Source organism: Lithobates pipiens, unplaced genomic scaffold (genome assembly GCF_037356315.1).
Source record: "Lithobates pipiens isolate NorthernLeopardFrog02 unplaced genomic scaffold, aLitPip1_a1.2 Scaffold_27, whole genome shotgun sequence".
Classification (NCBI taxonomy): domain Eukaryota; kingdom Metazoa; phylum Chordata; class Amphibia; order Anura; family Ranidae; genus Lithobates; species Lithobates pipiens.
In genome coordinates this window covers 178,074,048-178,146,136 of record NW_027507788.1, presented here as the reverse complement: position 1 = coordinate 178,146,136, position 72,089 = coordinate 178,074,048, and the positions used below count along the sequence as shown (strand labels likewise).

The window sequence follows — 72,089 nt, the reverse complement described above, 5'->3', positions numbered from 1 at the left end:
AAGATTCATAGAAGGAAAAAAGGACAAAGACCCCATACAATATCTCTCCTATCAATAATAATATTCAATAGACAAATGTTTAACAGAAATATTGTGTAAGATCGGGGTCAAAACTAGCACAATCTAAGAAAGCTGATAAAGTAACCTATAGGGACACAATAAACTGGCATGAGTCTATTCACAGGATTCACTTGAGTGAATAAATTATCACCAACTGAGAACCTGGTCACTGTGGGTTCATATGAGGTGGGGTGGGGGGAACACTGTGAGGAGGTTGAGGGGGAGGGTGTGTGTACTTGGAGGGAATTTTGAGGGGTAGAGGATTTGTGGTAGGAGGGGTATTTGGGTTGGGGGGATCGCCCCCCCCCCCCCCCGGTGCCAGCGGCGGTCGGTATCCGTTCAGGAGCGATCCGGGATGAGGTGGCGGCCATTCGTTCATGGCCACCCCCTCGCGATCGCTCCTGACGAATGGAAGTGAGGCGTGACATCACTTCCTCTCCTGTAATGTAAACACAGGCAGAGGAAGTGATGTAATCTCTCCTCCGTGTTGGTATTTTTTGTTCTGGCACCGAGGAGAGAGGATCGGTGAGTTGCACCAACACGACACTACACAGTAGAACATGCCAGGCACACTCACACCCCCCCTTCACCCCCCGATCACCCCCCCAATTACCCCTGCCCCCCCAGTCACAGTGACACCAATTGCATTTTCTTTTTTTTTGCATTGGTGTCATTTGTGACTGTAATAACTGTTAGGGCAGTTAGGGTTAGCCCCCTTTTAATTCTAAGGTACCCCCCTAACCCCCCCAATAAAGGTTTAACCCCGTGATCACCCCCCGTCGCCAGTGTCACTAAGGCTGGGTTCACATTGCAGCGGTTTATGAGAACGGATGTGATTCGCACCACACTGCAGTGCAAATCACATCCGATCTCTGTGCGATTCGAGTTCAGCCATACAGATAGTATGGCTGAATTTGCGTCGCACCCGCCGCACCCGCCGCAAACTCGCACGGGACCCTTTTTTTGGTCCGCAGCAGAATCGGATCGCATGGGTGTTCACACCATGCGATCCGAGTTTGCAGATCGCACTGCGATATGCGAACTGATCTGGGGGTGTCATTAACATTTCACTGACACTCCCAGCAGTTCGCATAGGGCAGTGTGAACTGCCGCCGGGAGGCATGCGATGCGGGAACCCGCCGCGGATTCGTGGCGTTCCCGCATCGCTCCAGTGTGAACCCAGCCTAATAAGCGATCGTTTTTCTGATCGCTGTATTAGTGTCACAGGTGACGCTAGTTAGGCAGTTTTTATAGCGCCAGGGACCCCCATATACTACCGCATAAAGCCCCCTGATTGCCCCCTAGTTAACCCTTTCACCAGTGATCACCATATAACTGTTACAGGTGACGCTGGTTGGTTAGTTATTTTTTTATAGTTTCAGGGCACCCACCATTTATTACCTAATAAAGGTTTAACCCCCTGATCACCCGGCGGGTGATATAAGTTTGAGGGTCAGATAAGGTCTGCGTCGCCCCAGGCAGCGTCAGGTTAGTGCCAGTACCGCTAACACCCACGCACAAAGCATACACCTCCCTTAGTAATATAGTATCTGATCAGATCTATATTAGCGTCACCAGCAGTTTAGGTTTCCCAAAACGCATTGTTAGCGGGATCAGCCCAGATACCTGCTAGCCCCTTGCGTTTAGCCCCTCCGCCCACCCCAGACCAGCCCACCCAAGTGCAGTATCGATCGATCACTGTCACTTACAAAACACAATACGCATAACTGCAGCGTTCGCAGAGTCAGGCCTGATCCCTGCGATCGCTAACAGTTTTTCTTGTAGCGTTTTGATACAGTCGCTGACAGCCTAGGTGCTTTTTTACCTGTGAGTCTCACTAGTGTACCCCTAAATTTAGGGTTGTCTACTTTCCAAAATTGGGTCATTTGGGGGGGGGGGGGGGGGGGGTTTGTGCCATTTTGGCATTTTATGGCCTTCAAAACTCTAATAGGTAGTGAGGAGTGAAGTCAGAAATTTTGCCCTTAGAAAGCCTGAAGGCGGTGCTTGGTTTTCGGGGCCCCGTACGTGGCTAGGCTCCCAAAAAGTCCCACATATGTGGTATCCCCGTACTCAGGAGAAGCAGCAGAACTTATTTTGGGTTGTCATTTCACATATGCCCATAGCATGTGTGAGCAATATATCATTTAGTGACAACTTTGTGAAAAAAAAATAAAAAAAAATAAAAGTTTGTAATTTTCCCGCAACTTGTGCCAAATATAAAATATTCCATGGACTCAACATGCCTCTCAGCAAATAGCTTGGGGTGTCTACTTTCTAAAATGGGGTCATTTGTGGGGGTTTTGTGCCATCTTGGCATTTTATGGCCTTCAAAACTCTAATAGGTAGTGAGGAGTGAAGTCAAATATTTACGCCCTTAGAAAACCTGAAGGCGGTTCTTGGCTTTCGGGGCCCCGTACGCGGCTAGGCTCCCAAAAAATCCCACACATGTGGTATCCCCGTACTCAGGAGAAGCAGCAGAATTTATTTTGGGGTGTCATTTCACATATGCCCATGGCATGTGTGAGCAATATATCATTTAGTGACAACTTTGTGAAATAAAAATAAAAAAAAATTAAAGTTTGTAATTTTCCCGCAACTTGTGGCAAAATATAAAATATTCCATGGACTCAACATGCCTCTCAGCAAATAGCTTGGGGTGTCTACTTTCTAAAATGGGGTGATTTGTGGGGGTTTTGTGCCATCTTGGCATTTTATGGCCTTCAAAACTGTAATAGGTAGTGAGAAGTGAAATCAAAAATTTACGCCCTTAGAAAGCCTGAAGGCGGTGCTTGGTTTTCGGGGGCCCTGTACGCGACTAGGCTCCCAAAAAGTCCCACATATGTGGTATCCCCGTACTCAGGAGAAGCAGCAGAATTTATTTTGGGGTGTCATTTCACATATGCCCATAGCATGTGTGAGCAATATATAATTTAGTGACAACTTTGTGAAAAAAAAAAAAGTTTGTAATTTTCCCGCAACTTGTGGCAAAATATAAAATATTCCATGGACTCAACATGCCTCTCAGCAAATAGCTTGGGGTGTCTACTTTCTAAAATGGGGTCATTTGTGGGGGTTTTGTGCCATCTTGGCATTTTATGGCCTTCAAAACTGTAATAGGTAGTGAGAAGTGAAATCAAAAATTTACGCCCTTAGAAAGCCTGAAGGCGGTGCTTGGGTTTCGGGGCTCCGTACGCGGCTAGGCTCCCAAAAAGTCCCACATATGTGGTATCCCCGTACTCAGGAGAAGCAGCAGAATTTATTTTGGGGTGTCATTTCACATATGCCCATAGCATGTGTGAGCAATATATCATTTAGTGACAACTTTGTGTAAAACAACTTTGTGTCATTATTCAATCGCTTGAGGCAAAAAAATAAAATATTCAATGGGCTCAACATGCCTCTTATCAATTTTCTTAGGGGGTCTACTTTCCAAAATGGGGTCATTTGGGGGGGTTTTGTACTGCCCTGCCATTTTAGCACCTCAAGAAATGAGATAGGCAGTCGTAAACTAAAAGCTGCGTAAATTCCAGAAAACGTACCTTAGTTTGTAGATGTGACAACTTTTGCGCAAACCAATAAATATACAGTTATTGACTTTTTTTTTACCAAAGACATGTGGCTGAATACATTTTGGCCTAAATGTATGACTAAAATTGAGTTTATTGGATTTTTCTAATAACAAAAAGTAGAAAATATCATTTTTTTTCAAAATTTGCGGTCTTTTTACGTTTATATCGCAAAAAATAAAAATCGCAGAGGCAATCAAATACCATCAAAAGAAAGCTCTATTTGTGGAAAGAAAAGGACGCAAATTTTGTTTGGGTACAACATTGCATGACCGCGCAATTACCAGTTAAAGCAGCGCAGTGCCAAATTGTAAAAAGACCTCTGGTCATTGATCAGCAAAATGGTCCGGTCTGAAAGTGGTTAAAGGAATATTTCATTTTTATTGTTTCACTTTAAGCATTATTACAATCACAGCTCCTGAAAAAACGTCTGTTTTTACCAAACATGGCCTCTTGGTGACGAGATTATATAGCCCGGAAATGGAACTTGTGTTTGTTAAAATAGACACTTCTCCAATTTTGCATATAGACAATTGTCCCGTAGACGCTGTAACACAGTTTTTACATGAAGACGATGGGTAGGTAAGTCTGGCGAGAAAATAAGAATATCATCTAGATATACAATAACACAGACATACAAAAGGTCACGAAAGATCTCGTTAACAAAATTTTGGAAGACCGCTGGGGCATTGCATAAGCCGAAGGGCATCACAAGATACTCATAATGTCCATCCCTGGTGTTAAAGGCGGTCATCCATTCGTCTCCTTCCCGGATTCCTTATTAAATTGTAGGCTCCTCTAAGATCTAAGATCCAATTTAGTAAAGATATGAGAACCTCGCAGTCTGTCAAAGAGTTCGGAAATTAAAGGAAGAGGGTATTGGTTCTTCACGGTGATGGCGTTAAGACCCCTGTAATCGATGCATGGACGGAGTGAACCATCTTTTTTCGCTACAAAGAAGAACCCCGCCCTGGCAGGTGAGTTAGATGTCCTGATGAAACCCTTTTGCAGGTTTTCCCGAATGTATTCAGACATGGCTTGTGTCTCTTGGGGGTAGACTCGGCCACGGGGAGGAGAGGTCCCAGGTAAAAGCTCAATGGAGCAGTCAAAGTCTCTGTGAGGAGGAAGGCGATGAGCGGACTTTTTGCAGAAAACATCTCGGAAGGACTGATATTGGGCAGGCAACATGGGAGTTGTGGAGGTCTCAGCAAGAGGAATGGAAGAAGGAGGTAACACCTTGGAAATACATTGTTGCTGGCATGGAGGACTCCAAGCCAATACTTGTCCAGAATTCCATTCAAGATGCGGGGAGTGTTTCTGCAACCATGGAAGGCCCAGGATGATGGGACTGGAGGATTTAGGCAATATTAGGAAAGAGATCTTCTCACTATGCAAAGCCCCAATGCGTAACTCTATAGGAGAGGTTTTCAACCGGATTGGACTCATAGGCAAAAAGGAGCCGTCTACTGTGGTCACGGTGAAGGGTATAGCCAAGGCAACAAAGGCGATGACTAACTCCGAAGCTAAAGATTGTTCAATGAAATTCCCGGGAAGCACCAGAATCCACGTATGCAGAGATTTGATAGGCATTCTGAGCCCAGTGGATAGCCACGGGAAGGGTGAAACGAGGGAAGTGAGGAAAATTAACGGATCAGTCTAGATCACCTCCCTCCGAGTGACCTAGACCCTGGAGTTTCCCGGACGGACTGGACAGGAGTTCAAAAGATGTCTTTTATCGCCACAGTAAAGGCACAAACCCAATCCTATGCGTCGGGCACGTTCCTTGGGAGTGAGGCGGGTTCGCCCAAGTTGCATAGGTTCTTCCAACACGTGAGAGGTAGAAGATGGAGAGGATTGCATCGGTCTTTGGACTACCTGTGCTGGACGCCCAGCAGGGGGATGACTGGATCTGGATTTCTCCAGAGCCCGCTTCTGGAAGCGAATGTCAATTTGAATGCTCAGTCATCCAATGTGGTGGGAATAGTGCGTCCAGCGAGTTCATCATTGACACGGTCAGATAGGCCTTGCCAGAAGGTAGCAGTAAGGGCCTCATTATTCCATTTGAGTTCAGTGGCCAGCGTACCAAATCGAACTGCGTATTGGCCGACTGTCATTTCTTGCTGACAAAGACGAAGGAGGGCCCCAGCAGACAAAGACACTCTGCCGGGGTCATCAAATGTTTTCTGAAATGCATCCAAAAAGAGCTGGAGGTCAGAGGTGATAGGAGCGTGTCATTCCCAGAGTGGAGAGGCCCAAGCTAAAGTATCATCTGAGAGAAGAGAGATGATATATGCAACTTTGGTGCGATCAGTTGGAAAATGGTGGCTGGAAAGTTCAAAGTGGATGGAGCACTGCTTAATGAAGCCCCGACAAGCCTTAGGATCACCGGAGAAATGAGATGGCGATGGCAGATGCAGGCAGGGATTGCCAGGTGCAGCAGGTAACTGAAGCAGAAGCCGGAACAGGAGGAGCTGAAGTTGCAGCGAGTTGCAGACGATCCAGAAGGGAGGCAAGATCCTGGAGAACCAGCATTATTTGCTCTTGATTAGCTTGCTGGGAGTTAAGTCTCTAAACTAAATGTTGCATTTGATCCTCAGTCAGTGGCCGATTCTCAGAGACGCTCATGGCTTGAGCAAACTGTCACGGTACTACTTACAGTGAACCCACAGGCAAGCAGGTGACACGGGATCCCCCAGGGTGTGGAATCTAAGAGCCAGCCAGTGTTCCGCCAGGGACCCTCTCACAAAGGTTTAGACTAAGCTGCAGGCTGACCCCAGGTCACGACCCCTGGGTTCACCCTGCTCACTAGGGAAGTACCAGAAGACACTGTTAGACTTGGATGGATGCATGAAGCAAGGAGAGCCAGATAGTAAGCCAAGGTCAGGGCGGGCTGCAGACAGCGTAATCAGAACAAGCCGGGTTGGTACACAAAAGATCAGTTCATGAGAAGTCAGGTAAAACAGGTTACTCAGGGGAGCTTCAGAAACAAACGTTTCTCAAGCAATGGTAGCTGGTCAGGAAGGGATTTAAATAGAGAAGCACATGAGGGGCTGGACAGGAAGTAGCAGGAAGAAAACATATATTAGGCAACAGGTGAAGGGCGGCAACACCCATAGCTGCAGAGTGCACAGAGCTGAACACACGACAGTGGAACAACAGATGCCAGCCGACCCACTGCAGAAAAGGTGAGACACAGATCATCTCCGCAGCTGAACTTTGACACCTGTCCTCAGGGCCCACTAACAGGCCAGGTTTTATGTATTACCTTGGGGAGATGCAGACTAGAATACTGCAATCACTGAACAGCAAATTATATTGCCTGTATTACCTGTGATGTATTTCAATTATCTTCCAAACCTGGCCTGTTAGTGGACCCTGAGGACAGGGTTGAGGACCACTGCCCTACACTCAACTCCTGGATTTGTGAAATGAATAAAAAATGTCCTTATAAGAAGTATGTCCAAATACAACAAAATTTTGGATAGATGTTTGCAGTCATAAGCAGCACGTGTGTCACTTTGGAAGACTTTGGAATTTGGCTACAGAAGGAGTAACTGTGGACAAGCAGCCGGTGGAATAGGCTGCTTTGGCAGCTGCGTTGGAAGGCAAACTACTCTAAACCTGGATGACAGAGGATGAGGATGGGTTTGTTATCCACTCCACCAACTCTTTTGCATGTCGTGGCTCAATAACACAGCCAGCAGCATAAACAAAAGACAATCGTGCCCCGCGGCCACCTGCAGAGGATGAACAATGTCATTGACCACCACTGTTGACTGTAGACACAGAGGCTGTTTGCCCTATTTTAGTGGCCTGTGAGCATTTGTTTCTCCTTGGTGGCCTTCTGGCCTGCACTGTATTAGCTGCTGTGTACACTGCCTGAAGTGCAGTAGAAACTGTACACACTGTATTAAATACTGTGTAAACCACCAGAAAAGTAGTAGAAACTGTACTACGGCTGCACTTTATTGTGTACTATGTACACAACCGGAAGTGTTTGAGAAACTGTACACACTGTATTAGATACTGTGTACACCACCTGCACTGTATTAGAAACTGTACTACGGCTGCACTGTATTGTGTACTGTGTAAACCACCAGAAGTGTAGTAGAAATCTTACACACTGTATTAGATACTGTGTACACCACCAGAAGTATAGTAGAAACTGTACACACTGTATTAGATACTGCGTACTAGGGTTGCCACCTGTCCGGGATTCACCCGGACAGTACAGGTTTTGAAACATGTGCCCGGGTCTCTAACCACCTGAGACCCGGGCACATTATTCATTTCAGACCTGTCAGTGGCTCCCTTCCTGCGCGGCCATGTCTCCTCAATTTCGGGGTCCGCAGCGGTGAAGCGCTTATTATTTTCTGCTCCTGTTTATCTGTCTGAGACTCTGAGTACAGGACGGGAGTCGAGACACAGAGGCAGAGGCGGAGCCTCCATGGTGCTCTCCTCCAATCCCCTGGCTGGCTGCAGAAGGGACAAGGAGGTGGGCAGAGCCTCCCCATTCCCTGCTGCTCTGGAATGTGTGCAGAGATCACGCTGGGACTGCAGCCAAGCTTGTAAGGTAAGTTTTTTCATTGTCAGGTTTTCAAAGTACTCTCACCTCTCCTCCCCCCACCATACACCCCCCTCCCCCCACCATACACTATACATACACCCTCCCCCACCATACACTATACATACACCCCTCCCCCCACCATACACTATACATACACCCCTCCCCCACCATACACCCCCTCCCCCCACCATACATTATACATACACCCCCCTCCCCCACCATACATTATACATACACCCCCCTCCCCCCACCATACAATATACACACACCCCTCTGCCCTACTGACACCGTCCTCTGCCCTACTGACACCGTCCTCTGCTCTATTGACACCATCCTCTGCCCTACTGACACCGTCCTCTGCTCTACTGACACCGTCCTCTGCTCTACTGACACCGTCCACTGCTCTACTGACACCGTCCACTGCTTTACTGACACCGTCCTCTGCCCTACTGACACCGTCCTCTGCCCTACTGACACCGTCCTCTGCCCTACTGACACCGTCCTCTACTCTACTGACACCGTCCCCTGCTCTAACTACACCATCGTCTGCCCTACCGACACCGTCCTCTGCCCTACTGACACCGCCCTCTGCTCTACTGACACCGTCCTCTGCCCTACTGACACCGTCCTCTGCCCTACTGACACCGTCCTCTGCTCTACTGACACCGTCCTCTGCCCTACTGACACCGTCCTCTGCCCTACTGACACCACCCTCTGCTTTACTGACACGGTCCTCTGCCCTACTGACACCGTCCACTGTCCTACTGAAACCATTTACTGCTCTACTGACACCGTCCTCTGGTCTACTGACACAATTTTCTGCCCTACTGACACCATTTACTGCCCTATTGACACCGTTTACTGCTCTACTGACACCGTCCTCTGCCCTACTGACACCATCCTCTGCTCTACTGACACCGTCCACTGCTCTACTGACACCGTCCTCTGCCCTACTGACACCGTCCACTGCTCTACTGACACCGTCCTCTGCTCTACTGACACCGTCCACTGCTCTACTGACACCGTCCACTGCTCTACTGACACCGTCCACTGCTCTACTGACACAGTCCTCTGCTCTACTGACACCGTGCACTGCTCTACTCACACCGTCCACTGTCCTACTGACACCATTTACTGCTCTACTGACACCGTTCTCTGGACTACTGACACCATTTTCTGCCCTACTGACACCATTTACTGCCCTACTGACACCGTCCACTGCTCTACTGACACCGTCCACTGCCCTACTGACACCGTCCACTGCCCTACTGACACCGTCCACTGCTCTACTGACACCGTCCACTGCTCAACTGACACCGTCCACTGTCCTACTGGCACCATTTACTGCTCTACTGACACAATTTTCTGACCAACTGACACCATTTAGTGCCCTACTGACACCGTCCTCTGCTCTACTGACACCGTCCTCTGCCCTACTGATACCATCCTCTGCCCTACTGACACCGTCCTCTGCCCTACTGACACCATCCACTGCTCTACTGACACCGTCCACTGCTCTACTGACACCGTCCACTGCTCTACTGACACCGTCCACTGCTCTACTGACACCATTTACTGCTCTACTGACACCGTCCTCTGGTCTACTGACACCATTTTCTGCCCTACTGACACCATTTACTGCCCTATTGACACCGTTTACTGCTCTACTGACACCGCCCTCTGCTCTACTGACACCGTCCTCTGCCCTACTGACACCGTCCTCTGCTCTACTGACACCGTCCTCTGCTCTACTGACACCGTCCTCTGCCCTACTGACACCGTCCTCTGCCCTACTGACCCCGTCCTCTGCCCTACTGACACCGTCCACTGCTCTACTGACACCGACCTCTGCTCTACTGACACCGTCCACTGCTCTACTGACACCGTCCTCTGCTCTACTGGCACCGTCCACTGCTCTATTGACACCGTCCACTGCTCTACTGACACCATTTTCTGCCCTACTGACACCATTTACTGCCCTACTGACACCGTCCACTGCTCTACTGACACCGTCCACTGCCCTACTGACACCGTCCACTGCCCTACTGACACCGTCCACTGCTCTACTGACACCGTCCACTGCTCAACTGACACCGTCCACTGTCCTACTGGCACCATTTACTGCTCTACTGACACAATTTTCTGACCAACTGACACCATTTAGTGCCCTACTGACACCGTCCTCTGCTCTACTGACACCGTCCTCTGCCCTACTGATACCATCCTCTGCCCTACTGACACCGTCCTCTGCCCTACTGACACCATCCACTGCTCTACTGACACCGTCCACTGCTCTACTGACACCGTCCACTGCTCTACTGACACCGTCCACTGCTCTACTGACACCATTTACTGCTCTACTGACACCGTCCTCTGGTCTACTGACACCATTTTCTGCCCTACTGACACCATTTACTGCCCTATTGACACCGTTTACTGCTCTACTGACACCGCCCTCTGCTCTACTGACACCGTCCTCTGCCCTACTGACACCGTCCTCTGCTCTACTGACACCGTCCTCTGCTCTACTGACACCGTCCTCTGCCCTACTGACACCGTCCTCTGCCCTACTGACACCGTCCTCTGCCCTACTGACCCCGTCCTCTGCCCTACTGACACCGTCCACTGCTCTACTGACACCGACCTCTGCTCTACTGACACCGTCCACTGCTCTACTGACACCGTCCTCTGCTCTACTGGCACCGTCCACTGCTCTATTGACACCGTCCACTGCTCTACTGACACCGTCCTCTGGTCTACTGACACCATTTTCTGCCCTACTGACACCATTTACTGCCCTACTGACACCGTCCACTGCTCTACTGACACCGTCCACTGCCCTACTGACACCGTCCACTGCCCTACTGACACCGTCCACTGCTCTACTGACACCGTCCACTGCTCAACTGACACCGTCCACTGTCCTACTGGCACCATTTACTGCTCTACTGACACAATTTTCTGACCAACTGACACCATTTAGTGCCCTACTGACACCATCCTCTGCTCTACTGACACCGCCCTCTGCCCTATTGATACCATCCTCTGCCCTACTGACACCGTCCTCTGCCCTACTGACACCATCCACTGCTCTACTGACACCGTCCACTGCTCTACTGACACCGTCCACTGCTCTACTGACACCGTCCACTGCTCTACTGACACCATTTACTGCTCTACTGACACCGTCCTCTGGTCTACTGACACCATTTTCTGCCCTACTGACACCATTTACTGCCCTATTGACACCGTTTACTGCTCCACTGACACCGTCCTCTGCTCTACTGACACCGTCCTCTGCCCTACTGACACCATCCTCTGCTCTACTGACACCGTCCTCTGCTCTACTGACACCATCCTCTGCCCTACTGACACCGTCCTCTGCCCTACTGACACCGTCCTCTGCCCTACTGACACCGTCCTCTGCCCTACTGACACCGTCCACTGCTCTACTGACACCGACCTCTGCTCTACTGACACCGTCCACTGCTCTACTGACACCGTCCTCTGCTCTACTAGCACCGTCCACTGCTCTATTGACACCGTCCACTGCTCTACTGACACCGTCCTCTGGTCTACTGACACCATTTTCTGCCCTACTGACACCATTTACTGCCCTACTGACACCGTCCACTGCTCTACTGACACCGTCCACTGCCCTATTGACACCGTCCACTGCCCTACTGACACCTTCCACTGCTCTACTGACACCGTCCACTGTCCTACTGACACCATTTACTGCTCTACTGACACAATTTTCTGCCCTACTGACACCATTTACTGCTCTACTGACACCGTCCTCTGCTCTACTGACACCGTCCTCTGCCCTGCTGACACCATCTTCTGCCCTACTGACACCGTCCTCTGCCCTACTGACACCGTCCTCTGCCCTACTGACACCGTCCTCTGCCCTACTGACACCGTCCTCTGCCCTATTGACACTACCCTCTGCTCTACTGACACCGTCCTCTTCCCTACTGACACCGTCCTCTTCCCTACTGACACCGTCCTCTGCCCTACTGACACCGTCCTCTGCCCTATTGACACCACCCTCTGCTCTACTGACACTGTCCTCTTCCCTACTGACACCATTTTCTGCCCTACTGACACCATTTATTGCCCTACTGACACCGTCCTCTGCTCTACTGACACCGACCTCTGCTCTACTGACACCGTCCTCTGCCCTACTGACACCGTCCTCTGCTCTACTGACACCGTCCACTGCTCTACTGACACCGTCCACTGCTCTACTGACACCATCCACTGCTCTACCGACACCGTCCTCTGCTCTACTGACACTGTCCACTGCTCTAATGACACCGTCCACTGCCCTAATGACACCATTTACTGCTCTACTGACACCGTCCTCTGGTCTACTGACACCATTTTCTGCCCTACTGACACGATTTACCGCCCTACTGACACCGTCCACTGCTCTATTGACACCGTCCACTGCCCTACTGACACCGTCCACTGCTCTACTGACACCGTCCACTGCTCTACTGACACCGTCCTCTGTTCTACTGACACCGTCCACTGCTCTACTGAAACCGTCCACTGTCCTACTGACACCATTTACTGCTCTACTGACACCATTTACTGCCTTACTAACATTGTCTACTGCCTGCCCTACTGACATTCTCCACTGCCCTACTGACACTGTCCACTGCCCTACTGACACCGTCCTCTGCCCTACTGACACCATCCACTGCTCTACTGACACCATCCTCTGCATTACTGACACCATCCTCTGCCCTACTGACACCGTCCTCTGCCCTACTGAATCTGTCCTCTGCCCTACTGACACCGTCCTCTGCCCTACTGACACCGTTCACTGTCCTACTGACACCATTTACTGCTCTACTGACACCGTCCTCTGCCCTACTGACACCGTCCTCTGCCCTACTGACACCGTCCTCTACTCTACTGACACCGTCCCCTGCTCTAACTACACCATCGTCTGCCCTACCGACACCGTCCTCTGCCCTACTGACACCGCCCTCTGCTCTACTGACACCGTCCTCTGCCCTACTGACACCGTCCTCTGCCCTACTGACACCGTCCTCTGCTCTACTGACACCGTCCTCTGCCCTACTGACACCGTCCTCTGCCCTACTGACACCACCCTCTGCTTTACTGACACGGTCCTCTGCCCTACTGACACCGTCCACTGTCCTACTGAAACCATTTACTGCTCTACTGACACCGTCCTCTGGTCTACTGACACAATTTTCTGCCCTACTGACACCATTTACTGCCCTATTGACACCGTTTACTGCTCTACTGACACCGTCCTCTGCTCTACTGACACCGTCCTCTGCCCTACTGACACCATCCTCTGCTCTACTGACACCGTCCACTGCTCTACTGACACCGTCCTCTGCCCTACTGACACCGTCCACTGCTCTACTGACACCGTCCACTGCTCTACTGACACCGTCCTCTGCTCTACTGACACCGTCCACTGCTCTACTGACACCATCCACTGCTCTACTGACACAGTCCTCTGCTCTACTGACACCGTGCACTGCTCTACTCACACCGTCCACTGTCCTACTGACACCATTTACTGCTCTACTGACACCGTTCTCTGGTCTACTGACACCATTTTCTGCCCTACTGACACCATTTACTGCCCTACTGACACCGTCCACTGCTCTACTGACACCGTCCACTGCCCTACTGACACCGTCCACTGCCCTACTGACACCGTCCACTGCTCTACTGACACCGTCCACTGCTCAACTGACACTGTCCACTGTCCTACTGGCACCATTTACTGCTCTACTGACACAATTTTCTGACCAACTGACACCATTTAGTGCCCTACTGACACCGTCCTCTGCTCTACTGACACCGTCCTCTGCCCTACTGATACCATCCTCTGCCCTACTGACACCGTCCTCTGCCCTACTGACACCATCCACTGCTCTACTGACACCGTCCACTGCTCTACTGACACCGTCCACTGCTCTACTGACACCGTCCACTGCTCTACTGACACCATTTACTGCTCTACTGACACCGTCCTCTGGTCTACTGACACCATTTTCTGCCCTACTGACACCATTTACTGCCCTATTGACACCGTTTACTGCTCTACTGACACCGTCCTCTGCTCTACTGACACCGTCCTCTGCCCTACTGACACCGTCCTCTGCTCTACTGACACCGTCCTCTGCTCTACTGACACCGTCCTCTGCCCTACTGACACCGTCCTCTGCCCTACTGACCCCGTCCTCTGCCCTACTGACACCGTCCACTGCTCTACTGACACCGACCTCTGCTCTACTGACACCGTCCACTGCTCTACTGACACCGTCCTCTGCTCTACTGGCACCGTCCACTGCTCTATTGACACCGTCCACTGCTCTACTGACACCGTCCTCTGGTCTACTGACACCATTTTCTGCCCTACTGACACCATTTACTGCCCTACTGACACCGTCCACTGCTCTACTGACACCGTCCACTGCCCTACTGACACCGTCCACTGCTCTACTGACACCGTCCACTGCTCAACTGACACCGTCCACTGTCCTACTGGCACCATTTACTGCTCTACTGACACAATTTTCTGACCAACTGACACCATTTAGTGCCCTACTGACACCATCCTCTGCTCTACTGACACCGTCCTCTGCCCTATTGATACCATCCTCTGCCCTACTGACACCGTCCTCTACCCTACTGACACCATCCACTGCTCTACTGACACCGTCCACTGCTCTACTGACACCGTCCACTGCTCTACTGACACCATTTACTGCTCTACTGACACCGTCCTCTGGTCTACTGACACCATTTTCTGCCCTACTGACACCATTTACTGCCCTATTGACACCGTTTACTGCTCCACTGACACCGTCCTCTGCTCTACTGACACCGTCCTCTGCCCTACTGACACCATCCTCTGCTCTACTGACACCGTCCTCTGCTCTACTGACACCATCCTCTGCCCTACTGACACCGTCCTCTGCCCTACTGACACCGTCCTCTGCCCTACTGACACCGTCCTCTGCCCTACTGACACCGTCCTCTGCCCTACTGACACCGTCCACTGCTCTACTGACACCGACCTCTGCTCTACTGACACCGTCCACTGCTCTACTGACACCGTCCTCTGCTCTACTAGCACCGTCCACTGCTCTATTGACACCGTCCACTGCTCTACTGACACCGTCCTCTGGTCTACTGACACCATTTTCTGCCCTACTGACACCATTTACTGCCCTACTGACACCGTCCACTGCTCTACTGACACCGTCCACTGCCCTATTGACACCGTCCATTGCCCTACTGACACCTTCCACTGCTCTACTGACACCGTCCACTGTCCTACTGACACCATTTACTGCTCTACTGACACAATTTTCTGCCCTACTGACACCATTTACTGCTCTACTGACACCGTCCTCTGCTCTACTGACACCGTCCTCTGCCCTGCTGACACCATCTTCTGCCCTACTGACACCGTCCTCTGCCCTACTGACACCGTCCTCTGCCCTATTGACACCACCCTCTGCTCTACTGACACCGTCCTCTTCCCTACTGACACCGTCCTCTGCCCTACTGACACCGTCCTCTGCCCTATTGACACCACCCTCTGCTCTACTGACACCGTCCTCTTCCCTACTGACACCATTTTCTGCCCTACTGACACCATTTATTGCCCTACTGACACCGTCCTCTGCTCTACTGACACCGACCTCTGCTCTACTGACACCGTCCTCTGCCCTACTGACACCGTCCTCTGCTCTACTGACACCGTCCACTGCCCTACTGACACCGTCCACTGCTCTACTGACACCATCCACTGCTCTACCGACACCGTCCTCTGCTCTACTGACACTGTCCACTGCTCTAATGACACCGTCCACTGCCCTAATGACACCATTTACTGCTCTACTGACACCGTCCTCTGGTCTACTGACACCATTTTCTGCCCTACTGACACGATTTACCGCCCTACTGACACCGTCCACTGCTCTATTGACACCGTCCACTGCCCTACTGACACCGTCCACTGCTCTACTGACACCGTCCACTGCTCTACTGACACCGTCCACTGCTCTACTGACACCGTCCTCTGTTCTACTGACACCGTCCACTGCTCTACTGAAACCGTCCACTGTCCTACTGACACCATTTACTGCTCTACTGACACCATTTACTGCCTTACTAACATTGTCTACTGCCTGCCCTACTGACACTGTCCACTGCCCTACTGACACTGTCCACTGCCCTACTGACACCGTCCTCTGCCCTACTGACACCATCCACTGCTCTACTGACACCATCCTCTGCATTACTGACACCATCCTCTGCCCTACTGACACTGTCCTCTGCCCTACTGAATCTGTCCTCTGCCCTACTGACACCGTCCTCTGCCCTACTGACACCGTTCACTGTCCTACTGACACCATTTACTGCTCTACTGACACCGTCCTCTGCCCTACTGTCACCATCCTCTGCTCTACTGACACCGTCCTCTGCTCTACTGACACCGTCCTCTGCCCTACTGACACCGTCCTCTGCCCTACTGACACCGTCCTCTGCTCTACTGACACCATTTTCTGCCCTACTGACACCATTTACTGCCCTACTGACACCGTCCACTGCTCTACTGACACCGCCCACTGCCCTACTGACACCGTCCACTGCTCTACTGACACCGTCCACTGTCCTACTGACACCATTTACTGCTCTACTGACACAATTTTCTGCCCTACTGACACCATTTACTGCTCTACTGACACCTTCCTCTGCCCTACTGACACCGTCCTCTGCCCTACTGACACCACCCTCTGCTCTACTGACACCGGCCTCTTCCCTACTGACACCGGCCTCTGCCCTACTGACACCATCCACTGTCCTACTGACACCGTTTACTGCTCTACTGACACCGTCCTCTGCTCTACTGACACCATTTTCTGCCCTACTGACACCATTTACTGCCCTACTGACACCCTCCTCTGCTCTACTGACACCGTCCTCTGCTCTACTGACACCGTCCTCTGCTCTACTGACACCGTCCTCTGCCCTACTGACACCGTCCTCTGCCCTACTGACACCGTCCACTGCTCTACTGACACCGTCCACTGCTCTACCCACACCGTCCTCTGCCCTACTGAAACTGTCCTCTGCCCTACTGACACCATCCACTGTCCTACTGACACCGTTTACTGCTCTACTGACACCGTCCTCTGGTCTACTGACACCATTTTCTGCCCTACTGACACCCTCCTCTGCTCTACTGACACCGTCCTCTGCTCTACTGACACCGTCCTCTGCTCTACTGACACCGTCCTCTACCCTACTGAAACTGTCCTCTGCCCTACTGACACCGTCCTCTGCTCTACTGACACCGTCCACTGCTCTACTGACACCGTCCACTGCTCTACTGACACCGTCCACTGCTCTACTGACACCGCCCACTGCTCTACCCACACCGTCCTCTGCCCTACTGAAACTGTCCTCTGCCCTACTGACACCGTCCTCTGCCCTACTGACACCGTTCACTGTCCTACTGACACCATTTACTGCTCTACTGACACCGTCCTCTGCCCTACTGTCACCATCCACTGCTCTACTGACACCGAACTCTGCTCTACTGACACCGTCCACTGCTCTACTGACACCGTCCTCTGCTCTACTGACACTGTCCACTGCTCTACTGACACCATCCACTGCTCTACTGACACCGTCCACTGTCCTACTGACACCATTTACTGCTCTACTGACACCGTCCTCTGGTCTACTGACACAATTTTCTGCCCTACTGACACCATTTACTGCCCTACTGACACCCTCCTCTGCTCTACTGACACCGTCCACTGCTCTACTGACACCGTCCACTGCTCTACTGACACCGCCCACTGCTCTACCCACACCGTCCTCTGCTCTACTGACACCGTCCACTGCTCTACTGACACCGTCCTCTGGTCTACTGACACCATTTTCTGCCCTACTGACACCATTTACTGCCCTACTGACACCGTCCTCTGGTCTACTGACACCATTTTCTGCCCTACTGACACCATTTACTGCCCTACTGACACCGTCCACTGCTCTATTGATACCGTCCACTGCCCTACTGACACCGTCCACTGCCCTACTGACACCGTCCACTGCTCTACTGATACCGTCCTCTGTTCTACTGACACCGCCACTGCTCTACTGACACCGTCCACTGTCCTACTGACACCATTTACTGCTCTACTGACACTGTCCTCTGGTCTACTGACACCATTTTCTGCCCTACTGACACCATTTACTGCCCTACTGACACCGTCCTCTGCCCTACTTACACCGTCCTCTGCTCTACTGACACCGTCCTCTGCCCTACTGACACCGTCCTCTGCCCTACTGACACCATCCACTGCCCTACTGACACCGTCCACTGCCCTACTGACACCGTTTACTGCCCTACTGACACTGTTTACTGCCCTACTGACGCCGTTTACTGCCCTACTGACACTGTTTACTGCCCTACTGACACCGTTTACTGCTCTACTGACACCATCCGCTGCTCTACTGACACTATTTACACACACCTCTCCCCCCAGCATACACTATACATACACCCCCCTCCATACACTATCCATATACAGTCCCCCCATATATACTGTTCTCCACTCCCCAAACAGCATCCATATATACAGTTCTCACCGAGTGACACCGTCCTCTGCCCTACTTACACCATCCTCTGCCCTACTGACACCGTCCACTGCTCTACTGACACCGTCCTCTGCCCTACTGACACCGTCCACTGTCCTACTGACACCATTTACTGCTCTACTGACATCGTCCTCTGGTCTACTGACACCATTTTCTGCCCTACTGACACCATTTACTGCCATTCTGACACCGTCCACTGCTCTGCTGACACCGTCCACTGCTCTACTGACACCATTTACTGCTCTACTGACACTGTCCTCTGGTCTACTGACACCGTCCTCTGGTCTACTGACACCATTTACTGCCCTACTGACACCATTTACTGCTCTACTGACACCGTTTACTGCTCTACTGACACCATTTACTTCTCTACTGACACCATTTACTTCTCTACTGACACCGTTCACTGCTCTACTGACACCGTCCTCTGCTCCACTGACACCATTTACTGCTCTACTGCCCTACTGACATCGTCCACTGCTCTACTGACACCATTTACTGCCCTACTTACACCGTCCACTGCTCTACTGACACCATTTACTGCCTTACTGACATTATCTACTGCTGCCTTACTGACACTGTCCACTGCCCTACTGACACTGTCCACTGCTCTACTGACACCATTTACTGCTCTATTGACACCATCCACTGCTCTATTGACACCGTCCACTGCTCTACTGACACCATTTACTGCTCTACTGACACCGTCCACTGCTCTACTGACACCATTTACTGCCCTACTGACACTGTCTACTGCCTGCCCTACTGACACTGTCTGCTGCTCTACTGACACTGTCTGCTGCTCTACTGACACTGTCCGCTGCTCTACTGACACTGTCCACTGCTCTACTGACACCATTTACTGCTCTACTGACACCGTCCTCTGGTCTACTGACACAGTTTTCTGCCCTACTGACACCATTTACTGCACTACTGACACCGTTTACTGCTCTACTGACACCGTCCACTGCTCTACTGACACCTTCCTCTGGTCTACTGACACCATTTACTGCCCTACTGACACAGTTTACTGCCCTACTGACACCGTTTACTGCTCTACTGACACCATCCACTGCCCTACTGACACTGTCCTCTGCCCTACTGACACCGTCCTCTGCCCTACTGACACCGGCCACTGTCCTACTGACACCATTTACTGCTCTACTGACACCATCCTCTGGTCTACTGACACCATTTTCTGCCCTACTGACACCATTTACTGCCCCACTGACACCGTCCACTGCCCCACTGACACCGTCCACTGCTCTACTGACACCATTTACTGCTCTACTGACACCGTCCTCTGCCCTACTGACACCATTTACTGCCCTACTGACACAGTTGACTGCTCTACTGACACCGTCCACTGCTCTACTGACACCGTCCACTGCTCTTCTGACACCATTTTCTTCTCTACTGACACCATCCACTGCTCTACTGACACTGTCCACTGCTCTACTGACACCGTCCTCTGCTCCACTGACACCATTTACTGCTCCACTGCTCTACTGACACCGTCCACTGCTCTACTGACACCATTTACTGCCTTACTGACATTGTCTACTGCCTGCCTTACTGACACTGTCCACTGCCCTACTGACACTGTCCACTGCCCTACTGACACTGTCCACTGCCCTACTGACACCATTTACTGCTCTACTGACACCATTTACTGCTCTATTGACACCGTCCACTGCTCTATTGACAACGGCCACTGCTCTACTGATACCATTTACTGCTCTACTGACACCGTCCACTGCTCTACTGACACCATTTACTGCCCTACTGACACTGTCTACTGCCTGCCCTACTGACACCGTCCGCTGCTCTACTGACACTGTCCGCTGCTCTACTGACACCATTTACTGCTCTACTGACACCGTCCTCTGGTCTACTGACACCATTTACTGCCCTACTGACACGGTTTACTGCTCTACTGACACCATCCACCGCTCTACTGACACCTTTTACTGCTCTACTGACACCGTCCTCTGGTCTACTGACACCATTTACTGCCCTACTGACACCATTTACTGCCCTACTGACACCGTTTACTGCTCTACTGACACCGTCCACTGCTCTACTGACACCATTTACTGCTCTACTGACACCATTTACTTCTCTACTGACACCGTCCACTGCTCTACTGACACCGTCCACTGCTCTGCTGACAACGTCCACTGCTCTACTGACACCATTTACTGCTCCACTGCTCTACTGACACCATCCACTGCTCTACTGACTTCATTTACTGCCTTACTGACATTGTCTACTGCCTGCCCTACTGACACTGTCCACTGCCCTACTGACACTGTCCACTGCTCTACTGACACCATTTACTGCTCTATTGACACCGTCCGCTACTTTAATGACACGGTCCACTGCTCTACTGACACCGTCCGCTGCTCTACTGACACCGTCCGCTGCTCTACTGACACCATTTACTGCCCTACTGACACTGTCTACTGCCTACCCTACTGACACTGTCCGCTGCTCTACTGACACCATTTACTGCTCTATTGACACCGTCCACTGCTCTACTGACACCGTCCACTGCTCTACTGACACCGTCCACTGCTCTACTGACACCGTCCACTGCTCTACTGACACTGTCTACTGCCTGCCCTACTGACACTGTCTACTGCCTGCCCTACTGACACTGTCTGCTGCTCTACTGACACTGTCTGCTGCCCTACTGACACCATTTACTGCTCTACTGACACTGCCCTACTGACACCATTTACTACCCTACTGACACTGTCCACTGCCCTACTGACACTGTCCTCTCCCTTACTGACACCATTTACTGCCCTACTGACACTGTACACTGCCCTACTGACACTGTCCTCTGTTCTACTGACACTGTCCACTGCTCTACTGACACTTTCCACTGCCCTACTGACACCATTTACTGCCTTAAGCCGCGTACACACGTGGCGGACTGTCTGGCCAACTTAGTCCGTCAGACAATCCGACGGACAGTCCATCATACTTTCGAATGAACGGACTTGCCCACACACGACACTTTTTGAGCGGACTAATACGGCGGACTAAGTCCGCCATACTATCCGCCCTACTTTTGAAATGAACGGACTCGCCCACACGCGGAGGAAAGTCCGCTCATTTCGAGCGAGTCTCCAGGTAGGCGGGGCCCGCGAAGGAGAGGTCGCTGACCCCGCCGCCTGGTATGGACTTAAAGGGGAACCCCAACGCTGAAAAAAAATCGGCGTGGGGGTCCTCCCCAAGTCCACAACAGACCCTTGTCCGAGCACGCTACCCGGCCGGCCAGGAAAGGGGGGCGAGCGAGCGCCCCCCCCCCTCCTGAGCCGTACCAGGCCGCGTGCCCTCAACATGGGGGGGTGCCTTGTCCCCATGTTGATGAGGACAAGGGCCTCTTCCCGACAACCCTGGCCGTTGGTTGTCGGGGTCTGCGGGCGGGGGGCTTATCGGAATCCGGGAGCCCCCTTTAATAAGGGGGCCCCCGGATACCGGCCCCCCACTTTATGTGAATGAGTATGGGGTACAATGTACCCCTACCTATTCGCCTGTGAAAAAAAGTACAAAAAAAACACAACACAGGGTTAAAATATTTTATTGCACAGCTCCGGGGGTCTTCCGTCTTCGGGGGTCTTCTCGCCGGACTCCTCCGCTATCTTCTGCTAGCTCTTTTGCTAGCGGAGGAGTCCGGCTTTCTTCCTCGCCGCCGGACTCTTCTCCCGACTTCGGGGGTCTTGTCCCCCTCTTCGGTTCTTCTGCCGGGCCACCGCGCCTTCGTATAGCTCTTTTACAGGCGGTGGCCCGGTCTTCTGTCGCCGCCACCGCTGCCACCTTCCGTTCTTCTTCTTCTTCTTCTCCAGGAGATGTTGCCTCAACGCTCTCTCCGGCCGGAATGCCAGGGACGCGCTCCGCTGCCACTTATATAGGGACAATGGGGCGGTGTCACATGGCTTTATGTCACATGGGTTGGTCACATGGTGACCCCGCCCCCTTACGATGTCATAGTCCCCATGTGACATCAACCCATGTGACCAACCCATGTGACATAAAGCCATGTGACACCACCCCATTGTCCCTATATAAGTGGCAGCGGAGCGCGTCCCTGGCATTCCGGCCAGAGAGATCGTCGAGGCAACATCTCCTGGAGAAGAAGAAGAAGAAGAAGAAGAACGGAAGGCGGCGGCGACGGCGGCGACAGAAGACCGGGCCACCGCCTGTAAAAGAGCTATACGAAGGCGCGGTGGCCCGGCAGAAGAACCAAAGAGGGGGACAAGACCCCCGAAGTCGGGAGAAGAGGCCGGCGGCGAGGAAGAAAGCCGGACTCCTCCGCTAGCAAAAGAGCTACAAGAAGATAGCGGAGGAGTCCGGCGAGAAGACCCCCCGAAGACGGAAGACCCCCGGAGCTGTGCAATAAAATATTTTAACCCTGTGTTGTTTTTTTTGTACTTTTTTTCACAGGTGAATGGGTAGGGGTACATAGTACCCCATACTCATTCACATAGGGTGGGGGGCCGGTATCCGGGGGCCCCCTTATTAAAGGGGGCTCCCGGATTCCGATAAGCCCCCCGCCCGCAGACCCCGACAACCAATGGCCAGGGTTGTCGGGAAGAGGCCCTTGTCCTCATCAACATGGGGACAAGGTGCTTTGGGGGTGGGGGGCCGCGTGGCCCCCCCTTCCCCAAGGCACCCCCCCATGTTGAGGGCCTGGTACGGCTCAGGAGGGGGGCGCTCGCCCCCCTTTCCTGGCCAGCCGGATAGCGTGCTCGGACAAGGGTCTGTTGTGGACTTGGGGGGAACCCCCACGCCGATTTTTTTCGGCGTTGGGGTTCCCCTTTAAGTCCATACCAGGCGGCGGGGCCAGCAACGTCTCCGTCGCGGGCCCCGCCTACCTGGATACCCGCTCAAAATGAGCGGACTTTTCTCCGGGCGGGAAAAGTCCGCTCATTTCAAAAGTATGGCGGACTGGCATACACACGGGCGGATTGTCCGCCGAAATGCGAGTCCAGCGGACAGTATTTCCAACATTCCGAAATACTTAGTCCGCCAGACTGCACTCTGAAAAAGTCCGCTGAAGCCCACACACGAGCGGACTGTCCGCTGAAATGTGTTTCGGCGGACTAAGTAGGCCAGACAGTCCGCCCGTGTGTACGCGGCTTTACTGACACTGTCCACTGCCCTACTGACACCATTTACTGCTCTACTGACACTGTACACTGCCCTACTGACACTGTCCACTGCCCTACTGACACCATTTACTGCTCTACTGACACTGTACACTGCTCTACTGGCTGACAGTGTCCAATTTTAAGGTAGGCTATTTTCACTGACATTTCATTTATTAATCGAATCATATTTTCACACTAAATGCTTTTGTTTTATTTAATCATGCCCCTTTAAGCCCCCCCCCCCCCACTTTTAATGCAATTTGGCTATAGCAACTGTTCACTGTAGCACACTTCATTACTACTCTTTTTGGGTAACCCAAGGTATTTTACAATCCTATAGCGTGTACTACAAAAAATTTGCCATGCGCCGTGAAAATGTTCGGGTTTGGCTTGAAGAAAAGGTGGCAACCCTACTGCGTACACCGCCTGATGTGTATTAGAAACAGTACACCACAGAATGGATATAGATATAGGCTATATATAGGCTACAGAATGCAGAGTATATATATATATATATATATATATATATATATATATATATATATATATATATATATATATATATATATATTGTAGACATGTCACTGGAGAAGTGGTTGAGGGGGTGTACATCTCACCTAGGTTGCTACACAGTGTGAGATGGTAAGTCCAGGATGGATCAGTTTCTCAGCAGCAATATGCTGCTGAGTTGTTATTTAATCTTGCCGGGCCTGGGTTTATATGGAATGGCAGGTAGGATTGGTAGAGGGACCTGTCATTCCACACCCCCCATCCCTCGTTCCAGTTCTGGGTTTTGGATCAGGTGAGCTTTGATCCTAATTAGCCTGGGAAGGTAAAGGCTCTGCGGGCCTGCAGGTGTTTGCTCTCAGCCAGGGAAACGAACAGTCTGTGTGTTTGAGGAAGCTGCAAGCACAGCCACTGCTGGAGCTAAAATCCACCCTGCGATATCCAGGCGAAAGACGCTGTGTTTATAAGTGTCAGATAGGTGAGAAGAACCTGTTAGTAAGCGCCCAGCCGGGCTAGGTTGTTTGTTTTTGTTATTATTTTGTTCCTGTTATACACAAGAAGCACGGTGTTGCTGTATATTTTGTTTGTTGGACTGTTTGTACCACAAATAAACGCCAAAGTCTGCTTTATAAATTCCAAGTCTGCTGTGAACTGTGTCCAAACACACCCTACCCCGGGAAGATCCCTTACAATATATATATATATATATATATATATATATATATATATACAAGACTGTATACATACATTAATACACTGCCTGCACATACAGTATATAGTCTATGCTAAATGCAGAGTATCTGGATGTGTCTGGATGCGAGAAGGAAATGCTGTGTGACTGGCTGTGCAGTAGTGGGGAACCCTGCCATTAGCAAATCCTACGGGGGTAGTTCTACACTAGTATGACAATTTTATTTTAACTTGTCAAGTTACAGTCTAACTGATTTTTTTCAGAATTGCTTAACACACCACATCACTGTATATTGAAATATTTCTTATAATGTCCATATTATATTTTTTTTCTTTCAGAGGTCAACTTCAGGAGAAAGAAATGCAGATTTTGAAATGTGATTTTGAACAGCAAAACATAACTTCCCCGGTGCTACTACCACTTGCTGATTATATTATAGTTGGGGGGATACTGGAAATGATCAGTAAAAATGAAGATGAATACATGAAGAATCTGGAGAAGATCATAAAGCTGCTAAAAGGCCAACTGTTACTTATTTCGCTAGTAGATGCAACTTACTTTATCTTAATAAATCTCATTCAGAACATAAATGTTTGTTGAATTGTCTTGGGGCAATATTGTAAACCTTTTATGTATACAATATATCTTTCCTTACACAAAGCATGACAGCAAACACGAATGGGATAGGCTCCGCCTCTCGCCCAATCAGGACTGGTTATACTATATTTAAATAAGTTGCCTCCCCCTAGGCAGTATTCTCTTTTTTTTTTCCTCAAACGCTCAACTGGTTATACAGTAACTGTGAATTAATGAAGATTTTTATTTTTGCTCTCAGCTGCTGCTTTCATCTGGCCAGCCGCACAGGTTCAGCCTCTTTCAGTGCAGTGGCGGCCCATCCACAGAGGGCGCCCGGGCGAGCCAAACAGGGCACATGGGTCAGGTGTCCCTGTCAGAGGGCAGAGAGGAGATTGGTGCCATTGTCGCAAACCACCATTCCTGGCTTAAGCTGGCATGGCGTCAACCACCTCTGAGCCTGCCCTTGCAGAGCTGACAGAATATCTGCCCCAGTGTGGCTCCTGTCCCCCAAGCACACCAGTGCAAACACTGCATGGCCTCTTTTTGCCTGCGTACTTGCGTAGCCCCTTTAACGCCTACGGAACACCGCTGATTCCGAGGACAAAGAACAGGAAGAGGCCATAGAGGAAGAAGAAGAGGAGGGGGTGGAGGAGAGAGGTGTGTCAGAATCACCAGTAGTAGCATTTTGGAGGCATGGTGGCAGAACAACTTTCCAACACTACTGCACCTTGTCCTACATCCTTCCCAGCTGCCAGCAGAGTCACCCAATGTGCCGTGAAAGATAGGCAACGTCCCTGTCCATGCCTGCTGGACCATGAGTCAGCGGTAATATGCACCTTATTGCTGACCACCTTGTCCACCTTGTCAGGCCAAGACATTGCCTTCCACATGCCGGTAGAGAGCCGGAATCGCCTTTTCGTACGAAAAAGTGGTGTTTGGGAACCTGCCACTGAGGAACCGCACATTCCACAAACTCACGGAAGGAGGCAGAGTCTACCAACTGAAAAGGCAGCAGTTGAAGTGCTAGCAATTTAGCCAAGCTAGCATTCAACTTCTGGGCATGTGGATGGCTGGAAGTAAACTTCTTTTGGCAGTGCAGCAGCTGGGGCAGGGAAATTTGCCTGGTACAATCGGATGTCAGTGTACCGATAGCAGATTGCCCTCAAGTACTTGGCTGTGACACACCTAATTCTACACCTTCATTCCTCTCAGTGCAGGTTTCAGAGAGGACTGAAGGTATAGGGGGGTTGGAGATTCCAGCTGATGAGGAGCAAGGAGAGGTCTTTGGATGCTTTTTTCTTTGGTGTGGGTCTTTTAGGTACGCTTGCCTGGTCTGGATCTGGTGTGGGTCTTTTTTTTAGGTATGCTTGCCAATGAACTGCATGGCAGGTTGACATATGTCTGGTCAAGCATGTGGTGCCCAAGAGGCTCATGTTTTAGCCACGCAAGATACCCTTGAGACATATGTTGCAAATAGCAGCGGTGCAATCTGATGCACTCGTCACAAAAAAGTCCCACACCAAAGAACTTTTGGAATAACGCGCAGAGGCAGTGCCCTGCACAGGCGGAGCTCTGCGGTGTGATGCAGTCGGTGTGCTGCCCTTAAGCTGGCCCCTGGAGGGCATCCTGCCTCGTTGGAGATGTGCCTCCTCCTCCTCCTCTCTCCTATCAGGCACCCACATGGAGTCAGTGACCTCATCATCCCCTCCCTCCTCATCACTGGAGCAAACCTGGCAGTATGCTGCAGCTCGGGGAACATGACTGTCAGATTGCTGTCCATCTTGGGCATCCCCTCTCTCGGGACTCTTACTGCCTTCCTCTAGCTGGGTATCATCATCAGAGCCTTCAAAACGCTGGGCATCCTCCTGGAGCATGTACCCAACACTGCTCAAAAAGTTCGGGGGAATCCTCAGGAGGACATGGTGGGGCTAGGGAAGGAGTGACTGATGCCATTGAGATGAGGGAAGAGGTCGCGTTGGCAGCTGCTTTGCCAGTACCCTAAGCCTGGGGGAGAGGATGAGGATGAGTATGGCTTGGTCATCCACTCTACCAAGTCTTCGGCATGTTGATAAGTGTGTCACATGGCCACGTGCTGATGAGGATGCACCGTGTCCACGATCAGTACTGTTGCCTCTAGACACAGAGCCTGCTTGCCCTCTTTTATTGGTTTGTGACTGTCGACCTCTCCTTGTTGGCCTTCCAGACATAATAATGGCCTGCAGGGAGATGTAGCTGCACAAAGCTGGGAGGTATATACTGATTATACTACAGGTAGCAGAATCAACTGCTTGCCTGTAGTATTATTACTATGAGAACACCAGCAGTTGGGGTAGCTTTAAGTGCACACTGTGCAGGTGACACAATACACCGACTGTAATTACTGCAGCTGCCTGCGGTATAGGATCAGCAGAACACCAGCAATTGGGGTAGCTTTAAGTGCACACTGTGCAGATGACACAATACACCAACTGTAATTACTGTATGTAACTATGTAACTATGTAATACACCGACTGTAATTACTGCAGCTGCGGTATAGGATCAGCAGAACACCAGCAATTGGGGTAGCTTTAAGTGCACACTGTGCAGATGACACAATACACCTGTCATGGATCTGCCACCTAGGGGTTAAAATAATGCAGACTAATTTCAGTTATTGGCAACAGGCTGCCTTATTTAAACACCTCAGCAGCAGTGTGTCTTTGCTGTCTGATCTGCAGCTCATACCTGTTCCCGTGACTTCCTGTTCCTGTGATCCGATCTGTTTCCTGTGTTTGACCCAGCTTGTTTGATCTCTGTTATCCTGACCCTGGCCTGCCTTGTAGGAGATATTCCCCTCACAATGAGCTGCTGACGCCAGACCCAGCCGGGAAGAACACTCCCGCATGCATGCGTCGGAGTGACGACATTGCAGCTCCGGCTGCTCACAGCGCCAGAGCCGCGATACCGGAAGACACGCAGAGGGAACACGTCAGCTCCCTCGGTGTGGACCAAGTGAGATGCTGATGCCTCATTCTAAGGTAAGTATTTCATAATGAGCTAGTATGCGGTGTATACTAGCTCATTATGCCTTTTCCCTTACAGGTGTAAGTAAAAAAAAAAAAGTCAGTGGGTTTACTCCCGCTTTAACAGAAGATGTGAGTTTTACAGTGCCTTTTTAAATGCTTGTGAAAGGTTTAAAAAAAATATAATTGTAGTTGGAACTCCTCTTTAACTTGTCTAATGCCCTAATGCTAGGTCCGACGGTCTTCCTGACGGACTTTCGGCAGAGTTCCGAAGGACTTTCTGAATGAACGGACTTGAACGTGATGAGGTAAAAAAGGAAGTTCAATAGCCAGTAGCCAATAGCTTCTCTTGCGTCATATTTGGTCCCTCAGACCAGCACACAGACAAACAATTTACCCGATAGGAATTGAGTCCGTCGGACAGATTTGAAACATGTTCTATTTCTAGTAATTGAAAAGTAAAGTATAAGTGGCGCTGCCCCTATTAAAAGAAATCTTCTCAACATACTGTGCAGGAACTATTTGGTAAAAAAGTACAAAATTGTATATAAAATATATTACTAAAGAAAAAATGTAATAAATAAAATTCCAAATGTGATAGAGCTCGTGTTAGAACACCTGGCGGGTGTTGACTAGTGATAAGCCTGGTGCTATATTAGACCCAAGGGGTTCTCTAAAGGCATTCAATCAACTGGTGTATCAAAAACCTGTGTAGTGGATGTTTACATCAAAAAGTAAAATAATAAAATCATAAAACCATTTTAAATAGACTCCAAAAAAACAAAAAACATATGGGCCTATATAGAGCTTGTGGAAAAAGAGTGACTACCAAAAAGGTGATTTACCTTTCATTTAGTGCAGTGTGTATCGCCTACTGGCGGGTGATAAAAAATCCTGGACGGTGCTATACCCTCTGTGAGGTGTTGAAAATCACTATATAATGTGTGCTAAAAATAAATAAAAAAATACTTATATTATATAGAGATATAAAATTCTATTTGGGGGCTTGTGTATGTACTGTACCCTCAATCGGCTGTTGGGGAGACCCGTATGATGTGTGTCTCCAAACTATGGTGTATTTCTTATCCCACATCCAAAGTTTTTTTGTTATGTAAACCAAAAAGATGCTGTTAATACATATTCTTAATAAGAATAAAACTAAATCACATATTAATAAATGCGTTTAAAGTCCATAAAAGGTATATCACATATGCTGGTGCATTAAACGTCCATAAGAATATGAGAGGTGACTCGTGCTCTGAAAGGTGCTGTAGTTATGCTGGTATAAAGGTGCCGGTGCGCTTGTTCATGCAAATAGTGGTGATTTTGCACTCACCAGATACTTTGCCTCACCAGGGGGGCAATGGCGCTTTCACCGTGTAAGCCCCTGTGTAGCTCTATGGTGTTGTTTCCGGGACCTTTAATTTTTCAGCAAGTGTCAGCCATCTCATTCATCACACACAGGCGCAGTAGCCGGTCCGAGCAGTCAGCAGCGGCGAGAGAGATTTATAGGTCCGTCAGATTTTTTGAATGAAAAATGATCGGATTAGCCCACACACGATCGGACCTAGTCTGACGGAAAGTCCAGTCGTGTGTACGCGGCATAACAGTATGCATCAGGGGTTAAGTCTGCACAGGTTAATTTGGTTGGTCACAGGCTGGTCGGTATGTAGGGCTTGGAATTTTCCTTGGATTTTTCCTTGGCTGTTTTTAACATATGTTGCCCTCCAATGCTCCTTCCTCAAAGGCCAGTTATAGGTAGGGGCAGTGGCTTACCTTATGGTAATATGGTACTGTGCATGCACAAGATGAAGACCAAATGTAATCAGTGAGCCGGTGGAGAATAGTAAAGAAGAATCTGTTGACATTTTTTCTTAAATGCCTGAGCAGGTTTCTGACCCGTAGGAGGGACAGAGTGCTGAGACTGGGGAAACAGTGGAGGGGGAGGTTTGCTTTAAAAGATAAAATGGGGAATGTGCATGAATTGCAGAGATGTATTGCATGTATTTCTTTTTATTTTGCCTTGGCATACTTTTTAATTGGGCTATTCATAAAATTAAAAAATGTCCAAAGACTTCAAGACTTCTTTGTTACTTTCTTTCCTGAAATAGCTTCTTCCTCTACTATTTAATATGTGCATACTCATAATGGCAATCATAGCTCAGTCAGCTGTATCCCCATGACTGCTTTGTAAATGTATTTATGAATACATTGAATTACACAATATTTTTCCTGATTGGGGTATAAAGAATTTATAGGATGAAAAAGTTCTCTCTTTCCATCATGAAATAATCCCCATAATTTACCAAGTAGATTTATTTTCTATGATCAGCAGCTCCATCTACTGGCTATAAAGCAATACTTTCCTGATGGTATACAGATAATATAAAATATTAATAATCTATTTTCTTTCTTTCTAGATGATGATGATGATCTAAAATAACCTCCACTATTTAACATATGCATACTCGTATGGCAATCATAGTCAGCTGTATCCCCATGACTGCTTCATAAATATGTTTATGATAATATTGATTTACATACTAATAAATGTACCAACCTTATTCCTGTTGAATATAAATTGAACTCCAACATTAGTAATGTTTAGTGGAAAGTGGAAACCAAAGAGGTGAAGTGCGGCTTTTTTAGCATTGCAGGACAATGGATTCCACAACACATAAATTTTATCCCGTACATGGAATAGATTCCAGAAATCAATTGGATAAATATTGCTCAAATAAGGAGGGCATGGTCTTTGCATACGATAGTTTAACATTTCCAATGGCCAATCTTCACTATCAGCTCAGCAGAGGTAAGTACAGCATATATTGATATATCTAATGCCCTGTACACACGGTCGGAAATTCCGATGGAAAAGGTCTGATCGGATTATATTGTCGGAAAATCCGATCGTGTGAGGGCTCTATCTGACTATTTCCGTCGAAAAAAGTTTGAGAGCAGGATCTCAAATTCTCAGACAACAAAATCCAATCTGACTTTTTCCGATCGTTTATAGAGAATTCTGATCGGACAAAGTGCCACGCATGCTTAGATCAAATTACGAGACCAAAGCTATTGGCTACTAGCCTCAACGTAGTCCCGTCGTAACGAACGTCGTCACGTTCAGAACAATCGGATTTTCCGACAACTATGTCCAACAGTGTGTATGCAACACCAGTTTCGGATAAAATCCATCGGATTTTGTGATCGGAATGTCCGACCGTGTGTACGGGGCATAAGAGTATCGCTCACATACAGTAAGTAAAATCCTTTACTTTTGTTTGTTAGTGGAATTACCTGGAGGAGCCTATCAGGAGTGGGAACCCCCATAGTTGTTGCTGGTAGCGGGGGAATGCTTTATTTTTTTTCTTAAAAATTAAGCTGTTACTATGGGGGAAAAAAATGTCCCCACTTTGGATTTTTTCACATTTTGTTGCATTACAATCTGCAATTTAAAGGAATTTGATTGAGATTTTATGTCAGTGATGTACATAAAAGAATCTGTAATGAAATAACAACGATCCACATCATTATACCGATTATATTTACACATTCAAAAAAGTTTTGCCTTCCTCTGGTGCAACCCACGACCCTCTGAAGTTTTAATTGGTTGAATTAAGTCTACTTTTGGCTTCCAATTGAACTCCTCCCACCCATAAGGTATGGAGGAAAGAAATATATGGGACTTTAAATGTGCCACAGAGAGGTCATACACATAGGGAGTTATTTACAAAAAGCAAATCCACTTTTCACTGCAAGTGCACTTGGAAGTGCAGTCACTCTAAATCTAAGGGGGTAGATCTGAAATGAGTGGAAGCAGGGCCGGTGCTAGACTATTTTGAACCCTAGGCGAGACCAGCTACTTGCGCCCCCCCCCCAAAAAAAAATGTATTCAATAACTTTAGCACCAGAACTGGTCCAGGTGGACAGGAGAGGGGGTGCAGCCAGGTGGGGGGAGGGATATAGCCAGGTGGACAGGAAAGGGGGGGTGCAGCCAGGTGGAGGGATGGAGTGAGGTGGACAGGAAAAGGGAGGTGCAACCAGGTGGGAGGAAGGATGAAGCCAGGTGGACAGTAGATCGGGTGCAGCCAGGAGGAAAGGAGAGGGGTGCAGCCAGGTGGACAGGAGAGGGGAGGTGCAGACAGGTGGAGGGAGGATATAGCCAGATGGACAGGAGAGGGAGTGCAGCTAGGTGGAGGGATGGAGCCAGGTGGACAGGAGGGGGTAGCCAGGTGGAGGGATCGAGCGAGGTGGAGGGATGGAGCCAGGTGGACAGGAGATGGGGTGCAGCCAGGTGGAGGGAGGATATAGCAAAGTGGACAGGAGATGGGGGTAGCCAGGTGGAGGGATAGAGCCAGGAGGAGGAATGGAGCCAGGAGGAGGAATGGAGCCAGGAGGAGGAATGGAGCCAGGAGGAGGAATGGAGCCAGGGGATGGGATGGGGCCAGGGGATGGGATGGGGCGATGGGATGGGGGCAGAGGATGGGATGGGGGCAGAGGATGGGATGGGGCCAGGCGATGGGATTGAGCCAGGCGATGGGATGGAGCCAGGCGATGGGATGGAGCCAGGTGGAGGGATGGAGCCAGGGGATGGGATGGAGCCAGGTGGAGGGAGGGAGCCAGGTGGAGGGAGGGAGCCAGGGGATGGGATGGAGCCAGGCAGAGGGATAGAGCCAGATGGGGAGGGATGGAGCCAGGTGGAGGGATGGAGCCATGCGGAGGGATGGAGCCATGCGGAGGGATGGAGCCAGGCGGAGGGATGGAGCCAGGGGATGGGATGGAGCCAGGGGATGGGATGGAGCCAGGCAGAGGGAGGGAGCCAGGCGGAGGGAGGGAGCCAGGCGGAGGGAGGGAGCCAGGCGGAGGGAGGGAGCCAGGGGATGGGATGGAGCCAGGCAGAGGGAGGGAGCCAGGCAGAGGGAGGGAACCAGGCAGAGGGAGGGAGCCAGGCAGAGGGATGGGGCAAGGCGGAGGGATGGTACCAGGGGATGGGATGGAGCCAGGCAGAGGGAGGGAGCCAGGCAGAGGGAGGGAGCCAGGCGGAGGGAGGGAGCCAGGCGGAGGGATGGGAGGGAGCCAGGCAGAGGGAGGGAGCCAGGCAGAGGGAGGGAGCCAGGCGGAGGGAGGGAGCCAGGCGGAGGGATGGTACCAGGGGATGGGATGGAGCCAGGCAGAGGGAGGGAGCCAGGCAGAGGGAGGGAGCCAGGCAGAGGGAGGGAGCCAGGCAGAGGGATGGGGCAAGGTGGAGGGATGGTACCAGGGGATGGGATGGAGCCAGGCAGAGGGAGGGAGCCAGGCAGAGGGATGGGGCCAGGGGATGGGATGGGATCACACACCAAAGATAAGCTCTGACTGGAAGCCTTCATTCCCAGCGCTTCCCCCCACCACCTGACAAGTTCTTACCTTGGTGCACTTCTTTCTCGCTTCCTCCACATGTCAGGCAGCGGGCGGCAGTCCGTGTCACGTCCGGGAGACCTCCTTCAGCTCCACCCCCGTTCAGCTGATCCACCCCCCCCCCCCGCTACCCCCCCCCCCCCCCCCCCGCTCCAGCGGCGGCCGCGGAGAGGCTGGATGAGCTGCAGGAAAAGCTTTGATTTTGGGTTCTCGCTCCTCCAAGACAAGTGGCCCGGCAGCCTCGGCCCTGCGTTTGTCCTATAGCTAGTCCGGACCTGGGTGGATCCATGCCGCCCGCCCTGCTCCTCCAATGGCTGCACATCAAGCAGGGAGGGAGGTGGGGCGGCCAGAGAGCTGACACCCATGGCTGCTGGACATCCGCATGGTCATCCCTGGCTTAGTCCGAAGGGTGAGATCTGCCTGCTCCCCCGCCCAGCAACTCTGCAGCCGGCCATATGGAGCCACCTCCTGCTACAGTCTGCACCACTCGCCAAGGGGGAACTGATCCTCTGGAGCGGACCAAGGCTGTGGCTGCGCCCCTAGGCGGCAGTGCGCCCTAGGCGACTGCCTAGTTTGCCTAGTGGGAGCGCCGGTCCTGAGTGGAAGCTCTGCTGATTTTATCATCCAATCATGTGCCAACTAAAAGGCTGTTTTTTATTTTCCTTGCATGTCCCCCTCGGATCTACAGCGACTTTACTTCCAAGTGCACTTGCAGTGCAAAGTGGATTTTCCTTTAGTAAATAAACCCCCATAGTTACATAGTTACATAGTAGGTGAGGTTGAAAAAAGACACAAGTCCATCAAGTCCAACCTATGTGTGTGATTATATGTCAGTATTACATTGTATATCCCTGTATGTTGTAGTCGTTCTTGAAACTATCGATGCCTTCCACTGAGACCACTGCCTGTGGAAGGGAATTACACATCCTTGCAGCTCTTACAGTAAAGAACCCTCTAAGTAGTTTAAGGTTAAATCGAATTTCTTCTAATTTCAATGAGCGGCCACATGTCTTATTAAACTGCCTTCCACGGAAACGTTTTATCCCTACTGTGGGGTCACCAGTACGGTATCTGTAAATTGAAATCATATCCCCCTCTCAAGCATCTCTTCTCCAGAGAAAATAACTTCAGTGATCGCAACCTTTCTTCATCGTGACTAATATTCTCCAGACCCTTTATTAGCTTTTTTGCCCTTCTGTACTCGCTCCATTTCCAGTACAGAATTATTATTTTATCTCTGGAATTAATCCCCTTTTTAATGCATGCCAATATTCTGTTTGCTTTGTTAGCAGCAGCTTGCATGCCATTGCGGAGCCTGTCATCTACTAGGATCCCCAGGTCCTTCTCCATCTTAGGCCGCGTACACACGGGCGGACTGTCTGACGGACTTGGTCCGCTGAAACGTGTTTCAGCGGACAGTCCGCTCGTGTGTGGGCTTCAGCGGACTTTTTCAGCGGACAGTCTGGCGGACTAAGTCTTTCGGAATTTCCGTAATATTGTCCGTCCAACTTTGGTTTCAGCGGACAGTCCGCTCGTGTGTAGGCAAGTTGGACGGACTAAGTATGGCGCATGCTCAGAAAGGATTTACACGGCCGAAGGTTGCATTGCAGTGTATTGGACGTCGTATTTCTAGTCCCGTCGTACGTGCTGTACACGTCATCGCGCAAGCTTTCAGCGGACTGTCTGTTCATCGTGTGTGGTCAAGTCCGTTCATTCAAAAGTAGGACGGACTGTCTGTCGGATTGTCGGATGGACTTAGTTGGCCAGACAGTCCGCCCGTGTGTACGCGGCCTTAGATTACCCCAGAGCTTCTCCCCCTAGTGCAGTGGTTCTCAACTGGGGTTCCGCAGAACACTAGGGTTCCGTGAGAAGTCCCCAGGGGTTCCACAGTGATCTGACTGTCAGTTGCAGGCAGCTGACAGGAGGATCGCACAGAGATAGGCAGGGAAGCAGCTGGCATCCTATTGGCTGTAGTGCACTGTCCCCCGCTGGCCCCTCCTGTCCTTCTTGAGTGGTTGTATGTGACATAATCTGTGGTGGACAGGATAGGAGGGGCGGGGGGGGGGGGGGGGGGAGAGCGCGTCACTAGAGGAGAAATAAAATTAGTTCTGAAGCCAGAAGAAGACGGTACTGAAGTGTGCCCAGCTGTGTCCCCCCACAATGTGCCCAACAGTCTGTACCATGTAATGTCCCTTGTCATGTCCAATACCCCATGAGATGTGCCCTGTCCCATGTAATGTCCCCTGTCATGTGCACTATCCCAAGTCATGTCCCCTGTCATGTACCTTGTCCCATGTAATGTCCCCTGTCATGTGCCCTGTCCCATGTAATGTCCCCTGTCATGTGCCCTGTCCCATGTAATGTCCCCTGTAATGTGCCCTGTCCCATGTAATGTCCCCTGTCATGTGCCCTGTCCCATGTAATGTCCCCTGTCATGTGCCCTGTTCCATGTTATGTGATCTACCCCATGTAATGTGCCCTGCCCCATGTAATGTGCTCTGTCCCATGTAATGTGCCCTGCCCTATGTAATGTCCACTGTCATGTCCCCTGTCCCATGTAATGTGCCCTGTCATGTGCCCCATCCATGTAATGAGTCCTGTTCCATGTAATGTCCCCTGTCATGTGCTCTATCCCAGGTCATGTCCCCTGTCATGTGCCCTGTCCCATGTAATGTCCCCTGTCACGTGCCCTGTTCCATGTAATGTGACCTGTCCCATGTAATGTCCCTGTCCCATGTAATGTGACCTGTCCCATGTAATGTCCCCTGTCATATGCCCTGTTCCATGTAATGTGACCTGTCCCATGTAATGTCCCTGTCCCATGTAATGTGGCCTGCCCCATGTAATGTCCCCTGTCATATGCCCTGTCCCATGTAATGCCCATGTCCCATGTACTGTGCCCTGTCCCATGTAATTTCCCCTGTCATGTGCCCTGTCCCATGTAATATCCCCTGTCCCATGTAATGTGCCCTGCACCATGAAATGTCCACTGTCATGTCCCCTGCCCACATAATATCCACTGTCGTGTCCCCTGTCCCATGCCCCATGTAATGTCCCCTGCCCCATGTAATGTGGCCAGCCCCATGTAATGTCCCCTGTCATATGCCCTGTTCCATGTAACGTGCTCTGCCCCATGTAATGTCCCCTGCCCCATGTAATGTCCACTGTCATGTCCCCTGTCCCATATGTGCCCTGTCATGTGACCTGTCCATGTAATGTGTCCCGTCCCATGTAATATGCCCTGCCCCATGTAATGTCCCCTGCCCCATGTAATGTCCAATGTCATATGCCCTGTCCATTGTCATGTGCCTTGTCCCATGTAATGTCCCCTGTCATGTGCCTTGTCCCATGTAATGTCCCCTGTCATGTGCCTTGTCCCATGTAATGTCCCCAGTCATGTGCCCTGTTCCATATAATGTGCTCTGCCCCATGTAATGTGCCCTGTCCCATGTAATGTCCCCTGTCATGTCCCCTGGCATGTGCCCTGTCCCATGTAATGTCCCCTATCATATGCCCTGCGCCATGTAATGTGCCCTGTTCCATGTAATGTCCCCTGGCATGTGCTCTGTCCCATGTAATGTCCCCTATCATATGCCCTGCCACATGTAATGTGCTCTGCCCCATGTGATGTGCCCTGTCCCATGTAATGTGTCCTGTCATGTCCCCTGCCCCATGTAATGTGCTCTGCCCCATGTAATGTCCCCTGTCCCATGTAATGTCCCCTGCCTCATGTAATGTCCCCTGTCATGTCCCCTGCCTCATGGAATGTCCTCTGTCATGTGCCCTGTCCCATGTAATGTCCCCTATCATGTGCCCTGTCCCATGTAATGTCCCATGTAATGTCCCCTGTTCCATGTAATGTCCCCTGTCCCATGTAATGTGCCCTGTCATGTTCCCTGTCATGTCCCCTGTCCCGTGTAATGTCCCCTGTCATGTGCTCTGCCCCATGAAATGTCCCCTGTCATGTGCCTGTCCCATGTAATGTCCACTGTCCCATGTAATGTGCTGTGCCCCATGTCATATCCCCTGTCATATGCCCTGTCATGTCCCCTGTCCCATGTAATGTCCCCTGCCATGTGCTCTGCCCCCTGTAATGCCCCCTGTCATGTGCCCTGTCATGTCCCCTGTCATATCCCCTGCCTCATGGAATGTCCCCTGTCATGTCCCCTGTTCCATGTAATGTGCTCTGCCCCATGTAATGTGCCCGGTCCCATGTAATGTCCCCTGTCCCATGTAATGTCCCCTGTCATGTGCCCTGTCCCATGTAATGTCCCCTGTCATGTCTCATGTAATGTCCCCTGTCATGTCCCCTGTCCCATGTAATGTCCCCTGGCATCTGCCATGTCCCAAGTAATGTGCTCTGCTCCATGTAATGTCCCCTGTCATGTGCTCTGCCCCATGAAATGTCCCCTGTCAGGTGCCTGTCCCATGTAATGTGCTGTGCCCCATGTCATGTCCCCTGTCATATGCCCTGTCATGTCCCCTGTCCCATGCAATTTCCCTTTTCATGTGCACTGTTTCATGTAATGTCTCCTGCCCCATGTAATGTGCCCTGTCCCATGTAATGTCCCATATCATGTGCCTTGTCCCATGTCATGTCCCCTGTCATATGCCCTGTCATGTCCCCTGTCCCATGTAATGTCCCCTGTCATGTGCTCTGCCCCATGTAATGTCCCCTGGCATGTGCCCTGTTCCCTGTCATGTGCTCTGCCCCATGTAATGTCCCCTGTCATGTGCTCTGCCCCATGTAATGTCCCCTGTCATGTGCTCTGCCCCATGAAATGTCCCCTGTCATGTGCCTGTCCCATGTAATGTCCACTGTCCCTTGTAATGTGCTGTGCCCCGTGTCATGTCCCCTGTCATATGCCCTGTCATGTCCCCTGCCCCATGTAATGTCTCCTTTCATGTGCCCTGCCCCATGTAATATGCTCTGTCCCATGCAATGTCCCCTGTTTTATGTAATGTCCCCTATCATGTGCCCTGTCTCATGTAATGTCCCCTTTCATGTGCCCTGTTCCATGTACCCCTCCCCCTTGTTTACCCTCTCTAGCCCTGCGATAAAGGGAATACCCTTGAATGGTTGCCAGTCAATCATGAAAGCTGTTGAACCACTCCTCTGAAATTCTCACAAAATCAAAATCCTCCTCGTACAACAGTATCTCTAGTTCTCCCATCTTGTCTGCCAGGCTCCTGCCACTTAGTTCAGACCAGTTGCATACACTCCTCTTATTGCATGTTCTGAGATTGCAAATAGGACTTGTTACTATACTTACCTTGGGTTTGTGTGCTTTATTCAACCTAACACTAATGACCCCCAATACTACCCTCTGGAATATGTTCCACGCTGACTATCTCTACCTCTGGACCCTCCCCCCTCTAACTTTTCGCCCATCTTCACTCCCAGAAGAACTGCACCCTCCTCATTTAGATGCAGTCCATCCCTTCTATAAAACTGTTGACCGACTGAGAAGTTGATCCAGTTCTCCAGAAACCCAAACCTCTCCTTACTACACCAGCTCCTGAGCCACTTGTTTACTTCCCTAATCTCCCTCTGCCTTTCTGGTGTAGCTCGATGTATCGGTAGTATTCCTGAGGATACTACCTTGGAGGTCCTTTTCCTCAATTTAGCTCCTAAGTCCCTAAAATCATTCTTTAGAACACTCCACCTGCCTCTGACTTTGTCATTGGTACCAACATGCACCATGACAGCCGGGGCTTCCCCAGCCCCTCCCAGTAATCTGTCCATCAGAGCCGTGATGTGGCAGCTAAGTGAGACCCTCAGCTTCAGCAGAACTGGTTCCTTACTGGTTTCACCTATGTCACTCAATGGAGCATACTTATTGGGATGTTTCAGTCCACGATGAGCCTTCCTGGCCCATTTCCCTCTGACTGTCACCCATCTACTCTTTTCTAGTGCCTGCACGTCTTTGTCTCCACCCGCCTCTGTGCTGGCCCCTGTCGACACCTGCCGTTCCCGGCTCTCCTTTAGTATGGAGGGTCTTCTCAGTGCTGACAGATGTTTCCCAAGATTCAGAACCTGGGCTGCCAGAGAAACAATGTGCAAGATGTACACCAAGTCACAGGTCCACACCCTCCGGGCATTGTACCTACTAATTTAACAAGGATTGGGGATTATGCCCTGTCCAAATTAACTAACAACTAGCTTCCTGACACTAATACTCAACAATACAATACACAGGTACTCACAGCCCACATGCAATCGAAGCAAACGTGCACACACAATACTCAGGCACTCCCAATACTCAGGTACACACAGTACCCAGGTACACACAACACATACAATTCTTTAAAAATTACCCTATATGAATCATAATTACTTTTGGGCAATTCATTTTCCTGGTGTAAGCAAGTCCAGGAGGAAAGTTTTAGACAAGTACCAGTTAAGGTTAAAAAATATGTTGAAAAAATTCTTCAGTGGGCTATTAATAACATTTATTATGAAAATCTGTCTTGGGTGCCACTTCCATGGGAAGCAAATGACAACTTTAAGATTAAGTCTCATTTACTCCATCCAGTGGCACAATAAAGGGATGGAGAATTCCAACTTGAGGTACAGAGGTCAACAATGACATCCTGATCCAAAGAAGATTATTTTTTATCACATTTTTGCTTCAATACATTTAACAAAGGTCAATTCACAGACATCATCATACTTGTTTTCGATCTTTAAATGATCATCACAAATGTAGAGCAAAGTGACTATATCACATATTGATGGTGATTATTTATTTAAAGCTATATTTGTCTAAACTAATGAAAAGGTAAAATATATTTTTTGGCAGTGAAATTAGATTCAGGGAAAATAACATATGAATCTGTAATATCCCTGCAGGTCGAGTTGTGGGTAAATTTGCGATTGACATCAGCGTTGGTTCCTTCATTCACCATCTATATTCTGCCTCCAATTCCTTTGAACAAATAGTCATATTAAAATTAAAAGAGAAATGTATCATGGAATTGAGAAGATGGGTACATGACCGTACTGGAGCATATGATTGGTCGCATACATCATCAGCTGCAGCTGAGTTAGCGGGAACGAGGTAATGGTCCCCAATGATTCCTCACTTTTTGGCTTCTACATTTTAGGTGACAGAAGATTGTTTCTTTGACAGAACTTTGATTGTTTTTGAGTATTTTTCATTTACTAAGTTATTTAACATTATTTTTTTCCCTCATGTTAGCTATCAGCCCCTTTTCCCTGGAACATCATGGCAGCATACAATAGGTTGTGTCTCTGCCCTCACAACCTGATAGGACTGGTTAACTATACATCAAAGACAGACCCAGCTTACAGCATTCTTTATGGTTCTCACCTGATCAGGACTGGAGTCATGAGGTATCCCTTACCGCGCGTTGCCCCAACATGAATTAGCCTCTCCTGGGTGGAAGTCCTTCCTTTATAACCTCTAAATAATCTACATGTTTAGAGTCCCATTCTGCTGGCCAGAGGGACATGGCCTGTCAAAGAAAACTTTAAACAAGCTTTATGCCGCATACACGTGACCGGACTTTTCAGCAGACTAGGTCCGACGGAATTCCCGTCAGACTTCCGGCGGAGTTCCGACTGACTTTCCGAACGAACGGACTTGTCCACACATGACCGGACTTTCCGGCAGACTAGATCCGCCGGTCTTCCCGACGGACTTTCGACAGAGTTACAACGGACTTCCAAATGAATGAACTTGCTCACACATGGTCTAAAGTCCGTTCATTTTGAACGCGATGAGTTACGATGGGACTAGAAAAGGAAGTCAATCCCCATTGCCTGGTATGGATTTTAAGGGGTATCACCTACGCCGAAAAAATGGAGTGGGGTCCCCCAAAGTCCATACCAGACCCTTATGCGAGCATGCAGCCCAGCTGGTCAGGAAAGGGGGTGGAGACGAGCGAGTGCCCGCCCCTCCTGAACCGTACCAGGCCTCATGCCCTCAACATGGGGTATGGGGGCTTTGGGGAAGGGGGTGCTCTGCGGCCCCCCACCCCAAAGCACCTTGTCCTTATGTTGATGAGGACAAGGGCCTCTTCCCGACAATCCTGACCATTGATTGTCAGGGTCTGCAGGCAGGGGCTTATCGGAATCTGGGAGCACCCCTACCCATTCACCTGGGGGAAAAAAGTGTCAATAAAAAAGCACACTAGACAGGTTTTTAAAGTAATTTATTAGGCAGGTCTTCTTCCGACTTCGGGGGTCTCTTCCGACTTCTCATCGCTTCCGGTTCTTCTCCCACTCTCCGGCCTCTTCTCCTGGTCTCCAGTTCTTCTCAGTGCTCTCCGGTTCTTCTGCCGGTCTCCTCCGCTATCTTCTTCCAGCTCTTTTACTACCATTGGCCTGGACTTCTCCCTCATCTTCTTCTTCTTCCTTCTTCTGTTCTTCCAATGTTGACACAACATTCTCTCCCACTGTAATGCTGTGTACACGGTGCACAGCGACTTATATAGGCATGGGGCGGAGTCACCGCCACAGTCCCAGCATGCCCCGGGACCCCGCCCCGTATGACGTCACCGCTTGGGGCATGCTGGGACTGTGCCGTCATAAGGGGCGGTGTGACCAGGTGACCCCGCCTCGTGCCTATATAAGTCGTTGTGCACCGTGTACACCGCATTACAGCAGGAGAGTTTGTCGTGTCAACATTGGAAGAACAGAAGTAGGAAGAAGACGAAGGCGTTGAAGATGACGAAGGAGAAGACCGGGCCACCACTACCAAAAGAGAGGCAAAAGTGAAGAAGATATCGGAGGAGCCCAGGAGAAGAACCAGAGAGCTGGGGAAGAGGCCGAAGAGCGGGAGAAGAACCGGAGACCGGGAGAGAAGGCCGGAGAGCAGGAGAAGAGGCCGGAGAGAGCGGAGGAGTCAGAAGAGACCCCCGAAGATGGAAGAGACCCTGGAGCTGCCTAATAAACTACTTTAAAAACCTGTCCAGTGTGTTTTTTTATTGACTTTCTTTCCCCCAGGTGAATGGGTAGGGGTACATAGGGTGGGGGCTGGGATCTGGGGACCCTCTTATTAAAGGCAGATCGCCCCTTTCCCCGCAGAGCGCCCCCTTCCCCGAAGCACCCACCCCCCATGTTGAGGGCATGTGGCCTTGTACAGTTCAGGGGGGGGGGGCGCTCTCTCGTCCCCACTCCTTTCCTGAGCGGCCAGGCTGCGTGCTCGGATAAGGGTCTGGCATGGACCTTGGGGGGCCCCCACTCCATTTTTTCAGCGTAGGGGGTTCCCCCTAAAATCCATACCAGACCTAAGGGACATTGTCGCCTCACACTCGCTACAATAGGAAAAAAAAATCCTATTGCAGTGAGCGCAGGAAGTACAGTACCCTGCAGCCGAGAACCAGCGTGATAGGACCGCCCTGGAAACATTCTCGTGGGCAGGTGCTGTAGCTGCCCTTGCGTCATATTTGGTCCGTTGGACCAACATACAGATGAACGGGTTTCCCGCTAGGAACTGGGACTGGCGGAGTTCCAGCGGGAAAATGTATATCATGTTCTATTTCTGAAGTCTGTCGGATTTTTGGACAGCAAAGGTCTGATGGAGCCCACACACGATCGAATTGTCCGATGGATTTGTTCTATCAGACCTTTGCTGTCAAAAAGTTCAGTCCTGTGTACGTGGCATTAGAGTAAGTGGCAGTGTTTCCCCCTTGTTTTTCCCTTCTTTGTTCTGTTTGTTTGTCAGTGTTTTCTCTGTACCTGTTTGTGTTGTGGACATTTGCCATTTTCAAGATGGCAGCAGCAGTGGAAATACACAACAGGAAGTGATGCGTTCACTGTGGTCAGTTTTTTTCCTAGCTTGCCCTTTTTCAAGTTGGTGTTTCGGGAGCTGAGCATGCTCGGACAGTGATATCGTCACTGATGGCCAGCGGTGCCAGTTCTAAATGTATTGAAGGCATATTTGGGCAGCACTTGGTGGTGTTCTCTATTAATGCCTTCTGGAGGCTTATGTGGTAATTTTCTGCACGTGTTAATTCCCACTTTATGGCATTCACCTGGGCTCTTCCTATCTCAGGTTCCTTCTCTATGCTTGCTCTGGGATCACTGTATCATGCTGTTTTTCATTTCATTTTGCTGCTTTACCCTGTCTCGTTGGGAATGCTGCCCAGTCAGACCATTCATTGCCTGTTAGGTAATGGATTAGGTAAGTAATGAAGATAGTGAGAAAAAGAGAGCATCTGGTCCCAATGTTGATGTAATATTTACAGCCCTGCAAGGACCTCAAGATGGAAGGAGCCCTCTAATGGCCAAAACAAGTAGCTTGACATTTGTAAGGACTTAAGCCCCCCTAGATGCATATCCGTAACCTCCCACCCATGACAGACACCCGCCTCCAAAACCTGATCCCCACCTTTAATAAACCACGGACAAGGTATGGAGTAAATGGCCAACTGGCCTTAATTTATTAACAAAAATATATATAGTTTAATAAAATACCATAAATAACTTTCAAAAATGTAAACATTCCCAGCCTTTAAACTGGTCATGGGTACCAGCATAACAACACACTGGTCACTGCGAACGACTTCCCACTTTTGACCTCTTGACCTCCAGACGGTATCCCCTGTCTCGGAGGCTATACCCAAACCATCGCAGTGACCTACCCCTTTTAACCCTTCCAGGTTAACAACTCTTAACCCGAAAGTTCATTAACCACCCCCATCCCATGGATGGGTACAACAGTCTTTTCTACCTGGAAAAACCTCCCCTTTCCTACCCAAAAATCCCCAAGCGCTGCCACAGCCTGAAAGGGGTAAAACCTTACCCTTGCAGGCACCTCCACACACGCAGCCCTCGCTGGATACCCTCCTGGAGACCCAAGGCCCACAGATCCGTCCCCACCTCATTTAAATGCACACCATCACTCCTCAAATAACGCCAGGTGTCCATTTCCAGCTCCCTGTGCCTAACGGCAAGGCCCCTGTTTCTAATGAAGAATCTGCTGACCTCCTTGTTCACCTTCACCCTTGCCCGATCCACCTTCTTATCGGACAAAGCCCACCACCATGACATCCTGCCCACCATGTCGGACCAGACCAGCACCATGTTAGGATATGCAGATTTCAAACGCAAGAAATCGCATTTGATGTCCCTGATGAGATCTCTCATGGACCTGACCCCCATGTAATTTCCCCCCACATGCAAGAGCAACACATCTGGAGGCCTGTCTAGGCGAGAAAACCTGTGAACTTCGCCCAGTTCCATCTCATGCCAGGGACCCCGATCCAGCGAACCTGTGCTTCCTGCCTGGGTATGCGAAGTTGTCTGCCTTTCGGCCGAATGTCAGCTCTCTTCGCACCCCAAAAAACATAGGAATGGCCCAGGATCCACACCAGGCCCACACCATAACCTGTAGATAAAAATTGGATTAACATACCACAACCACACGACAAACACCCCGCCTCCCCCCCAAAAAAAGGTGTACCACTACCTGCATTACGCCACCCATTGCGGACGGACATACAACTTAAACCTGTCTGACTCCCACCGCCCAATTCTCCTCACAGCCTCGTCACTCAAACCCGCCCTGGATGCCTCCGTAGCCGCCCCAATCCTAAAGGAGTGAGAGGAAAAATTCCTCGGGTCGAAACCCGCCTCCGCCACGCATTTTTTAAAAACAGCGATAAACCGAAATTTGGAAAGATAAGAGCCATCCAAGTGCAACAAAAAAGTGCCTGCGCCCTGAGGTTGCATGTGCCAAAACCTTTCCACCGCCCCGACCGGACAGATATCGGAGTCTCCTATCCTTAACACCTCCACCCGCAGCCCCCGACCCATCTGATCAGTCTTTGACCGCCGTACCCGGATACCAACCGAGTCACGGTCGATCTCAACGTCGTCCCTGGCCAACCCCCCAGCCACCCGTTTCGACGGGCTGACCAGCTCACTGATCCGAAACACCCCAAAGAAGGCCAGAGTGAATGCCACCCGGAACAGCGCCAGTTCGTAATCCGAACTGCAAACCTTCCCCACCGCCCGGCACAAACCGCGAAGGAGCTCAAAAAAGACCGGACGCCTCCCGTCCCTCTGCTTGTGCGCCCGACGGTATCCCTTGATGGCCTGTCCCACCCAGAATTCCTTGGTATGATCCCGCTGCCCTTGCCATTTAAACAGAAACGCTAGCCCAGCCAGTTTGCGGTCAATTGAAGCTGCCGAGACCCCTTTTTCCATAGCCCCACTAAGAAAATAGAACACCGCCTGAGCCATGCCCGCAGCGCCCGGGGCCATGCCGATCGCTTCCAGGCAAGCCGACCAGTCCTGCCAAACCCTCGAGTAGGCGCCCCACGTAGCCTTACTCACAGATTGCCTGATCCAATGAGCCGCTATTCCAGCGCTATGGCCCACAGGCCCTCGGGGCATTCGATCCCATGACGCTCCGCCTCCGGTGCCAGTCCCCAAAATCTGTCCCACTGAAAACGAGACAGAGCGTCAGCAACCGTGTTGTCCACCCCCGGTAAATGAACAGCATACAGGAAAGAATTAACCTGAAAACACCGTAGCACTAGATGCCGCAACAGCTTGACAACCGGCCCAGAGGCCGCCGTCAGCCGATTAACCACCTGCACCACACCCAGGTTGTCGCAGTTAAATCTCACCTTCATGTTACGGAATGACTCCCCCCAAATCTCAACAGCCACCACAATGGGAAACAGCTCCAAAAGAACCAGGTTCTTCAGCAGTCCAGCCTCCGCCCACTCCGATGGCCAGCGAGCCGCACACCATTGACCCTTGAAAAAGGCCCCGAACGCCGTGGACCCCGCCGCATCCGTGAAGAGTTCCAGATCGCAGTTACTGATGGGCCCAGACATCCAAAGGGCCCGACCGTTAAAGGACTCCAAGAACCCCTGCCACACCCTCAGGTCCTTCTGGAGGTCCCGACTGAGCGTCACAAAATGGGTCGGGACACGAATGCCCGCCGTAGCGGCCGCCAGCAAAACACACGCCCCATCGGCATGATCCAGCAGGCGAAGTTCAGCTTCCCTAGCAACGATTGCAACCGACGTAGTTGCAACTTCCGCAATCCCACCGTCCCGTGTATTTCCGCCTGAAGCCCCGTTAGCTTGTCCAGCGGCAACCTGCACTCCATCTTCTCAGAATCGATCACGATCCCTAAGAACGTGATACAATCTGTAGGACCCTCCGTCTTCTCGGGGGCCAACGGGACCCCGAACCGCTCTGCGAGATGTTGAAGCGTACCCAACAGGACCGAACAGATGTTGGACCCTGCCGGCCCTACACACAGGAAGTCGTCCAGGTAATGGATAACCGAGTTGAGACCCGACACATCACGGACGGCCCATTCCAAGAAGGAACTGAACTGTTCAAAGAAGGCGCACGAAATCGAACATCCCATCGGAAGGCACCGGTCCACGTAAACCCCCCCCCCCCCCCCTCCCAGGTACAACCCAGAAGTCGAAAACTCTCTGGATGCACCGGCAGAAGCCGGAAAGCCGATTCGATGTCCGACTTCGCCATCAGCGCCCCCTTGCTATAACGCCGAACCCAGGCAACGGCCACGTCAAAGGAAGTGTACGTCACCGCACACTCCTCCGGAGCAATGGCATCGTTGACCGAACCCCCCCTAGGGAAGGACAGGTGATGAAACAATCTGAACTTATTCGGTTCTTTCTTAGGAACCACCCCCAGCTGGGAAACCACCAGGTCCGGGAGAGGCATCTCCTGAAAAGGACCCGCCATCCGACCCAATGCCACCTCCTTCTCCAATTTTGCCGAAACAACAGTTGCATACTGCAGCGCAGATTTCAAATTTTTTGCCAGAGGGGGCACTGAAGTCAGTGAACAAGGTATCCTAAAACCAAAACGAAACCCATCCTCCAGCGAGCAGGCCCCCACCCGATCCGGGTACCTATTGAGGAAAGGTACCATCCTTTCCAACCGCACCGGAGTCGTCTCTCTTATGCGCAGAATCTCCGGGACGCCCTTTTCCTCTTTTAAAGAATTTGGCAAATGCGTGAGATCCCGCGCATCCGGAGCACACATGTTTGAACTGGCAGGTGGTCCCAAACTTACAGGTGGCAGGTGACGTGGCAAATGGACAATCCGCAATGGGTGGCAGGTGACATGGCAAGTGGACAATTTGCAATGTGTGGCAGGTGATGTGGCAAATGGACAATCTGCAATGGGTGGCAGGTGACATGGCAAGTGGAAAATTTGCAATGTGTGGCAGGTGACGTGGCAAGTGGACAATTTGCAATGTGTGGCAGGTGACGTGGCAAGTGGACAATCCACAATGGGTGGCAGGTGACATGGCAAGTGGACAATTTGCAATGTGTGGCAAGTGACAATCTGCAACTTGTGGCAAGTGGACAATCTGCAATGAGTGGTAGGTGATGTGGCAAGTGGAAAATCCGCAATGGGTGGCAGGTCATGTGGCAAGTGGACAATCTGCAATGTGTGGCAGGTCACGTGGCAAGTGGACAATCCGCAATGTGTGGCAGGTGACGAGGCAAGTGGACAATCCACAATGGGTCACAGGTAACGTGGAAAGTGGACAATGTGCAACGTGTGGCAAGTGGACAATTTGCAATGAGTAGCAGGTGATGTGGCAAGTGGACGATCCGCAATGGGTGGCAGGTGGACAATCCGCAACTTGTGACAAGTGACAATCTGCATCTGTTGGCAGGTGACACACTCGGGGCTCCCACTGATTCTGCATTATGGTGAGTTGAACTATTTAATTTTCTATAACAATGTAATAATAGAAATAATGTGTTCCAATCATCCTGACACCATAACACAAATAGTGCCGTGATAACTGAAGCACCAACATCGGCCATTGCCCCAATAAATTGCCCCCTAAAAAAGTATTTTCTATCAGTGCCCCTCCTGAGACTAGACTCTGGATCCGCCCCTGGGTGAGGGGGGGCATACATTTTGCGTAGGGCCCTGTGATTTCTAGTTACGCCCCTGTGAGGAGTACAAAGACAAGTGTGTCTGGCCTACAGCCAAGCATGGTGGTGGGAGTGTCATGGTCTGGGGCTGTATGAGTGTTGCCATCACTGGGGAGCTACAGTTCATTGAGGGAACCACGAATGACAACATGTGCTGTGACATACTGAAGCAGAGTATGATCCCCTTCCCTCGAAGACTGGGCTGCAGGGCAGTAGTCCAACATAATAAAGACCCCAAACACACCTCCAAGACGACCATTGCCTTGCTAAAGAAGCTAAGGGTAAAGTTGATGGAGTGGCCAAGCATGTCTCCAGACCTAAACCCTATTAAGCCTCCTCAAATGGAAGGTGAAGGAGCGCAAAGTCTCTAACATCCACCAGCTCCATGATCTCATCATGGAGGAGTGGAAGAGGACTCCAGTGACAACCTGAGAAGCTCTGGTGAACTTCATGCCCAAGAGGATTAAGGCAGTGCTGTAAAATAATAGTGGCCACACAAAATATTGACACTTTGGGCCCAATTTGGACATTTTCACTTAGGGGTGTACTCACTTTTGTTGCCAGCGGTTTAGACATTAATGGCGGTATGCTGAGTTATTTTGAGGAGACAGGAAATTTACACTCTTGTACAAGCTGTACACTCACTACTTTACATTGTAGCAAAGCGTCATTTCTTCAGTGTTGTCACATGAAAAAGGTATAATAAAATATTTACAAAGATGTGAGGGGTGTACTCACTTTTGTGAAATACTGTAAATGTGTCCCCACAAAAAAAAGATCAGTTCTGTAGGGCCATATATTGCGTACAGTCGAATTGAATGGGTTAACCAGGAAGTCTTTTTCCCGATTTTCTTTGGGTAAATCGGCAGAATGACACCCCCTGGATGTTGCCCTAACCCCAAAGGCATACTTGGAAGCCACTACTTCAATCCGGCAAGCTGAAATCTGCGCTTGCTCTCACATGGCTAAGAGTGCTTTCACACTGAAAGTGCCCAGGCATTAGCGGTAATGCGGTGCTATTTTTAGCACCACTTTACCGTAGTTTTAGCAGCACTATTCGCCAAAAATGGGTTACATCCGCCCACAAAACTTGACGGTGCTTTGCCGGTGGTATGGTAGCACTGCCCCATTGTTTTCAATGGGCAGGAGCGGTGGAAGAGCAGTGGAGGAGCGGTGGAGGAGCGGTGTATTCACTGCTCCTAGACCACTGTAAATAAGCTGCTGGCAGGACTTTTTGTGACGCCCTGCCAGCGCAGTGCCCCAGTGTGAAAGCACTCGGGCTTTCACACTGGGTTTGCAGCTGAGGCTTTTTTTTAGATGCTATGCAGGCACTATTTTTAGCGCAGTAGTGTCTAAAAAACGACTCCAGTGTGAAAGGGGTCTTAAGGCAAGGACAGTCAGCATCAATACGTGCAATCACCTCCTGGATTGTTGAGACAATTAAAGGAGACTACACTTCAAAAGACCTTCCTGTTCTGAAAGACTTAAGAGCACATTCAACCAGAGCCGTGACAACTCTGTGGACAGCGCAGAGCTGAGTGTCTCTTGAGGCTTTTTGCAAGTTAGCAACGGGACACCTCAATTACGCTTTATTAGGCAGTTCCAGGACACCTCACAACAGTAGAATTTGGAAAATTTATTGTGCAGGAGCATACTTACCCTGATCATTACAATTTTTTTCTTCTGTCTGGCAAAATAGTTCCCATTGTATGCTGCCATGATGTAAGTAAGTATACAATGGAAAATTGTATACTCACCTTTCCATACTTTTCCTTTCCTGGTGCATCCTCATGGCAGCATACAGATTCCCACCGAAATGTTGAGAGTTACCAAGAATGCTGTGAGCCGATGTCCGATCAGATAGTGTCCCCCATCACATAGTGTCCACCCTGTACTGTAATTGCGCAGTAAGGGGGGGAAGGAGAAGCACAACAGCTCCGAAGATAGCGGCGCCTGCGCACTGTGTCCAGGTTCAAGCCCCACCATCCAAGTGGACACAGAGATAGAATAAAAAAGAGCCGAGCGAAGCGAGGCCGTGCCTGAAGAGTGGTGAGCAAAGGGAACCCGCGAGGGGCCCTGTTACTATGAGCAGCCATATGTCCACTTGGATGGTGGGGCTTTAACCTGGACTCAGTGCCGTTCTTCTTCGGAGACTTTCGGAGTCTCCTTGTCCTCCGTACTGCGCAAGCACTGCGCCTGCGCAGTATGGGCCAGACACTATTCGATAGGAGGACACTTTTGGTCAGAACACCGGGTCTGTCTTAAATGTATAGTTATCCAATCCTATCAGGTTACGGGGTGGAGCCACAACCCTCTGTGTTCTGCCACGAAGATGCAACGGGAAAGGAAAGTTATGGGAAGGCGAGCATACAATTTTCCTTTATTCTGTACTATGTAAGTCCAAAGAGTGAAACTTTGATCATAAGCTGATGGCTGTGTGGGTTTTGTAGAGCTGGCGACCAGTTTCAAAGTGAAAGTGATGCGACAGCTCCATAGCTGCCAACCACTTTCACACAGCCCTCCATGTGGTTCTGCCCCCCTCCTTTCTCCTGTGATTTCCATGCTGTCCCGTGCTTACCTCACAAGTGAGATTCTGGATGAATGGTTAACATTCCAATAGACACACTCCTAAACCTTGTGGACAGCCTTCCCAGAAGAGTTGAAGCTATTATAGCTGCAAAGGGTGGGCCAACTTAATATTGAACCCTACAGACTAAGACTGGGATGTTATTAAAGTTCATGTGTAAAGGCAGGAATTCCAAAACATTTGACAATATAGTGTATGTCAAAAAGCAAGGTGATTAATTTTGTGGGTGAAATAAAAAGATAATATTAATATTGTATAACAAGATGTATTATGTATTTGTAGCGTCGGCTCCTGAAGAGCATGCTCTATGTGTCTTGAAATTTAACGTTACACCTGAACTGCAGTTTGGTTTGGGTATAATTATTCCAAATTTTGACCTGAGTATCAGCCTGACTGGACTATAGGGTGTTCAGCCTGGCCATAGGGGGTTCTGTCTCTTCTGGCAGGCATGGAAACACAGTCTGGTTGGGTGCTTTAAGGTTACTTTCTCTCAGAGCCAGCTCAGTGGGAGTGTCACTCTTGCTGTGCTTTCTAGGAGAGGGTACTTAAGATGTGGATGTCACGTGGTTCGGGGTTCTGGTCCAGAAGTATGTTCTGACTTCATGGTCCTGGTCCTAATGACCAGCCCCCAGGATGCCTATGACCTGGGGTGTGGATCCACCCGACTTTATGTCTCGGGGCTGGCTAGCCCGAGGCAAGGAAAGTAAGGAAAGGATTCGGAGGAGGTCCGGTGCCATCTCAGGTTGTGGAGAGGCTCTGCAACTTTGTAGTTATCCAGGGGAGGACTCTTCAGAAGAAGGCCACGCAAGGGTTGGCGTCTTAGCAAGAGCCTGGTAAAGCTGAAGGACCCAAGTGAATCCTATCTCTTGTGGTATTGCCGGACCAGCTGCAAGATACTGGTACCACGCGAGTGTTCTACACATTTTATAGTTTCCTTGTTCATGTCCTACAACAAAGTCTGTGGCAGAGACTTATTCCTACATGTTTTACATCAAAGTCTGTGGCAGAGACTTGTTCCTGATTTAAGCAATCCGTTGGCTGCTGGGCCTTGTGAGGGAGGGACTGTCCAGCTGGAGTGAACATCCAGCTGTGAATGGCTATTCTCTGAATTTGTTCAAAGTGGGAAGGTTCTTTGTTGCTGACTTTGATACTAAGAGTACCTGGACTTTCACCTAACCCTCTGATCCTACACTAGAGACTGTGGTTAACTATGTTTTAGCAAATAAAAATCCCTTTAAGCGGTTCTGTCGTCACCACGAGAAACCCCTAGACACAAGGAGCGAGCGAGAGAAGGTAGCGGTAAGCCCATTAAAACCAGCCGCTCCTTTGGGGGTAAGTGCTACATATTTATTAAAACTGAGCTCTAGGCAGATATAAAAGAGACAAATTGAAGCTCTGTAACAATTACATGTATTTTTAAATGCAAGCAGTGTAAGTATATGAATCCAACCTGGTATCAGTCTCTTACAGTCTCTCAACAGCAGAGCTGGAGTGTGAAAGGAGCACAATCAGTTCATGTGCTAACAAATAAATAGTGTGCTGAAGACCATCACTGTACTGTTTCTCATATCACTGTCCAGTCACAGACTGAAGAGGGTCCAGGACAACCTGCTCTTAGAGGAAGTGGGTTGAATGATCCTGGCTATCAGATCAAAGACAGCCTCACTGTCCCATCAAATGCAGCCTCACTGTCCCATCAAATGCAGCCTCACTGTCCCATCAAATGCAGCCTCACTGTCCCATCAAATTCAGCCTCACTGTCCCATCAAATTCAGCCTCACTGTCCCATCAAATTCAGCCTCACTGTCCCATCAAATTTAGCCTCACTGTCCCATCAAATGCAGCCTCACTATCCCATGAAACTCCCCCATTCTCCGCAGCAGGTTCCCACAGGCACTTACCTTGCTGGGGTGTCCTCTCCTCCTGCTGTGTCTCCTTCAGTGGGCACTGGCAGTGGCGGTGGAGGAGTCCGCTCCTCATACTTCCTCTGCTCGGGCGCAACGTGAGAGAGAGAGAACCAGAAGTGACATCTAACTCGAATCTCAATCAAACTACCCGGCCGTAGTAATTATTATTATTATTTAAGGTACTTATATAGCACTGACAATTTACACAGCGCTTTACATATAATACATACTACGGGCGCCAGGCGGAAGCTGTTCAGCGCAATGGAATGCGCTGCAAGGGAGGACAAAAGCCCGCAAATGAGAAATGTTTTTAGTCAAGGGCAAAATGTATTATAATATAATCACAGACAATGATCCATTTGAGAATGAAATTTACAGGTACTGACTAAAGAAACAAATTGTGAGTTATAAAGAGAATTATAAAGGGACAGCAAGAGTCATTTAATATGTTTGGATGTATTATACTTTATGCTATGCTAAGAAATATCTAATAACGTTGAAATAAATGCACACATTGTATTGCCTCTTTGCTTTTTTAGGGTGCTATTTTTACACCTATTAAAGTTGATTTCCTAAAGGCAAAAAGACATTGCAAGGGATTTTTCCCCAGAGCGTTGAGAATGAGGTGAAGCTCTATTGACTTCCATAATCCAATTACTTACCGTACACTTTTTTTTAAAAAAATTCCTTGCGCTTGACTGGGTATTCTTTTGCAAAGGGCAATATCACCTCATTCACCAAGCTTAAATTTTCAAAGTCAACAGCCTATCAACCCCATTGTCCTACCAGTTCAAGAAACAAAAAGCAAACACAAACATACCATTTCAGTGACAATAGCTTGTCTAGCAGCCCTCCAAAAGGACCTAATGTCACAGTCTGGCAGATTTCTGTTTGTCAAATTCTTACCTCCTTGCTGGAGGGTTCTGCTAGATATGTGATTCCATTTCACATGAGGTGTTTGGCTTCTCTTTTCACCTTTGGGTGTCGCCTACTCCACTGTGGGTTTATATCCTTTTCCCTTCTATTACTTCCTGGGTCACCTCCTTGTTTGCTGTCCTGTCCACCCAGGAAAATTCTCAGGTCTAGGTCCTTCGGAGGGAAGTGATCTAGACCAGAATCTGAATTCCATTAATTTCCTTCAATTTGTCTTACCTGTGACCATTTATTGGGCCCTGAACTCAAGTAGCTGTATATGTGGACTGTGAGGCACCCGGGAACTTCATGGAGCAGTTCTTGGCTGCTGAATTTATCATTGGGTGCTTTCCTATCATTTCCTTGGCAAAGCCCCTCTCGGTATCTGCAGTTGATAGCACTACCCTGGCCTTAGAACCCCTACGATTCCATACTACCCCAATAACCATGCATGTTGGTGTTCTTCATCGTGAAGAAATCTCCTTCCTGATCTTTCCTAATCTCCTTCTAATCCCATCATCCTTGGACTGCCATGGTTGAAAAAACATTTGCCATATTTAGATTGGAAATTTGGTCAGGTGTTGTCATGGGGCACCTGATGGCATCAGACTTGTCTGCCTAAGGTGAGTCCCAAATCTCTACTTAGCGACAACATCTGGCTCTCTGCTAAGGATATCCGTCTCAGAGTACCCTCTGTGAAATGTACTCCTCATGTCACTGGTCCTGAGGGAGGATGTTGGACTTCTTCTACAGATGTTTTTGCCCCCTATTTGGTGAAATCCATTCATCTGAAGTTTCTTCTCATGTCTGGCCCCCTAAATGTATGGAGATAACTCAAAAGAAGGGGGGGGGGGGTACCATCACGGTCCAACCTGCAGATTTGTTTTTGAAATTGTTACCTCCTTGCATCAGGGTTCTGCTAGATATGTGACTTCATTTCACACGTAGTGTTTGGCTTCTCTGTTCACCTTTGGGTGTTGCTTACTCCACTGTGGGTTTATATTCTTTCTTCTGTTACTTCCTGGGTCACCCCCTTGTTTGCTTCCCTATATACACACATATGCTCAGTGCAGTGCTCCTTGCCTGAGCAACTTCACAGTTCTCTGAGCTCCCTTTGCTTGTATTCTGTGCCTGACTACCCATGTACTGACCCCTGCATCGTTTACGTCTATGCTTGTTCTCTACACGCCCTGACCTTGGCTTCTCTCCTGGATTACCTATAGTCTCCTGCTGTTTGTACTCTACACACACATCCTCATTTGGGCGTACCTGGGGGCCGCAGCCTGGTTCCAGCTTGCTACAAATCCATACCCATCATCAGGGGCTCTGGTGAAGAAGCAGGCTGGGGCTTAGACTCCATACCCTGGGGAACCCTGGAGTTGGCAATCTACAAGGGCTCACTATCACAGATTCCTGACATCTAAGTTAAACATTAAATATTACTTCCTATTGGACTTCAATGCAATTCAAGTTCGAAAATCCTAGCTTGACATGTTTTTTTTAATTTGACAGATTACAACATAACTGAATTTTAGCAGAATTGCTCATCACACTTCAGAAGTAAATTCATACTTCTATTGGAAACTTTCCTGTAATGTCCATATTATGTTTTTTTTTTTTTTAGAGATCAACTTCAGGAGCAGGAAATACGCCTAAGGTCATCTGTGAAGCATGTTTTAAAATGTGATTTTGAACAGAAAAACATAACTTCCCCGGTGTTATTACCACTTGCTGACTGCATTGTCAGTGCATGGTTACTGGAAATTATCAGTAAAAATGAAGATGAATACATAAGAAACCTGGAAAAGATCTTAAAGCTGCTAAAACCCGGAGGATATCTGTTACTTATTGGTGTATTGGATGCAACTTATGGGGTTGTTGGGGAGGAAAGGATTTATTGTTTTAAATGTAATGAAGAGTTTGTGAAAAACGTCTTTGGTAAGCTGGGTTTAGTCATTGATTACTGTGCAGTGCAAAGGAGAAGCAATGTCAGCGATCTCACTGATTATAACTCTGTTATATTTGTTGCAGCACGAAAAGGGGAGTAGATGATTGCAGCCCACAGCATTCATCTCAGAGGGGAAGTCCAGGTTCACACTGCCGCGACTTGTCATGCGAATTGAGAGTTCAAAGTTCCATGACAAGTCACGCCCCGTTAATGGCAATAGAACCATTCTAGTCAGTGCGACTTTGAAGCCGCGGCAGTGTGAACAAGGGCAAAAAAATACAAAGAATCTACAGGCAACAAATAGAATAAATCGTTGACCTACTAATGGCAGTCAGGAATCAGAGCAGCTGTGCTAAAGTCAGTAATACTATTTTGCAACTATTTGTGTTACATTGTGTTACCAAATCTTGCTATCTTAATAAAGATCATTCAGAATATAAATGCGTTTTGACTTGTCTTGGAAAATATTGTAAAAACGTTTATGTATACAACATATATTTTTATCTAACAATAAAACACATTTCTATCAGGGCAAATAATAACCTTAATCACTAAATAGTGATATGTTTAGTAGGTGATATAACAAAAAATCCCACCAAAAACCAAAAAAAAATGGAAAAGTTGAAAAATATCTGTACCCCATTGAGGGAATTTGTACTGGCTGGGATCCATCTAATCAGCCGGAGGCAGCATGGAAGGAATAGGAGATCCATGACCAGCTGATCCGTTTGTATCCCAGAGAGGGAACCTGCTTTCCTGTCGCATCATGGCAGCATACACTCTGGGTTATGACTCCGCCCCCACAACCTGATAGGACCACATAACTATAAGATGACGATACGGCCCCCGCCCCAGCATTCTCTTATTTTTCCTCACCTGTTGGGACCGCACAGATCAGCACCCCCTTACCGCTTTACCCCAGCCAGGTTCTAGCCTCTCCTGGTTTGAAGTCCTTACCGGTACACCCTTTAAACAAAGCTAAATGGAAGGAACCCCACTCTGGTGATCTCAGGGGTATGTTTCAAGACTCTCTTGGACCTTGAAGAAGGGGACATACCCCGAAAGCTTGTCCTGAAAAATTGTATGTTAGTGCAAATAAAAAAAGTATCATGGACAGTACTCTTTTTTTCTCTGTCACAATTGCACTAATACGACTACAATCACATTAAGTGTGACCTTGGGAAAAGCCCTAAACAGGCTTAAAACTGCTTCAAGTTGTCCTCAGCTATCTTCAGTTGAGTTAAATAGACTCGGGTGTTGCCTCCTATTCATCATAAGCCTTAAACAGGCTTGGTCATAATGCAGTGGTCTCCATTCTATCTGTTCCCTGTGTACCTGTTTTTGTTTCCTTCTTTCCCCATCTGTGTTGGGCGTTCTGCTGGACGCTGTAGTCCTCCCAGGGTCGCCAAGACGTGTGCTGAGTGTCCCAGTGCTTCTACGCATGCGCAGTACGATTGCTCTGGGCAGTCTGTTAGTTTTGCCAGTATCTAAAGCCGCGTACACACGGGCGGACTGTCTGGCCAACTAAGTCCGTCAGACAATCCGACAGACAGTCCGTCCTACTTTCGAATGAACGGACTTGACCACACACGATGAACAAACAGTCCGTTGAAAGCTTGCGCGATGACGCGTACAGCACGTACGACGGGACTAGAAATCGGAAGTCCAATACACAGCAATGCAACCTTTCGCCATGTAAATCCTTTCTGAGCATGCGCCATACTTAGTCCGTCCAACTAGCCTACTCACGAGCGGACTGTCCGCTGAAACCAAAGTTGGACGGACAATATTACGGAAATTCCGAAAGACTTAGTCCGCCAGACTGTACGCTGAAAAAGTCAGCTGAAGCCCACACAAGAGCGGACTGTCCGCTGAAATGTGTTTCGGCGGACTAAGTTGGACAGACAGTCCGCCCGTGTGTACGCGGCTTAAGATGCCGCCGCACGACGCTACTGCACATGTGCGAGCAGGAGGTGACCTCGGCGGCCAATTTAAAATGCTGATTGTCTAAAGCTGTCTAGAGCCTAGATTGCGGTAGTTACTTTACCTGCCTTTCATTTTTCAAGATCCTCATTCACCATACTGTGGTAAGTGGCTGATTATTTTTTTGTCTTTACTGCTGTGTTTCCTCTTTTTCTGTTCCTCTACATGCCAATTGTTTGTACTGTGTATTTTCTTAGGCTTGCCTTTTTCTCCTTTGCATGGAGACCACTGCCCTAGCAGATCACCATCAGTCTAATAGGTAAGGGGGAGGACTTTGGTAAGTAGTGAAGATTTAAAAAAGAGAGCAATCCTAATGCTGCCTATATGGTTAGCCCTACCAGGTCCGCAAATTCACCCGATCTAAGGTACAGAGAGACTTCACACAGGAGAAGCCATTCCGGCCACAGATGGAGCCGCTCAAGTCACAGGAGAAGTCACTCAAGCCATAGAGGGAGTCGCAGAAAAAGTCACTCCAGATCTTATTCTAGATACAACTGTTCCTACCATGGAAGATCTCCTCCTGTTCATAGACAGCGATCCCCTGTGCGACCCTCTGGAAACACATGCTGGATATGTGGGGCTTCAGCTCTCCCCGACAAACTGGCTTGCCGTAGATTCTTTGAGGAGGCTACTAAAGAGAGAGAACTACACTCTAAGGAGCCTGCTGCTTCACTGATCCCTACTCTGGAGATAGAGTTGTCAACTCGAAGTGCCTCACCTGCTCCTCCCAGCTCGGCAAGAGAGCAGGATTCCCCGTCTGACAACGAGGGGTTGGATGCGTCTGCTGGTTTTGATTTCTCCTTAATAGAACCATTTGTTAAATTGGTGAAAGAGGCGATTGGCTGGGAAGGACCGCCAGAAGTGCAGCCGAAACTGAAAAAATAGTTCCCGAATCTCAAAAGGGACTCAGAGGCTTTTCCATTGATTGAGGAATTGGACGATTTAATCAAGGTCCTGAGAAAAAAAATCGAGCCTAAATAATAGGCTTATCAAATTATATCCCTTAAAGGGGCCTAAAGTGAGCCCTCTCGTTTCTCCTCCCATTGTAGACGCATCTCTCATGCGACTGGCCAGGCACGTAACACTGCCAATTGAGGATGCGGTGACATTCAGAGACGTCCTGGATAGAAGTATCGACACAGATATGAAAAGTGCTTATCTAGTGGCAGGAGGCGCTTGCAGACCAGCGGTGGCACTGGCAGCTGTAGGTAGGGCCATCTCCAGCTGGTCGGCGAATACCGAGAGGTTGGTCTGAGAAGGCTCGGACCAGGAGAGCATTATGAAGGCGCTACAGGAGCTAAGTCTTGCAGGGGACTTTGTGGTGGAAGTACTGGTGGATGCGATTAAATCAGCATCAAGGGTCGTGCTGGCATCTGTAATGGCCAGGGGGGCATTGTGGCTAAAACCTTGCTCAGCGGATCCTGTCTCAAAATCCATATGACGCAGAGAATCTCTTTGGCGCAAAGCTGGATTCCGCAATTTCGAAGGTGACTGGTGGAAAATCGGGACTGATACCATCAGACAGGAAACCGAAGCAGCAGAGACCTCCTCCCTTTAGGCGTAATCTTCCGGACAGATACAGGGATGTGAAAGCTTATAGGCCCGGGAAAAAAATACAGGAGGAGCTGGAAGAACCCTCAAACTTCTTTTATAAAGTTCCAGAAGCCCAAGACTCCGGCTCCAGGTGACCAAAAGTCTTTTTGAAGGTACGCCCGTCCAGCCAGCAGTAGTGGGGGCAAGGCTTTCAAAATTCAAGCTGGCTTGGGCAGAACCAATAAGGGACTTATGGACAGTGGCCACTGTTTGTTTTAGGGCACAGGTGGTCTTTCAGAGGAAAAACGGTTTCTGCTGACCAGTTATGTTCAGGAGCTTCTTCAAAAGAAAGCAATAAGAGAAGAACCCACTTCACAGAGGGGATGGGGATTCTACTCCCCATTATTTCTGGTCAAGAAAAAAATCAGGGAACCTTCGCCCAGTTCTAGATCTAAAAAACCTCAATCGTTCCATCCGAGTGCAGACATTCAAGATGGAGAGTTTACAATCGATCCTCCAAGCCATAAATCTGGGGGATTGGATGCTCTCCATAGATCTTCAGGATGCCTATCTTCATTTTCAGATCTATGCCGCCTTCCAGAAGTTCCTTCGGTTCTTGGTGAATCAGGGCCACTTCCAGTTTCAATGTCTCCCGTTCGGGATCTCTACCGCCCCCAGAACCTACACAAAGGTACTGCTTCCAGTGATAGCGTCCTTAAGGGAGAAAGGATTGAGAGTCCATCACTACCTGGATGACATTCTTCTCCTCTCAAGCAGCCAGGAGTCCCTTATCCAACATCGGGAGGTGGGCCCAATGGAACACGAGACCCCTTCAGACTTCCTTTCTGCGTCAATGGGACACCTCATCCATGCCCCAACCGATCCTCATCTTGGAAGAGGTCAAACTATCCTTGCAGTGGTGGACTCGTTCCTGCAATCTGACGAGATGCAAGCATATAGTTTCCCTTCCTCATGAATCCGTGACCTCGGATGCAAGCATGGAAGGATCACTACCAACACCATGCAGCTCAGGGCCGCTGGCCATTCCGGATCCGGAATGCAGATTCAAACGTGCTGGAGATGAAAGCAGCCTTTCAGGGCCTTCTGGCCTTCAGTACCTACCTGAGGGGGAAACGAGTCCTTCTGAAGATAGACAAAAAAGTAACCGTCGCCTATATCAACAGGCAAGGGGGCTCCAAAAAGCTCCTCCCTCATGAGGGAAGTTCGCCCTGTGATGGAGTGGGCTCAATTGAACTTACTGGATCTGAGAGCGGCCTATATTCCGGAGTTTCTCTTAGCAGATTCACTCAGCAGAAGTTTTGTTTCCAACAACGAGTGGTCTCTGAGTCCCCAAGAATTTACACTCATAACTCAGACCTGGGGCTCACCGGACATAGATCTAGCAGCTACTCCAGCAAACGCAAAATGTCAGAGGTTCCTATCAAGAACCCCCTTCCCTTCAGTGGAGGGAATAGACTGCCTTCAACATCCCTGGTACTTCAACCTCGGCTACATCTTCCCTCCGACTCCCCTCATAGCAAGGTTTCTTTTGAGGCTCAAGAGGTCGACAGCATTGTAGTAGTGGCGGTGATCCCCTTTTTGCCGAGGAGGCCGTGGTTCACTACTCTCCTTCAGCTGAACACAGCGGATCCGCTTCCTCTCCCACTGTCAGCAGACCTGCTCTCCTAGGGCCAGCTTCTAAATCCAAACCCAGAGAGGTTACATCTGATGGCCTGGAGGCTGAGAGCGCTAGGTACCTAGAACAGGGCTGTTCTCAGAAGGTAGTGGAGACATTACTTCAGGCTAGGAAGCCGACTACCAACAACACATACCAAAGGATCTGGGAGAGGTTTACCACCTTTTCCCAACAACAAGGTTGGGACATATCTTCTCTGACAGCCCCAAAAATCCTGGATTTCCTGCAGTCAGGCCTAGAGAAAGGGCTTTGATCCAGTATCCTGAAGGTCCAGGTATCAGCTATATCCGCTATGACCGGGGTAAAATGGGCATAAGACCCCCTACTCATCCAGTTTCAGAAAGCTTGCCTTAACCTAAGGCCACCTAGAAAACCTTCATTCCCAGCATGGGATCTTTTTCACTTGTCCTGGAAATCCTGTCTAGAGATCCTTTTTTTCCCACTCAACAACATCTCCCTTTGGGACCTGACGTTAAAAGTTTCTTTTCTGATCGCTATTACTTCAGCAAAAAGAGTCTCGGAGATGCAAGCCTTGATGGCCAAGGAGCCTTACCTGGTTGTCTACCCAGACAGGATAGTGCTAAAACCATCAGATCGTTTTGTACCACAGGTATCCTCGTCATTTAATTTTAATCAGGAGATTAACCTTCCAGCCCTTATTACAGATCAGGGTGATCCTCATCCTCTGGATGTCAGGGGCAACATTCTGAACTATCTCTCAGTAACCGAGTCATGCAGGAGATCGGAGAACCTCTTGATTCTTCCATATGGCCCTAGGAAAGGTCAAGCGGCATCAGCTCGTACCATCGCTTCATGGCTGGTTAAAGCAATCAAGAAGGCTTATTTACTGAGTAAATTAAAGATTCCGGAGGGCTTTAAGGCGCATTCTACCAGGGCAGTGGCAACTTCTTGGGCAGCCTATTGTAGGGTCTCGGCAGAGACTATCTGTAAAGCAGCCACCTGGTCTTCCAGAAACACCTTTATATCACATTATAGGGTGGATTCTGCACGGCTTTTAACAGTAGATTTTGGAAGGGCCGTTATTCAGGCCAACTCTTCTGTTCCTTGTTAATAAATTAATTTTATTGCACTCCCACCCAGTCTGCGAGTTATTCCCCAGAGTGTATGCTGCCATGATGCGACAGAAAACTGGAAAATTGTATACTTACCTTTCCGTAATTTTCCTTTCCTGTTGCATCTTCATGGCAGCATACAATGTCCCACCCGTTTGAGGTGATTTATATATACGGAGAATGCTGGGGCGGGGGCCATATCATCATCTTATAGTTATGTGGTTATATCAGGTTGTGGAGGCGGAGTCACAACCCAGAGTGTATGCTGCCATGAAGATGCGACAGGAAAGGAAAATTACGGAAAGGTAAGTATACAATTTTCCAGTTTTTCTGACCTTCTGGTGAAACAGGAGTGAGGTGAGCAGCTAGGATATTGAGGTGGAGGAGAGCACTTGCATTTTTCACGTTTATGCACTGGTGGTATATTGTGCATTTTTGTGCAGAAGACTCTGAGGATTATATTTGTGCATTTGGACTCTTTTATTCAATTCATTTTTTGAGTGTGTGGACTTTATATTTATTGTTTATTGTTCACTATTCCCACTTAGGGAATACGTATATTTCATTATTGTGTATTGTTCACTATTTCCAGTCAGGGAACATGAATATTTGATTGTGCACTCAGTGTCTTGCTATATTGCAAGTTAATCACATATTCTTATTTAAGGATTTATTGGTAGTTATTTAGGAAGCGCAACACTGTTTTGTTATCTATATATTTTTATCTATCTATTGATAACCTATAGGAATGGGCCAAACAGATCCCTGTTCGGTTCGCAATAGAACTTTCGAACACTGCGAAAGTTCGGACCCAAATAACAATCCCCATTAAAGTTAATGGGACCCCAACGTCAAAGATCAAAAGTGCCCATTTTGAAGGCTTATATGCAAGTAATTGGGCATACAATGGTTATAGGGGTCTGGGTCCCTCCCTGGGGGACATGTATCAATAAAAAAAAAAGTTTGTGAAAGATGTAATTTTTAAATGAGCATTGATTTTTTTGATTTTTAAAGTGAAAGCATAAAAATGAAAAATTCCTTCCAATATAGTTGCTGGGGGATCCCCAGAATCTACCTATAAAGTGACAGATCTGAACCATGTCTAGAATCTGCTGCATCAATAATTGCATTTATAAAGCCAAAAAAGGGCATTTTCCCTGCAAGCTGCCTTTATTTTGCTCAGCAACAGCTGGGGAGCCAGTGTGTATGAAGAGGCCACAATGTAGAGCATTAGGAACAAGATTAGAGATTTTTTGGATACATTCTGGTGTCACTTTGACTTTGGATAGAAGTAATGGGTGAGTAAAAATTGTTCTTTATGTAGCCCTGATATTTTTGCCTACTAATGCAATGTTAATGTGAATACAATGTAAACCTATGGACAATGTTATTCTTTAGTATTTGGCGCCATCTAGTGACCAAAACTGGAAATGGACTTTGGTTATTTTCTTTGCTGAATAATGTTGGAAAGATAACAGGAAGTGACTGTTGTTTACATTTTGGCTATGACCTTACCTACCCAGAAGGCCAGGTGACCTACCCATGATCACCCTGTACTGAGCTGCATGCTGGGTAGGCTATCTAAGAGCCCGTGTGGCCATTTTCTTTCTCTTCTGGACGCATGGCCTGCCTGTAAGGACCTGTGAGGAGGTTCCGGAGAAGAAATCTAAAGCCAGAGGATGACTTCACACCATAGCGTGCTAGGACAGCAGTGTGGTTGGATCGGGAAAGACCCAGAGGCACCCTGATGGAGGTAACCGTCAGCTCCTGGCGACCTTGTGAAGCAGAGCAGTGTGACAGCATGGCCGCAGCAAATGGAATGAGACCAGCAGAGTGGAGCTGACTTATTCTTCAGACCCAGTTTGGTGAGAGGGCTTTTGCGCACAGAATATTACGCACTTTGTTACACACCTAGACTTTGGCACAGCGTTGCTGGGACCTGTAGTCCCACGGAGGAGAACCTAACAAAGACTGAGTCTAAACGTTCTCAAGCTTATTCAGCACAACCCTATTAGCACTGTGTTATTCCAAAGCAATTACACCAAAGGAAATTACAATTGGATTACTGTTGGATTACAAGTTGTTGCTACACCAATAGCTAGCAGATGTCAGGCTAGGTGCAGATAACAAGTAACAGTTCAGGTGTGCTGATTATACAAAGAGTTCAAAGCACATACCATGAGCAGGTCTAAGCAGAGCAGGTCGGCTGGGACTTGTAGTACACCGCTGCAGACGAAGGTAGATGATTGCTGGACCTTGTGGTTCACTGCTGTAGGTGAGGATAGATTATTGCTGGACCTTGTAGTTCACTGCTGTAGATGAGGATAGATGATTGCTGGACCTTGTGGTTCACTGCTGCAGATGAGGGTCCTAGTAGAATCAGGCAAAGCGTAGTCTAGGCAAGCTGGGTCATCCACAGGTAGATCAGAATCCAAACGGTACCGAATCAGAAGCAAGTAAGGAGGGTCAAACAAGCCGGGTCAAACACGAAAGTCACAGAGCAAATATCAGCTGGATCAAACACGAGTGAACTCTAACACGAGCACTGACTGAATGCTGATACAGGTGATTTAAACGTGAGCTGGCCAATCACTGTTGTTTCCCAGACACAGGTTGTGTCAGGTGAGTTGTACTGGGTCCTAAAGGGATTCTAGTACTGACAGTACCCCCCCTTTCTCAAGGGGTTGCTCCTGTACCCCCAGGCTTACTTGGATAACGGAGATGGAACTTCTTCTTAAGTCGATCAGCATGAAGATCACGAGCTGGTACCCAAGATCGATCCTCTGGGCCGAACCCTTTCCAATGAACAAGATATTGTAAGGAATTGCGCACTCGTTTGGAATCAAGAATAAATGCCACTTCATATTCTTGACTGTCCAACACATCCACAGGTTCTGGTTCATTTACTAGGAGGCTGGAATGAACAGGTTTCAACAATGAAACATGAAAGACATTTGGAATGCGCATGGATGGGGGAAGTTTTAATCTGTAGGACACAGGATTAACAATCTCTGAGATTTCATAAGGCCCGATGAATTTTGGGCCAAGCTTTTTAGATGGAACATGCAGGGACAGATTCCGAGATGATAACCACACTTTGTCACCAACTTTATATTCTGGTGCCTTTGAGCGCTTCTTGTCAGCAGTTTTCTTAAAAGCCTGCACAGAGCGGGAAATAGCATGATTTACATCGGACCAGATTTTGGAGAAATGTTCAATCGTGGTGTTGGCATCTGGAACATCAGAGGGCGGAAGATCAAAGGAGCACACACGAGGATGCAACCCGTAAACACAAAAGAAAGGAGAGGTCCCTGTAGATGTGCTGGCACAATTATTAAAGGCAAACTCTGCCCATGGAAGGATGTTGACCCACTCCACCTCATCTTTGGCCATCAGACAACGTACCATCTTCTCTAGAGTCTGATTAGTCCTTTCTGTTTGGCCATTAGTCTCAGGATGATATGCTGAAGAATATGATAATTGAATCCCCAGCTGAGAGCAAAGGGCCTTCCAAAACTGGGCTATAAACTGAGAGCCACGGTCAGAGACAATGTTAACTGGTGCCCCATGGAGCCTGAAAATGTGCTTAATGAATAAAGATGCCAGTTCTTTAGCAGATGGAAGCTTCGGAAGCGGAACAAAGTGGGCCATCTTACTGAACCTGTCTACCACCACCCAGATCGTGGAACATCCCTGGAACAGAGGCAAGTCTGTGATAAAGTCCATAGATAAATGGGTCCAGGGATAGGTAGGTATTGGTAGAGGACGAAGGAGACCGGGGGGCTTAGAGGTACTGCTCTTGCTTCTGGCGCAAACTTCACAGGCCTGGACGAAGGCTAACACATCCTGCCTAAGCGATGGCCACCAGAGGTTGTGAGAGACAATCTCAAAAGTTTGTCTAAACCCTGGATGTGCTGCAGGTTTTGATGCATGTACTTGTTGCAATACCTGCAAACGAAGAGCCAGGGGCACAAAGAGCATACCAGAGGGAGTGGAGGGAGGGGCTTCAGCCTGTGCTGGTAACAAGGCCTCAGAGATGTCAGTCTGGGTAAAAGCCAAAATCCTATCCTCAGAGATAATGGGTTGAGGAGGAAGCGGAGGAGGAGACTCTGATAAAAAGCTGCGAGACAAGGCATCGGCCTTAATGTTTTTTGGACCTGGTAAATAAGAAATTGTAAAGTCAAATCTGGAGAAGAACAATGACCACCTGGCTTGACGCGAGTTCAGTCTTTTAGCAGAATGGATATATTCAAGGTTTTTGTGGTCAGTCAGAACTATGAATGGATAGCGAGCTCCCTCCAGCCAATGTCTCCACTCCTCTAAAGCTAGCTTTATGGCTAAAAGTTCTCTGTTGCCTATATCGTAATTGCGCTCTGCTGGGGAATATTTACGGGACAAGAAGGCACAAGGGTGGATGGCAGCGCTTACAGGATCTTTTTGTGACAAAAGCGCCCCCACTCCTACTTCAGATGCATCTACCTCTACAATAAAAGGTAGCTCAGGAACAGGATGGCGTAGAATTGGTGCAGAGGTAAAGGCTTTCTTTAACTGAGTGAAGGCTGCCTGGGCTTCAGTAGTCCATTTAAATGTACTAGGAGTCTTCCTGGTGAGAGAGGGGATGGGATGTGCAATGGTGGCAAAGTTCTTAATGAATTTTCGATAGAAATTTGCAAAGCCCAGGAAGCGTTGAACTGCCTTCAGGTCTGAAGGTGGTGCCCAGTCTAAAATGGCTTGAACCTTGGCTGGGTCCATGGTGAGGCCTGTGTCAGAAATTAGGTAACCCAGGAAAGGTACTTGTTTAACATGGAAAAGACATTTTTCAGGCTTTACAAAAAGAGAGTGAGTCTTTAGTCGGGCTAATACCGAGCAGACATGCTTCTGATGTGTTTCAAGATTGGGAGAGTAAATCAAAATATCGTCTAAATAAACAAGCATGAAGCGAACCATCATGTCACGGAAAATGTCATTCATGAAGTTCTGAAAGATGGCTGGTGCATTCCTGAGGCCGAAAGGCATGACAAGACATTCGTAATGACCATCCTTGGTGTTAAAGGCCGTCTTCCATTCATCGCCTGCACGGATTCGCATCAGATTATAGGCTCCCCTTAAATCCAGTTTGGAGAAGATTTTGGCTCCCTGGATTTGAGAGAACAACTCTGTGATGAGAGGGAGAGGATACCGATTGGGAACGGTTATTTTATTTAGACCTCTGTAATCAACACAAAGTCGCAGTCCTCCATCCTTCTTCGGGACAAAGAAGCATCCTGCTCCTGCGGGAGAAGTGGAGGGACGGATGAAACCCTTAGCTAGGTTTTCCTGAATGTATTCTTGCAAAGCAAGATTCTCTGGTTCAGACAGTGGAAAGACTCTCCCTCGAGGAGGTGTAGTGTCAGGCAAGAGGTCAATGGGACAATCATAACTGCGATGAGGAGGTAAAGTGTCAGCAATTCCTTTAGAAAACACATCCCGAAAGTCCTTATAACAAAGTGGAATCTGTTCTATTCCCACTTGACAGGTATCAAGTCGAACAAGGTGCTGGATGCAGGTCTTTTTACACTGATTGGACCAAGCCAGAATATCTCCTGTTGGCCAGTCAATTACAGGATTGTGCTTCTGAAGCCAAGGAAGGCCTAGGATCAAAGGAGTGGATGGAGAGTCAATGACAAGACAAGAAATCTTCTCCCAATGCAAAGCCCCTAATTGTAACTGGAAAGGGTTGGTGGATTGGAGCACTAGGTCTTGTGAGAGAGGCAGATTATCCACGGAGATCAGGCGGACTGGACAATCTAGAGCATGAGTCTCTAGGGACAAAGAGGTGATCAGAGTTTTATCAATAAAATTCTCAGCTGCTCCAGAATCCACCAAGGCCAGCAGTTCATGAGCCCCTGTCCCAAAGTGAATGACAGCGGGTAAAAGTATACGATTGTCCCCCTGGGGAGATGAAAGTAGACCTAAGGTGACCTCCCCGCAATCACCTAGGTCCTGGCATTTCCCGGACGTGTAGGGCACGAACGGAGCATATGACCCTTGAGGCCACAGTATAAGCAGAGTCCCATATTATGCCTGCGTTTGTGTTCCTGGGCAGATAACCGGGTGGAGCCTAACTGCATAGGTTCTTCCTCAGATTTGGCACTGGAGATGGAATAATCAGGTGGTAAGGAAGGTATATAGTTTGCCACAGCCATTGTTTGTTCTCGCCTTCTCTCTCGCTGGCGGCGGCCAATTCTAAAAGCTAGACACATAGCCTCCTCCAGTGAGGCTGGGTAGGAGAAGTTGACCAGAGCGTCTTTAATAGCATCTGAAAGGCCAATTCTAAACTGGCTGCGGAGAGCTACATCATTCTAGCCAGATTCCGGGGCCCACCTGCGAAACTCTGAGCAATACAATTCAGCTGTGGTAGTTCCTTGTTTTAAGTTACGCAGGGTCGATTCTGCAGTAGCAGCACGATCTGGATCATCATATAGCAACCCAAGGGCTTCAAAGAAGGCATCTACTGTTAGTAAGGCTGGATGGTTAGGTTCCAGGTTAAAGGCCCAAGCCTGGGGGTCACCCTGTAGTAGAGAGATAATGATTTGAACCCTCTGAGTTTCAGGGCCAGACGAGGATGGCCTCAACTTGAAATATAATTTGCAGCTGTTTTTAAAGTTGCAAAACGCTTTACGGTCACCAGAAAACCGGTCGGGCAAATGAATTTTTGGTTCAGATGGAGTTTTTGTAATGGTGGTAGTAGAAGGAGATTGCACCTTGGTGAGCTCTGTGGCCATTTCCTGAACTTGATGTGATAAACGGCAAAGTTCTTGTGTAAACAACTGAGCCTGTTCAGGATTCATGATAGGTTTCCCTTTATGTATTGGGCTCGTGTTAATGTCAGGCTAGGTGCAGATAACAAGTAACAGTTCAGGTGTGCTGATTATACAAAGAGTTCAAAGCACATACCATGAGCAGGTCTAAGCAGAGCAGGTCGGCTGGGACTTGTAGTACACCGCTGCAGACGAAGGTAGATGATTGCTGGACCTTGTGGTTCACTGCTGTAGGTGAGGATAGATTATTGCTGGACCTTGTAGTTCACTGCTGTAGATGAGGATAGATGATTGCTGGACCTTGTGGTTCACTGCTGCAGATGAGGGTCCTAGTAGAATCAGGCAAAGCGTAGTCTAGGCAAGCTGGGTCATCCACAGGTAGATCAGAATCCAAATGGTACCGAATCAGAAGCAAGTAAGGAGGGTCAAACAAGCCGGGTCAAACACGAAAGTCACAGAGCAAATATCAGCTGGATCAAACACGAGCACTGACTGAATGCTGATACAGGTGATTTAAACGTGAGCTGGCCAATCACTGTTGTTTCCCAGACACAGGCTGTGTCAGGTGAGTTGTGCTGGGTCCTAAAGGGATTCTAGTACTGACAGCAGAAGACTGAAGACTAAAGAGACTGCATCTGCTATTGCAAGGCCTTGCATCCTATTTTAGTAGGGGGAGCTCCCTTGTAGTTGTGTTGTACCATATTTAGCATTCTCATTCTTGTATTCACCAGAGTGTGCTGGAAGTGGGAAGGTGCCCAGAGTAAGGTATAATCACTCTGAGCCCCAGTCCCAATTGGAGCCGCATTCTAAGAGGTCATCAAAGACAACTATATGGTTACAATCTGTTGTGTATACCTACTGTACTGTTACATTATGTTTATGTGACAGTGCAAATTTTGTAATTACCATTTTACATTACTCAATACAAGTTCCAGTATAAATAAGTTTCTGGTTAAGTACTTTGGTGTGGAGTGTTGATCCTTTTTTCCAGCAGGTGGAGCCATTGGAAAGCCAGGTAATAACAAAGGTTTACTGTTATTATTAGGGATGAGCTTCGACTCGAACATTGCCTGTTCACCGGCGAACAGTGAAAAATTTGGGGTGTTCGTGGCAAATTCGAAAAGCTGCGGAACACCCTGTACAAGTCTATGGGAGAAATCTAAAGTGCTAATTTTAAAGGCTAATATGCAAGTTATTGTCCTAAAAAGTGTTTGGGGACCTGGGTCCTGCCCCAGGGGACATGTATCAATGCAAAAAAAAAGTTTTAAAAGGGAAACCTGCATTACATCAGAGGGGGGGCGGGGTCACTCACACGTCATTGGGGAAGCCAGGCTTTCCCACTTGTGTCAGAGGGGGCGGGGTCAGGTGACGGGTGGCCCTGCCCTTCTCATATAATTATTGTCAGGCTGCCGGGATCCCCGCAGTGTCTCCGCCAGGGGAGACAGAGGATGGATGGACTATGCTGCGCAGGAGGGAGGGATCACCCATCGCTGGATCAGATCAGTCATCGGTGGACCCCGGAGAGATGATCATCCATCGCTGGATAGCAAGAGTGGATTACCACTGCTGGAATCTTTTTTTTTTTTTTTAATAAAGGACTTTTTCAAAGGTGTGTGTCTTTTTTAACATTCTTTTACACTTTCTTTGTGAAATGGTAGGGGTACTTTTGTATCCCCTTACCATTTCTAACAGGGGGACTGGGATCTGGGGGTCCCCTTGTTAAAGGGGGCTTCCAGATTCTGATAAGCCTCCCGCCCGCAGACCTCCACAACCACCGGCCAGGGTTGTGGGGATGAGGCCCTTGTCCTCATCAACATGGGGACAAGGTGCTTTGAGGGGTCGCAGACCCCCAAAGCATCCTCCCAATGTTGAGGGCATGTGGCCTGGTACGGTCCGGGGGAGCTCTCTCGCCCCCCCCCCCTCTTTTCCTGCAGCCTTCCAGGTTGTGTGCTCGGATAAAGGGTCTGGTATGGATTTTTAGGGGGAACTCCAAGCCATTTTTTTTTATTTGACGTGGGGTTCCCCTTAATATTCATACCAGACCTGAGGGGCCTGGTAATTGAATTTGATTTCATTTTTATTTTTTTTTAATGAATGACTTTCAATGACTGTTCTCTGTATTACGGGGAGCCCACAATTCATTATAGCTGCAGAAATGACACTTTGTGCAGGGAAAGTTCTAAGCATGGGAAACATGCGCCCCTTTACAGGCATGCCTAGAGCCAGCCTCCCCTTCTCCTATGGCCTTTGGAATGCCCTCTCTGTTTGTAACAAACTCACCACCATCCATGACCTATTTATCACTAACTCCCTGAACCTACTTGCAATTACTGAAACCTGGATTCAAGAATCTGACCTTCCTTCTCCTGCGTCTCTCTCCTATGGTGGCCTCCTGTGGACTCACTCTCCCAGACCTAGTGGACGGAAAGGAGGTGGTGTTGGAATCCTCCTATCCCCTCAAAGCACTTTTCAGGTTCTTCATCCACCCCCCTCTCTGTCCCTCTCTTCATTTGAAGCTCACTGTA

General features: G+C 49.1%; 1 protein-coding gene across 1 annotated transcript; it reads left to right on the top strand.

Moving 5' to 3' along the window:
- The first annotated feature begins 31,473 nt into the window (after window positions 1-31,473).
- Window positions 31,474-56,871, top strand: LOC143933275 (indolethylamine N-methyltransferase-like). The gene is made up of 3 exons (XM_077456160.1): window positions 31,474-31,624; window positions 41,060-41,267; window positions 56,156-56,871. Exons 1-3 carry the CDS (start codon window positions 31,474-31,476, stop codon window positions 56,577-56,579), a joined length of 783 nt encoding a protein of 260 aa, XP_077312286.1. The 3' UTR covers window positions 56,580-56,871.
- Window positions 56,872-72,089: the final 15,218 nt, after the last annotated feature.

Bases quoted from the DNA above. Each gene is read 5' to 3' on its own strand.
- LOC143933275 (XM_077456160.1), top strand. From the start codon at position 31,474: ATGGATTCCACAACACATAAATTTTATCCCGTACATGGAATAGATTCC. The intron at 31,625-41,059 runs GTAAGTACAGCA...ATATCCCTGCAG, and splicing joins TCACTATCAGCTCAGCAGAG to GTCGAGTTGTGGGTAAATTT. The intron at 41,268-56,155 runs GTAATGGTCCCC...TTTTTTTTTTAG, and splicing joins GCTGAGTTAGCGGGAACGAG to AGATCAACTTCAGGAGCAGG.